Raw genomic sequence first — 60,948 nt, forward strand, 5'->3', positions numbered from 1 at the left:
GCCTCCTTTCCGAACTATTTGTTGCACAGCTATTTGTGATGCACGGTCTCTGAGTCTCTGTGGAATGCTATTTGTGTCTTTTTTTAGAGATTGACATTTGTTTTCTTCCATGTAATGCATGTGACGAGCCAGTGATGTAGTCTTCCTATGTGTGTTCAAATAATTCTCAATTTTTTGATTCCCATGAAATTCAGACCCCCATATAAAACCAGGCATACCTCCCACTGAGGCCCAATATGCGAGTACTTGCCTTCTGCTGTTAAAAGGCCCCCTGAGTGACCTTTAAGTGCTAATGTTGTAACAGGAATCTAATTGCTGCAATCCCCATGATTAATTACCTGTACATCCCACAGCCCACTGGCCATCCAGTCTGACTCAGGAGGTTTTGCTATAAAAGTGTGAGATTTATACCTCACAGCGAAGTAAAACACACCCAGGCACCATGTAAAATATAATAACTGCCCTTAGATTGTGTCCCTGCAGTTCAAAGGATACAAAGACACCCCCTGGCTCCTCTGAGGAGGAACCAGAAGAGACTCCTGACCTCCTGTCCTGCTGGCGCCAAGTGAAATAGCGCTATAATATCGACGTGGCTGCTGGGTAGCAATCTCGTACCGAGGGACACGCAAGACCACCGTTCCACTGTGGCACGGGCGGCTCCGCAGATCGGTCTACAGGCCGACGAGAATAATTACTTTCAGGTGTTTGTGCAATTTGAAAGAGCAGGGCAAGTCATTATTCTGTCATCTCACAGCGTTTCATCAGACACACTACACGACCTCTGGCTGGGCGAGTAAATTCAACACACGCTACTCTAAACGGGGCCGATCAATAACCCCCCTGCTAGCATGCCAACAGAAAAGCCAATCCTGACATTGCTTTCTTACCAGCGAGAAAACAAACCCTGGTTTACAAACAATACATTTACAGACCTGTGTAAAATAATATAATAGTCTGTTTTTCCAATTTTTCGCTAAATTTTATTAACATCCGCCGTATCTTGGATGAAATTCTAACACTAATTCACTGCAGGAAAGCTGGACCATGGCTTTGTCTTGTTGATGTGTCCTTATTTATATGTTTATGTTTATGTTCATAAACCTTTACAGTCTTTAAACAAAAAGGGATAGAAAAAAAGATTTGGATTCATTATGGTTTCTTCTTTCACCAGAACCAGCTTTTTCAACGGCTGGTTCCCAAATCTACCAAGAATCAGTGCCATTTAATTTCCCATTCAGCGCTGCAGTGCACTGGTGCAAAACTAACTGCTCCCGACAAGTGTGACATCATTGCTCAATGCTTCGCCGTATCTGTGAAGTCAGGATAGCGCAACAATAAAGGTAAAGGTGCTCAAATTATATCCACATCAGCCCGGTTAGTCATCCTGCCGCAGGTCTGTTTGTTGTTCCATTAAGACCATCTGTGACTCTCTTTAAAAATCTATTTGCGCTGCTATTCACAGATAATAACCCGACTTTCATTTTCCGCTTGGTAATATCAAAGGGTATTTCCAGCTTCTCCCCCTTTTTTTTTTTTTTTATCACTGTGCTGTTTGTGTGCTTGCGTGTATGTTTTTGTATCCGGATCTAGAATCATTAATTTTTCAGTAATGCGATTATGTCAACCGCCCCCATTAATCTCCCTGTTAAATATGAGCCATTCAATTATTAAGTAACCCTGCTTAATCAATTAGCTTCTGCAGGTGCCCGTGGGCAACAAAACCACCGTAAAGGAAGAACGTATACGACGGGAACGTATACAGGAATTGACAGAGCAATGTTTAGCAACTCTAGGACACATCTGAAAAAATCCCTTGTGCGGATTTTATGTAATTGTCCCGCTTTTAGAGTTTTAGAGGGTAAGAGAGGTGGCAAAAATTGAATCCAATGACTGTGGGGGTATCGCAAAACCTCTGATTCTAGGATGATTTAAAAAACGGGTCCGAATAAATTAATATATAAATATATATATATATATATACACACACACAAATATAATACTTCATACTGTTCTGCCAAATGTAAATGCTTATCTCTGATGTACATTGTATTGCAACTGAGTTATATAATGAGCTAAAAGCATGAGTACTAACCCGTCAGTTTCTTAGGACATGCAAGATGTTTTCAGTGCAATGTCTGCGCCAGTGCTTTTGCATTGTTTATGGCAACTTTAATTTAATTAATAAGGTGGAGCCACCACTTGCCCACACTCGAGTTGTCACGGACATTGATCTAAATTTAATTTGACTATTTTGCATTTTTCATGAATAACACATACCAACTGAGGGAGAAAAATTGATTCCAAGAGGCAAGATCCTTTATTTGGACTCAGGGCTGGTGTTACATTCTGCCAAGTGAGTTATGGATGTGGGTTTTCCTGAATAGCAATGCAAATAAATCATACATTTTGAGTTGATGAAGCAGAATTTATAAAGACAAGTGCATTTCAGGCCGGTGTCACAGAATACTCTGATAGCTCTCAGATGACTACTAAAAATAAATAGAAATGTTGGATTCATAACCCTTAGTAGGTGACAATCCTTGAACTGCGTAATTTGTATTGTTGCAAATGTATTCATGAAATGGCAAGGACCTTTCCTGCATTTTGATTGGCTAGAAGTTGTGAGCCAGACATATCTAGTGTGGTGCTACTAGCCAATCAAATTAAAGGATCTGTCAAATGAGATATTGTGAGTCTTTAGAAAAATGGTTCAGATGTAATTGTATTAAGGTTTTAATTAATTTAATTAAAAGATAAAAGTACTTGCCATTCTTTTTTTTTTTTTTGATTAAGTGAGAGAACAAAACAGGAGGATATAAAACACTGACACCTATCTCAACGACTCTACTTATTAAATTGTCTAAAGAATAAAACTCGTGTAAAGTCATTTTTCAGCTCAGTAAATGGATGTTCTCCATTTAAGACCCTACAGGTCTGCAATAACCAACATGTGATCCTTTTCTCCCTGACCTTGGATGATAAATGCCCACCTACAGTTTCAAAGCTCCTTGAAAAATCTTTTATCTGATCAGCTGTATTTCTTTTGGTTACACTCATCAACAGCGATATAATCTACAGTCTAGTTACAGTCAAAGTAATTACCTGTGGATATATATATATATATATATATATATATATATATATATATATAGTTTAAATGGATACATATATTACTTGACAATGACAATCACACCAATATGTCAGATTTCTTATGATATAAATAATAAAAATTGGCTATAGGGACTGATGTAAATCATATAGGAAGAAGACCTGACTTGCCAAAATGAGACTATAATGTCAGGTGAACAAATCGGAGGGCTAAGCAGCTATTCCACAAGCTTTATAGTCATGTTTTAACAGCGCCAAACGAAGGGGAATGGCACAGGACAGCCATCAACCAGAGGACCAAAGCATACATAATCATACCTTATTTCTATTCAGCTGCTCAACAAAGATTGATCGTGACATTGTGTTATGTGTTACCTTATAATTTAATGATGTATCGTGTGGGTGTATGCATACATCCCAAAAAAAGGCAAATAAAGTTCCCAGTAAAGGCCCTCTTGAGAGAGCAAATGGAGAAGTTGAGAAGAATTGGAAGAGAGTGAGTGAGTCGGGTCAGGCATTTTTCAGCACGACATTGTCCTCTACCTGTATCAATATTTCAGCATGTGTGAACTTTTAAAACGCAAGTGTGATTACTGGTGAAAGAGGAAGTTATGGAACAGACTGAATAAAACCCATGGAAAATAACTCCATTAGAGAGAGGCCACCCCCTGCTTTTCTAAGTGCAATAACTTACATAGCTAGACAACAACTAGAACTTTGTTTTATTTTACATGTCATCTAAGAGTGACGCCTTTTCTCATAAACCCAATTCTGAGCCAATGTTTAACATCTAAAGATCTCCACTGCTTGTGCCAATTATAATCGCATCAAAGAGTCATTCTTAAAACATAAAACTGACAGGAAAATAGATCTCTACCATTCAAAGGTCATTGCTTTTAACCATTACGTCTACAGACATATTCACTTTTTTATTTTTATTTAAGTGGAGCTTTGAAACGTTGAATGACATGAAATGTCTACCTGAGATTTAAAATGAATCAGATGTGCCCTTAGAATACAGTACATTTCTGTTTCTTTATTAATGAGAACAATTTGACTTATTTTATATTAATTTGCATAGATATATCATACAAAAAGCTAGGGTTCTGTATTAAAAATAAAAGCCATCTCCAGAAGTTCATTATGCAGGGATATTACATGCTTAATGAAACCAGGACCTGTGCTGTACAATGATTTAGGCTATATCACCACGCACAGCCCTGGTGCAATAAGAAGAAATCCATGTGAAACATTCAGCCCTCCTATTTTTATCTCTCTGTTCTGTCCCATTTATGTTTGCACTTGCAGATTCTTCACTCACATGCTAAGATTTATATAATGTCTTCTGCTCTGAGCAGTTGCAATGAAATGGGAGTATTAAGTATGAAGTTTAATTCAGCAGGGTGACACATAAACAAAGAGTCAATCCACATAAACACGGTGTCTGTTACTTACACGCTGTCTAATATTTACCGCTTTATTTTTTTACGCACATCAACTTTCACCGACAGCCAAGAAACGCGGCAGACCGTTACAACATTTTCACAGTCGTCTTTCAAACGTCACATATCCAAATTCGCAATGATGAACTGGCAGCTATATTCATCTGGGAGCAAGGCAGGTAAATAATAGCCCAAGGAGTGTCATTTATTCAAAAGTTTACTGCTTGTTAGTTTCTTGCCAAAAATAAACAGCAATATGTACATACAGTATAGACTGAGATATTCATCTCTCAAATTGCAGTCCACCTCAGAGCCAAAGTCTTGCATTGTGGACTGTGCTCGGGTGTTGTGAATTTGTCTGAGATGCCCACAAGGTGCAAGCCTCTACATCCATTTGATAGGAAGGGTACATCAAACAGAAACCCAGTCTGCAGTATTTCTGTCAACGCACTGGAACTCAGAGAGAGAGAGAGAGAGAGAGAGAGGCCAGGGCTGTTATGTCCACCGGGCTCCGGGGCGTCTGGGTATTAAATCGACAGTGTAATGAAGGGATACGGACCTTCCTGGGGGGAAAGGGAATAAATTATCAAGAAGTGAGGAAATAAAGTGGCGAACAAATACAGGATCAGACTAAGGCACCTCACTGAAGGTCCAAGTCGGTCTTGTACCCGCTAAATTGCCTAGAAACGTCCAGTCAGAGAAACACAAATCACAGACGTCAGATTCTTAACTTTAAATATTTATTTTTCTCCATTGTCTTCTCTAAAAATAACACACATTCACTTATTCAGTCCAGTTTAGATGCAGTCCTATAAGATTGTTTCGTAAGTGGCTCCAACAAGGTTTGCTTCCTTTGGTTTGTAATTTGCATGGCAAAATAGCTGGGCTGCATTATACTCCGGGGATATGTTGGCCTATTTTGCTTTGTTATGCAGCTTGTTTGTATTAAAATTACTTGTTTTTGGTCAGGAATGTGGCAGATATTACTGAAATTGAAAGTACTGACAATACTATTTTCTATACAATTTTTAAATGATAAAAGGCATAGAACTGAGATCCAAAGCAAGCAAATCCAGAATCTTGTAGTGATCATATGTTGAGAGAGAAAATGAATACTAATTATGAAAATGAATATATTTATTAGTAGTAGTAAGTAAAATCAGAACAAAAATGATCAAACATTCTGCTACATCCTGCAGTACGTTCAGAAAGGCATCTGCTGAGGGAAGGAGTTGTTTTTGTTGTTTTGTGGTTTTCTGCTTGATACACAGTGCATACACACAGCCAGACTAATACATCCAAATTAGAAAGGCCGAAAGAAAGACAGAACAGCTGGTGAAATTGAGATGCTGGTCTCCTCCACAGTCTGACCTTTAACCCCATTGCAATGTTTTGTGGATGAGAAAAGCCTTACAGCAGTTTAAACATTTAAAAAACGTTTATTTTCTTTTAGAAGGTTATAAACAGATGTTTGCTCCCACTTGCTTCTATCTTAGTTGGATTTAAAAATAGATTTAACACGTGGTTAGTTTTGACAAACTGAGTATAGGGTGTGTAACACTGTATGTACTTATTTTGGGTAATTACTGCGGCGGTGATTCCCATTAAGAGAAACAAAAGGCGCCTTCTCCACACAGCAAGAAAGGGTGACGGAGAGCTAAGATTACAGGCTTTTCTCAAAGCATCCTGCTACAAGAGGCTGCCTTTTCATGGTTGCTGCATCACTGCCTGTTTGTTCTTGGTGCCGGCACTCCTGAAATGTCATTACTACCCCGTCTGTGACAGAGAGGATCTTCCCACTGCTTTTTGTATCGCCGAGCTTGTGTCAAGAGCGCTGGTTCATAACTGCAGGCTGCTGTCATTAAAGAAAAATGTTTTCTGTTTCTTCAAACCATATTCTCAAATACTAGTATAATAAAACTGCATAACTATACTGTTTTATTGTTTTTCTATATTGTAGGATTTCCACCAAGCCGATTCTCCTGACATCCCTCAGCAAACAACTATATCCGTTGCTGTAAATTGAAAGTCTCTTCAAGGATACGGGACTGCGGTAGTTTAATATGTGTACAATGACAGTAACTACGATCGCTTTGACAGTTTACCTTCTCAGTCCTGTTCTTTGGAAAACAGGCGCCATGGGACACAAAGTGGAAGTATGATAACATAACAAAATGTAATCAAATCTGCAGTTCTTGCACGTATTCTCGCACAGTAATCCGTAATTGTACGGAGCACTGTACAAAACAAAATTGTACAAAAGAGGCTTTTGTAAACATCGACACTGTTCAGCTACTTAGTACATCCCTAAGACATCCCAACTATATCAAAACAGATCTGTGACTTATTCTTCTCTTGGAATTGTCCATGCCACCATGAATAAAGAGACGCGTACAAACACTTCCAAACATTAAAAATCACCCCAGAGAAAAAGATGTGCTACTTCTCGCCACATCACTTCATAGCTACAGGTCTCCAATCACATCTGCAGTTGCTGTTCTCCCTCTGAGTGGATGCGTGTAATTGTATCAGAAAATTAGATTGCCCGGTTCACAACTTCTTACGCGAATTTTCCGGCAAGTCACAGCACTGCAGGAAACAGATGAAAAGTAACAGTGTACAGTTTCTGCTCTTGCATGAACTCCTTCATTTCATCAGTAATCACTTCAAAGTGACATTTCTAGAGTGGAACAATTTGCTTTAGTTTACATCCGTTCTTGTTCACAAAACCAAAAGAAAGACTTGTGACCTGTCAGGAAGATTTTGCTCTGGGTACACACACACACACACACATCCTCACTACAAACCTGTAATGACAAATACGTGCATGTTAGGGTTTCAGAGATTAAAGAGACACATAGCAGTTTACATTGAAAAAGCAGGAATGTCACTGTATTGTTATCTGATATTGGGCACATACCTAAAAAAAATTACACTATTAGCGGCAAGCATTTAAGTTAAATGCTTGCAGATGATCATTGCTTGTAATCATTCAAATACAATTACAAAATAAAGAGACATTTGCAAAATGTCTCCGTTTTTCCTCTCGTCCGTATTTCTGAGTCTTGAAAGAAATAAGCAAGATGTGGAATAACAAAGAAAGACAGAATTGAAGTATAGTTCCCTTGAGCACGTTTGCTTGTTTGATTTGGTTAATTTCATTTTTTCCTGATTCCACATAATAAATAAACATATTCTAACATTCCAGATTAGAATAATACACTCGGCTAATTAATACAGAGTGCTAAGAAACCAGAGGATTTACAGTTCATTTTAAAAAGTGGAATGAGCATCTTATTTTCATAAAATACTGCATCCCTTGTCCACGAAGTGCCCTTTAATGCAGAAGATTAAAAAAACTTCCACTGGACAACGTTTATAAGGTATGGCAGGCTTTAAGGAGATAACCCTTGCTGATATTGAGCTTGGAAAAGAGAATCAAATTGCCTCTTATATGCTCACGTTTTCATCCACAGCACAATGGGAAGAATAAGAGGGGGAGAAAAAAGGTTACGCTTATCAGTGGGAATCATCCAGATTTACAATTATCTCCAATAGACTGTGAAATTTCCCATAAATATGATAAGTACTGGAGTAAGGTAAAGATAAACAATACACAAAAGGCTATAGAGAAGTATTAATCCGTGGAAAACTTTATTGCATTCATAGCAGTGGCTGAGCTTATCGTTGACAGTATGTCTTCCATTTATTGGAAATATACCGATTTTGCTCCCCGTCCTGCTAGCTCTTCAACGGCAGCTATAAACGCAGAAACGTCTGCTTCTGCTTCGGCTCATAATGCATTCCTCTGGCACGTCAAGGACCGTTCTAGGAAAAGGCTGACATGTTAACACAGGGTAAAATGTTCTTAGTGGCAAGTTGGTCTTAAAAGAACATATTAAAAGATGTAATAACGTCTCAGAGCATCTAATATGAAAATTGAGTCCGATTCCTTTCAAATGGAAACGGAGACTGGCCAGCATGTTGGTGCTTTAAAGCGAGGAGGAGTTTAACAGTAACTAACAATGAGGTTTTGTTGGCATGGAGTCTTCTGTGTTGTGCGCAGCGAAAGCCTTCAATTAAACATGCTTCTCAGTGATTTCTATTATTTGACCTGTGCAGTCTATTATAGGCCATTGATTTTGATGCCGTTGAACTGCATGGCGCTACACAGGCTAGCCTTCGAGGGGATTAAATGAGAGGGATGGTCGCCTCCGAAGGCATTTCGAAGCCCGATGAGGCGTGATTTAAAGTTTATTTAGCATGAGTATGTTTGTGTCAGTGGATGAGTGGTCACATCCAGAAACAGAGGTTGACTCAGAACACCTCAAAAGATGTTTTCATATCCCAGCATATCAACCGAGGTAATTAACTGGATGATTTAAAACAAGTCTACATCTTACCTGAGATGGTTAAATTATTAAATTATTGATTGTCAGCTACAATAGCACTCGTAAATTATTTCAATGACTTCTCTTTCCTTCTTTCTTTATTCCTCTTCTGCTCTCACTGATCATAATGCTGATTTCTGTTACATTAATTAATCCTTAATTAGAATTTCTGGAACGAAGGCTAAAACCCAAATAAAAACCAACCCTGGGCCCATTTGTCAACATCAGCACGTCTTGGCAGTATCCAGCTTAGACACAAGAACAGAAAGCCAACATCAAGACAACTGTTTGTATTTCACAGCTGCAGGTGGATTCCTGTTTATAATGAATTCAGGAGTGCATATCAGACATTTGTGGAGCTCGTACAGAGAGCGGGGGGCACTTCTTCAACCGCCACACATGTTGGAATCACCTTGCGATCAGAAACACAAAGCCAGTGCCATCGGTTTGTATAGCTTGTGCCAGTAAACAGCGCGGGCGGGGGGGAAACACACAGCACCGGAGGAATGGCACACAGGAGTGCGAGCATTACAAACCATGAATCGGTGAGGAAAACATTACAAGGGGATTTGGAAAGATTAGCTTAATAATGCCGCAGACGTAAGTCTCAAAATGCAGCTGAAAAAAACTCACGACAGAAGGTTATTTTAAATGTCCCCGAATTGGTTGTTCGAGCTTCTTTCGAGTAGTTCTGAGTTATTGTCGCTTTGCTACTGCCTTCAATGAGTCGGTCTGCTTTGGAGTGGTTATGTTTTTTTGGTTGTAAGAAATCTTGTATTCAAAGCAATCGACACAAATTGCTAAGTACACAAGGCAGGGAGAGATGAAAAAGAAAGACTGGCCCTTTTTCCCTGCTGTAAAAAAGAAAATCAATGTTTCCTGAATGCTGTGGGGAGAGTGCTCAGCATGAGAATTAAAAAAATTATAACTAAAACGGCACCTTCTGCTGCTTTCATTCTTTTTTCCCCTTTCTCTGCTCCTTTGATCTATTCTACAACAATGTAAGAATCTGGCAGACATTATATTTCTTGCAAGCATCTCGTCAGACTCTGAAGACCCACTGCAGTATTCACACAGAAGCTGCATGTGCACTATCCAAACACAATGTATTTATATACTTAATTATCCCAGTCCTCACCTTATCGTGCCTTTTATACCGCAGAACACACGTGTGGAGTGGACTCATTTAAAGAAGAAGTCACACTTAAAGCAAATTGGAAACTTTGTATTGTTCTACAGCTACGGAGAAACCTTTTCACCCTCCTTATCTATTATATTTCCCTTTCCCTACGAGTGCCGACAACTGCCACAGCTACTTTTCTCACCTCGGTTTAAGCTCTTCTCTTTGTTCACACTCCAGTGGACTTGTCGATCATCACAAAGAGAAGCACGACACCCAGATTTGTCTCCCAAATCCCAGACAAGGACCATGTTTTAGAAGTATATTCTGGTCAAAACAATGACAAGATCTAACCATAGAGAGATTACACAGAGGTTTACTTGACCTCCCTATCTTTCAGCTCTGGCTTCATGTCCACCCTGTGTTACGAGTTAAATAAAGCTTGAGAAACCACCCTCAATAGCACCTTGAACATCCTGCAAGTCTACACTTCATGGCAGCCTTCCTCCCTCTCTTTGAGACAGGCCATTGTGGAATCCATTTATTGTGGAAATGCTGTTGACTGGAAAAGGGAGCTTTCAGATTTGGGATTCGGCAAAATAAATACCAGCCACCAGAAGAAGCATACATTGAAAACAAAAAACAAATATCCATGATAGGTCATTAGAAAATGCATGCACGTCCACACACGTCCATCCTATATGAGTCCATGTAGTGATATGTGCTGAGTGAATAATGAATGTATTCAATTCAGAGGGTTCATTTCTGTCCATGTTTTATATCTGTACGTAGGTTCCATCACTTATCAACCAATGAAATCTATTTGCAAATCCAGTAAAAAAAAAAAAAAATCTTACAGCAGCCATACGCAGGTACAGCGAGGACATTGATAAATGAAGCGCGTTAAATATTAATCAAACCTGACAGTTTGTTATGTAAAGTTTATTAAAAATCTATTACAAACTGCAAACCAGCTCTCACCATGCTTCAATATAAAGGGGCGACTGGAAGCGGGCTTTCAATTAAGAAGCTAGAACATAAAATTTATTTTGATTGGATCTGTCATTAATATACATTTGGGGACAATGGTGCCTCTGGGGAATTCCTCTATTTGGACACCTCTGAGATGGACTCGTCTTTTCCAGTTTCGGCGGGAGACGGCGTCCAACTCTCTGAAGCTTTCTTTCCGGGAGACGTAAATGGCTATCCCAATTATCAAGTGTAACAATTCACGGTTACTTATTGAATCCGTGGCAGAAGAAAGTCCAAATACGTAAGTAGCTGTTACGGAATTTGCTCAAACCCGAGAAAATAATCCACTAAACACAAAATATGAACATGAGCACCATCAGTGCTGGTTCTTCCCAAGAATACAGAAAAAACTTTTTGTGTTTTTTTTTAAATCCGCCACGGAGGTTTACATTTCATAGAACACCACAAGCCGACATCTCGTTTAAACTACAATTTCGTTCCCAGTGACAAGCCACCAATTACAGCTTGCTGTCTCTTCTGCTGGGGCAGCTGGCTGGGAGTGTGATAGTAGCCTGTAATAGCAAAGCTAGAAGATGAAAAAGAGTAATGTGATTATGGCGAGAGAAGATTAAAAGCTAAAATTACGGTTTTATTGTGAGAAACAGCACTCGTGTTCAAGGAGGACAAGGATGATTTATTGGAATGAAGGTTCAACCAACAAACACAACAGCTGCTTCAGTTAGTGGTGTAAGTAAATGAGTCTCCATTACTAACCCACTTTTATTAAAAGTGCTGGGACTGTATCTTGGATCAAGGAGTGTAAACAAGAAATGTATGTATTTAAAATAAATGAAAATGTAAGGAGGATGTGTGGAGGATCTAAAATGTTATTTCAATGGAAACTGTAACAGCTGATTTGTTTTAATTAACCTAATAATGAATTAGGGACAAATCTGTTTAAGTGATTATCTTATCATTCTGGAGTCAAATGGCTTAGTTAATTGAACCAAAGCATTCTTTACAATATGATTCCTTTTATCCTAATCGCGAAACTAAAAGGGCAAAACAGCTGCTAATGAATCAAAGAGCAATTATGAATAATTGTGCAATTAAGGTCGTGACGCTGTTTTATGGGAAAGAGCCCAACCGATCCTGAACCGCACTTGCTTAACTTAAAAAATGATCACTATAATATCAGAAACCGTCTTTAGAAAGGAAGTCAAGGAAAACGCATTAGCTGTCTTCGGAAGGCTGTCCCCAGAAAACAAAATTTAAATGCTCGACAGCACATTTCTTGGCAAATACAGTGGATAAAAACGTATGTCAATTTTGGGGGGGTTTAGATAAACAAAAGGAGAAAAATAAAATCTGAGACGCAAACATGCTTTAAGATGCAAAAACTCACAAAAGCATCTCGACGTGCTACCTGAGCCTGGCCGGGTTGCCAAGGAAACCTGCATAATCGCATTACAAGGAAGAGTGAGAGTGAAAAATGCAGCTGTCTGGAAGCACACGAGGAGAAAACTGGCCCGGAGGGGTGGATGGGTTAAAAAAGAGAAAAAAGATATTCATAATTATATGCAGAACATTTGCCTCTGGAGAAGTGAAATATCACGGCTGTTGTGGCTTCAAAGGTGACTGGTAGGGGGCCACAAGCCACCGATCACAATCTATTAAAATCATCTGGCACGGTCAAAAAGTATTTTCAGAGGCTCTCCATTCGCAGCTGTTTGTGACCTGCTCTGTGAACCGTCCCAGAAGGCACCGGTAGACGTCTCTGTGCTTTTTTTTCCACCTCAAGCCAGTGTTAATAGTGAATCTAAATATATTACACTCTCAAGAGCTAGGTGTGCAGAATCAATGCTTAACCAGGAAAGCAACGTTATACCTTGAACAACAAAAATACAGCAAAAATCACAGCAGTTGAATTTCCATACATGGTGGATGTTTAACCTTATTGGCTGGTTGTGTGTCAGGACTTATTCAACTTTTAAATGCGAGTGTTAAAAAAAAATACATTTAAATGGTTTGGTGTTCATGCAGTGGGAGTTGAGTTGGATTTATTGTAAACTTAACATCAGGAAAAACACATCAACATGTGTCCTTACTTAATTGATTAAAGCATTACTGAAGGTACCTTCAATCAAACTCCTTCACACCTGCTTGAGATTTCTGTCTTGCGTATTCCTCACACATGGACAGGACTAAACAAAACATCTCCAGAACAACACTGCTTGCCTCGGGAGATAACAGAGCCATGAGACGGACAGGACTTAAAAGTTGTCTCCTGCCAGGGCTTCTACTTAGATATTATAGTGGGGAAAAGGAAAATAAAACGTTAAGGCAAGAACTGTTTGGGAGGCTGCCAAGTAATCTGCAGCTCAGGGACCTGTCTTGCAATCCTACAAAGGGGCTTAGCATTATCTCACTGCCGCATTCCTGATAGGCCCTTACCTCCGTATGTAAAATCATCACGAACAAAACTGAATGTCAAGAGGTCTCATTGTGGATTCAGCAGCTTAAATTCTTTGGTGTTTAGGATGCGTTACAATCCCAGTGGTTTGTGCACCAGTTCTGCGGCTAATCCCGCCATGGATGTGACTGAGTTTCATTTAAAACATTGAACATCATAATCTCATTACATATTATTACTGGCGCTGATATGGAACGGCAACATCTCAGTTCAAAGGGTTTAACTGCAATAGAGTGGATAATGGGATTGGAAATGAGCAGAATAGGAATCAGGTGAGGGATGAGGAGGGGAGAAGAGACAAACGCATCTTGCCCTGCCCTGAAGACAACATCCCCTTTGCCATTTCTGGGATGAGAAGACGTCTTTCTACCTGGCTGGGGGAGTGGATTTGTAGGCAGGCACGCATCCCCTCCTGAACGGTCTTGTTTGTAAGAAAAATGTGATTAGTTGAACCATCAAACGCGTTTTTCAGCTCATGTTAAAGATCTTTTGGGGTTTTTTCTCCTACTTGTCTGCACAGCCGTAGGATTAGACAATAAAACAAATATAATTAAAAGCTTGTTTTGGGAAGCTGCCATTTGCAAAAGCCCGATCGCTGAATTCCCTTCAGGGATCAACGCTTAAACCTATTCACTTCATGCTTTTTGATCGTTCTCTAGCTGGAATTAAAGGTTAAGGCATTTCCAATCCACGTGGCTTAAATCGGGATGTACTTTACACGCCTCCTAAGACAACCCCAATGCATATGTCGTGCGGCAAAGGTCAGGGCGTGATTGCCTGGTGATTGAACGGAATATGCTCGGTTTGGGATGCTGGGTACCAGAGGGAATCCCAAACACATCCGCACACATAACAGACAACGACAAAAGCCAGAAGAAAACGGAGAGCAATCGTACTAAACTGCACAAGGCTCAAAGGAGAAGACCAACTAATCTGACACCCCATTCCTTCCCGTCCCCTACAAGCAGAGGCCAACACCAGATCTGGCTGCTGTTTGTATTTGTTGCATAAATGTCTGTTTCGTTCTCCTAAAGTAAATATGCACAGCAAATACCAGCCGTGCACTTTCACTGAAAATCTGTACTCTAAGCACAAGGCATTGATCTTCTGACAGTCACTCGTTGGGAGATTACTGCTCTACACATTCTGTCTTCATTACTCGACTAGACAAACCCTCAGCACTAACCCGGTTATGGCGCCACTTACACAGGCCTTGGCCAACAGCCAGAGCTACAACTTCAGGGTATCGCTAAGACTCGGGACGAGGGACATTTGCTATGGCCTAATAAGTAGGCTTGCCGAAAACAGTCGGCCGTTTTACTTGATGTGGGATTTTCATTTCCAGGTGCTTATAGCGGCGCTAGCCTCTCCATCATCCTCGATCAGACAGATATCATTAAGAACTAATTGCCGCCATCCTTTTGAATCAGTGCGGCTCCACTGACTCCTTTTCATCCCGTATAAACACCCCCCAGCGCTTCCTACACCGTCTCTGTCCTGCCGTGGACAGCTTTGTCCTACCAAGTCTTACATCACAGGGCAACGAATGGAAACTATTGAGATTTCTTACCTGAGCGTTAAGCTAAGCCAGGCATTGTTCTTAAGAAAGACAGTATTGTGTTACATAAGGGCAGTTCAGCGCAGATCTGAGCCCAACATGAAGACACACACCAGCGCATCCCTAATCTAGAATATTGTGACAAGGTCACTGGAGCGAACTCGGTACTACTTTGAAATTAATTACGTAACGGTCCCCTGTGTGTCCTTCTGCCTCGGGAGTCTTTGAACCGCACTTATAGCACCAACCCTGATAAATCATCGGCATCCTGGTTAATGCGGTGAACAGAATGCGAGCCACATGTAGGCATCCATTCATACCTCATTAACATAACCTCAATTCAGCGTATAAGGTTCTTTGAAATTATTGTAATGTTGATTGGAGTATTTCCTTTCCATTTCAGTATATATTTCTAATGTGGTAGCTTTTGGAATTGTCCTTGGAACTGTAGTGTACTCACAGATCTAAAACATCTAAAACAATTACCTCACTAATCATAATCTATTAGAAAATATGTTTATTAATATACATAATTACTCGTGGTGTAACTGCATTTTATACTCAGCTACGCAATATGACAAAATGGCACCGTTTATTATATTTTAAAACAGATATTTTTAAACAGGTAATGGTGGGAGTTGCTGGAAGCTATTACATGTGGGCCCGAATGCCTTTTTTAGTATTCCTCCTCATACCTTCGCATTCTCTGTGCCACATCCCCAAAATCATAAGTGAAATCACATCCCTGATGACCTCACCGCTTGGGATTCCGATCATGTCTCTTATCTCCTCTCTTGCCGTTTAGTTATCACACAAGAAAGGCTTTCTCCCCATAGGTATGCAGGAGCTTTCCTATATATCGAAGGTTTAACCTATTTTCAATCTTCATTTTTTTTTTTCAAATGACTGACCAAGGAATTGGCACCCAGGAAGGATTGTTTTGTGCCTTTCGCCTGCTTGGATGCCCCAGTAAATACCACCGCCTGGCGTTTAAACGGAACAGATCCATTTTTCAATCCCCGCTGATGCGAAATATCAGGTCTTGTGCTCAATTCCTACTGACTTTTATTAGTGGATGTGTTTCAGATGGATCTAAATAGCAAAATGAGAAGGTCTTGTAACAGTCAACATAATGCTCAAGAATGTGTCACAACACCCACGTAATATGTCTTTAAATACAATAATCACTTTCCTTTGGGCAGCGGTTTTCTCGCTAATGAAGAATTTAGCGTCACGTTAATTATTTCTCCTCAGGATAGCACTTTCACCATCGCAGGCTGCCACGTTATTTCTAAAGCTTTTTTGTTCTCTGTGGTTCTCTGCTCAAGGTCGGCCTCCAAATGAGACAGAGATCTTCGCTTCAAGGACAGTGTGGAGAAACATTTCTTTACAGTCGCTTTCCTTTCTCTTCACTGCCTCTGTGAATTTAAACCTGTCATTGTTCGCTGTGTTGTTCTCCCTTCTAGTCTCTCACTGTATTGAGACAGTTAGTCATTTATACTCAGAAAGTCTGTCCTTCCTGTTTGGTGCATCACTTTTTTCCAGTGCAGAGTTCAAGTAAACAACACTCATTCAATTTCAAATAAATAAATACATACACAGATAGATGGATGCATATATAGATAGAGAGATAAAGGATTCACACATTTGAGTTCAGAAAAACTACTGTCAGCTGAATAATGGAAGCTATCTACTATTTAAACTACTAAAGAACATGCTGAATGGACTTCCAATGATCATAAAAAATATCTGAAATTAATTCAAAACTACTGGCTGAAAACACTCTAACCATGTCAATTCCTATGACAGCAGTCTGTGCCATGTTAACCGAATAACTCCTCTCATCCAGTCAGGCTCAGGCATCAGGATTTGCCCAGCTTCTCTTACACTTGTATTGGTTTCTAAAAAGTAGCTGATCCAATATTGTGTAATTACAAAAGTGCACTAGATTTGAAAGCCTCACAGATAGGCCTCACTTTCAGATGCTGATTACGGGGCGAAATCAAATCGTTACCTTAATTAAAAAGCGATTTACTGACTGCTTGATCTTGATTCATAGATATGAGACTTATTCATTCATAACCACCAGAGAACGCACTCAGATCTCAGTATAAATCCACGCGTAATGGTTAAAGTTCTGTCTTTATTAATATTCTTAAGGGCTTTTTTTTTTAAAGTAATGTGTCATGTCCCATTTAGCGTACGTATTACCAGAACCTAATAATATTGAAAAGGTTAATGTCTGGATATAAAGAGCAGACTTCCGCCACAGACTGGGGTAGCACACATTTACACAAAAGACCTGAACAAATAATAATAGATTTGTCTAACCTTCACCGTCATAAGTGAATAAATTCACTGGGGAATAAACTGAAATGGATTTGCAATAGCAGTATTTTAAAAAGATTTTACCTTTGATGGAATCTGGCAAACACATCACTTCCTTTTTTTTTTTTTCACGTGTACCAGATGTTCATTTTCATATTTTTTTAAACGCACATCTACATTAATAAATGTATTGTTTCATTTGGTAGTTTGGCAGCCGAATAGCACAGTCAGCAGAGAATATTATTATCCAGGTATTAGGTTTGGTCTCTGGCAAGCATCACACGAGCGAGCCGTAAACTAATAACTAATGCTTCAACCGAATTTCTGTCAGACCTGGCCGTAAAGAAATGCGCCTGGACCTTTGTGCTGGGTGCGGACAATTCAACCAGAGTCTTAGCTTCAATAATGCAAGTCAGATCACACTGCAGACTCACAGCCTATGCTGGTTTGCTTCGTGTTATGTAACAGCCCTAGCAAAGAAAATCTTCAGAGTGCAGGAGTTTCAGGAGTAACCTGCAGTCAGTGCTGTCTTTTTTTTCACAGACTATGTAGAAGGAGAAGATGATTGCGTTGCTACCGTTGCAGCACAGTGCAGTTTGCCACATTCAATTGCAATACGTTGTGGTGCTTTTTCTTTTTTAATTAAAAATAAACCTATCACAAATACCATGATTTAATCTGCCGACAGGAAGGCCACTGGACTGTGTAGGTACTCTGGGTCATTTATCATGTGGATTGGTGCAATTACTTCAGGCTACAACCAAAGCATTTAAAGGTCAATTCAAGCCCTTTTTTTTCTTTTTTCCACCCTTTCCTTGTACTAACAAACACAAAAGAACAGCCTGGATCTAAGGGGCAGTCTTTTAACTGGCGTCCCGCTGTGGGAGCCCAAATGAGGCCGTCTGCCTGTCAGCACACCTGCGGGCACCGCTTGAGTTGACAAAAGCAGCCAGGAATTATAGCAGGCGCGGAACGGCCTCTCATCATTCCCAGTCACACGCCTCCCTCTGGTGCGAACACGCGTCACGCTCCGGGCTGGGGATATATATAGATTATTGACCTGGTCCTTATTCTCCACCCTGGTGTAATGTTTAGCCTCCCCCGTGTCAAGGCGCTGCTTTGCCTCCTCATCGTGATGAATGCGCACGGCCGATCTCCAGACACAGAGCGGCGCTTTCATAGGGGAAAGGGCTAATAACAGGAGCGCGCTATGTACGGCAGGACAGGTCCCCGGGAGATCACAGGAGGCCAGAGAAGGTGAACTCGGCGAACAGCAGAGCATTCCTCATGCAGCCTCCCGTGCTTCAGAGCTGATGTGTCTTTCTGCTCATTACAGCACCGGATGACATTGCCAGGGAACAGGGGGGGCTTTGAAAGACAGTAACATAATGCAAGGCAGCACTTTGTGTACATCTCAGCAAGACAGGCTTACCCTCAGGGCTTTAACTAGCATGCCACCACTTTGTTGTTGGCTCCATCAAAAGCCTCTCCCTTTCCCTGTGCCTGGAACTACGTGGCTACCTCTGTCACTGACATGCAGACAGCACCGCTGACCCGTTACTGAGGCCAGTTCTGTCTACATGGAGGCGCAGAGCCCGAGATTTACAAGAATATGTGGAACTAGGAGATTAAACATAGTCACAAACAAACAGACCCTCTGAGGTTTGCATACATGTGTCTATAGCGTCCCCCCAGTTCTGGTTCCCTTTATTAAAATGATTAAACATCGGTTAAGTTAATGAACTTGTGTGCTACAATAAAAAAAATAAAAATAAAAATACAAGAATGAATAGGTCTATGAATTAGTCAAGATATAAAAAATCTATTGCACGGGACTATCTCCGTGGTTTTATCTATCTAGCCTCGGCTGAGTCATTTGGATCATCTCTAAGGTCCTGTATGTCAATGTTGGACCTTGGACAGACTTCTGACTGTCCTGTCTGTACATTCGAGGCGTGATAAACAAGGCTGTCAGAGATCATTAAGTGCAGCGTTAATCACATCGAAGCAAAAACATGAGGAAGGAATCGGCTCCACTGCGAGACGTCGTGCACCGCCGATGCAGTGTCCAGACAGCAGGCGTGTGTCTGTGTGAGGCGGCAGCTCGCAGCACAAGCAGAGCCGGCTCATTTCCAGCGCGGCCGAGATCCCTGCACGCAGTGGCTGCTGCGGAGGTGCAATGCAGATCCATCCCCACCCTGTTGCTATGTAACCGCGGCTGACGTCGGCAGTGCTACATCCTCAGCCAGCTCTGTCACATCTCCCCGTGATGAGCAATGAAACTGCGAGCCCTCTATTTGTGTCTTGATTTGCATTGAAAAGGTATAGCTAAAAAAACATATTATAATAACACATCAGTGGGAATCAGACTGAGCAGAATTAGGGCGCTGTGCAGCACCAATTTCATTTTCTTTGACGTAGTATTTTTTTCTGAAAACTAATTTGCTTGCTTGCTTGCTTGCGTGCCAACTCTAAGAAAATCGTATTTAAAATAAATAAGTTGGAAGTCACTAAGCACTTTTTTGCTGCCTGTACATGATGCTCAGAGTAGGACTACAGAGCTCAAATCTCCCCCTGTGAAAGATTGGTTCTCCTCGATTTCTTCAGTTGTATTTAAAGGGTTTTCAATCGGGAGGATGCATTGACAGTGAGTAGCAGAGAGGGCTGTTCTGTAATTCAGCTCATGATTCTGAACAACACACGTCCCCCCCGCAGTCTCTCGCAAGGTACTCCGCCGTCTGCAAAGTTCAGCCAGCGTGCCACGCCACTGCACATGGCAAATACCAAAAGCCAGCACACTTCAGTAAGTACCGACTCCTTGCATGGCTGTTATTTGTCTCTCAGCATCCCAGTCCAAACGCTACTTTCTTACTCCCCGAAAAGCGGAGTAGCCTCAGCTCTGACTAATGTAGCACAAAGCCCTCGGAGGAGAAGATGTCACGGAGAGTCAGCATCCGGTTCTCTGAGTCTACATGCACGAGACCATTGGGGAATGGGAGCGCTGGTTAGTGGGCACTCTCCACCTGCCGACTCAGGCAGCTGTTGCACAGTACCGCGATGTAGTTTCACAGAGAAGTACTGACACCGTACATTGTGTGGAAACTCCACAGAGCCTGCTATTTCAGACCTGCACAGCGCTGTGTGGGAGGAGTGTTATTGTCTCCTAGATGCGTTCCTGCCAGGTATTGTATCGACCATAGTTTTAAGTATTAAAGTCAGCTGCAAAACCTGAGCACAACAAAAAAAATATCAGCAGAAAGACAGAGGGGTGTCTTTTAATGCATCAGGAGACTTTCTCATGTAGCGACTGAGCTGTAATAATCCCTTAAAGGATGCATCCTGTTCATGTGTAGTTATGCACAGAGATAGCAGAGTATGTCGCATTTAATTGAACAAATATACTTATATATTAGTTAACTGATGAAAGGTCAAACAGTAGTTCTTTCCATTTGATTTAAACAATGTCCGTCCCTCTACTGCCTCTCAGACGAGGCTCTGTGCTGTGGAGTTGCTGATCTGCAGAAAACGGCCTCAGGGTCAAAGTGTTGGTAATCGAGCTTTGTGTGAGAGGACAGCCTCAGTGAAAAAGCGACACGGGAAAGACAAGCCTCCCTGGACTGCAAAGTGAGAAAACCCAGGCCCAGAGAGTGCCAGCAGTCAAGCTGTTTTGTCCACACAGATACTTCTCGTGTCCGGCTGGTAAGAGATCCCCAGAGTGCCCCTCTCACTGGCCACCGACAGCCAATCACACGCTGGATTTCACTGAGCAGGGTGACCAGGTAATAGAGACAATCTCCTTGAAGCCACTGCATTTTGAACCCTGATATGTCACTTTGTGTGCAGTCAGACCCTCACTGGCATCCGGGGAAGTTCAACGCTCTGCCAAATTGAGATGGGTTGACGTTACTGTAACAGGTGCACTGTACGCACAGCAAGCCCTGATAAATACGCAATTCCCCCGTTTCGGGGGCTAGACTAAAACTGCATTAAAAAAGCATGCCTTATTTATGCTGGAAGTGAGAAAAGCTATCGTTAACGCAACGCCAGATATGCAGGTGCAGATAGTAAGTCTTTCTGCAATCTCCCCGAGCTTGTGTTGAGTATGACGGAGATATCCTGCCCTCTAGTGTCTCCCGTCATGTACTGCCAAACCTCCAGAGCTGAAATTGTATACAGAGCTCCCATCTGTCCACTGAGATCTTCACAGATTTGTTTTTAACTCAAATCCCCAAAATTTCTTTTAATCAGTTCATCATAAATATGGCAAAATCCCCAAATGCTGTTGTTTCTCCAGCCTGTAGCGTAGAGTGCAGCGACAGCACAAAACGAAACATTTCTCGCTCAGTACGGTGACATCCACCCCGTAAAACACCACATCATATGAAGAGCATTCAGGATAAATACCTCCCTGGAAGAAATCCACTTTGAGATGTGTTGTGGGCTCAATGGGAACACTTCCAAGCAGCCCGGATCTTAGATTTGCCTAATTAGGTGAAGCTGACAATGACACACCAAGCTTTGTAATGTGGCTTTATTAAATGTTACCCTTTAACAGGATGTTGAGTACTGAAACAGGAGAAAGCAGTCTTATCAGCTTCATTATGCTGTGTTCAAATTCCCTGCCTTTGTATGTCATATAAGCCAGAGAGAAAAAAACGCTCGTTATTGATCTTCTGCTAAGAGAATGTGACTGCTTTTACTCGAACAAGGAAACTGCTGACTGGCAGCAAACAGATGCTAGAAAGACAATACACTGAAAGCAACGCTAATGCACTAGAACAGTATTGTCGAGACAGGGTTTCATTAATCTTCTGTAACTCTAACGTTAAATGATAAAGAGCAGGAAATTCAAGCAGACGTGGGAATAGGACGTTGCATCGCGCCATTTTACCGCAAGGAGGAGGGCAATTGGATATTCGCAAACGGACTAAACTACGTGGAACACAACGATCTTCAAATACATTGTAGTCGTAATACAATTGTCAGAATCGTTAGTGACGGGGAAACCCAGTTTCACCAACTTGTGCCAGAGATCCCTGACTGCAAATTAATCTAAATGATGTAAATTTAGAATCAATCTTTCACACTAGTCGCAAATTATTTTGATATGAAATTGATCCGCGGAAGAGAGACGAATCAGATTGCTTATCAGGATGTGAGGTCTGTTGATACAATATAATCTGCTATTGACTAATCCTTTTGCAGGTACAAGAAATGCTGTAGTCCCAAAATACAGCATCCTGTCTACAGCAGTACTTTCTATTTTTCAAATTCTCCTTGAAGCAATTCACAGCCCACTTGGAGAGAGAGAGAAAAAAAAACAATTTTTAAGAACCAGTCTTTTGTAACGGCAATAACCATATCTCCTCTTTATGGAAGATAAAGAAAGACTGCCAAAGTACAAACCCAGTAAAGCAGCGAGACATAGAGTTGTATACCTTGCTGTTTTATCAGATGCTATCTCTCCGGCACTGAGGCAATGAGACACGAAAGTGCTGCAAAGTCACTGGGGTATGCAGTTCACTAATGGAAATAGAAACTTTCAGAAGATGACAAAACAAAAAAGGTTATATTTTTAAAGCCGAACAACACCTATGCGCTGAGTAAACAGCACAGAGAGCACACTCTGCGAGATAAGGAACACAACTGTACATTTTAAGACTGCCCTCCTAATTTATTACGTACTCGTTTCTCTCTTTGTCCAGTCTGTCTGTTGCCACCTTTAAACTGTAATCGCCAGCCGTACCAAAGATCTGCACAAGCTTTATTTATTTATTACGTTTTCCAGCTTGCTCATATTGTAATCCTTCACCTCGTCTGCTCTCGTCACTGAATTCTGTCACTGTTCCTATATAATAAGATTTCTGTATTCAAAACGTAACATAAAGTCCTTGAAACAGTTACATTTTTCAAAAGGCACACTTGAAAGGAACCGTTAATTAAGACCTGGAATGAATAACTGATTTGGCTTCTTTTCCCCATTTCAATAAAGTAATTAAGACTGCGGTAGAATGAAACCAGATACCAATTAAGTTCCTCACATCTAACCTAACTGCACAACCTGGGCAAACTGCACTGTAAAATCCATATGAGACAGTTTTCACAATCATAACAGATGCCTTCAAATGATATGTAAAGATACAAAACAATAATAATTATATATATATATATATTATTATTTTTTTATCATTATTTATTTATTTATTTATTTTTAATAATACTTAAATGGATTTCATGTTCCTTTTTAAAAAGTCTAAAATTATAACTCTTAATTGGGGTCACTTTTCCCAAGTATGGTTGAATCTCTGAATCACATTTTGACAGATGGAAACAGGAATTAGAAGGAGGGAATGGTGTCAGCTATCACAGGGGAAACATCTCTATAAACGTGTGCCTTGGGGCTCGCAGCAACACAACCAAAAACTGCTTTAAGGTTTACAGCACAAGACCTTCACAATCTGTGGCATTCATCACAACAAGCCACGCAATGTGTTTTGTGTGTGATATACATCAGCAAATTGGTTGTTGTATTTTGTCACCTGTAGGACTTTGTTGAGAAACGCTTTCCACATATTCACTTATTGAATAAGAGATGCACTGAATGCTCATAAAATACCTTTTTTACATTTTTGACATCCCTCCAGCATGTGTTTTGTAGGACAGAGTTTGTATCAGTGTCAAAACATCCTCAATAAATAATAGGCTTCATTTGTAATTTCCACCAGTCCTTGCTGACCCACTGAAATTTTAATATGCAAAGGAATAAAAGTTTCTTCTCTGGCCCTTTGAACCTTTCGCCTGTCACTCAATAAGACAGAGAAGAAAGGAAATACTTCACAAGAGATAATAATAGACACAATCCTTCTCATAATTTCTGATGACAGATAATGCGCTTGTCTGATTGACTGTGGTGCTAAAGGGCTAATACTCAGTTTTGTTGACATAAATAGGAAACAAATGAAACTGTAACAGGCTCCTCGGGGGTAGACACATCGGCTGCAGTCAAGTTTTTACATTCTCCCCTCAGGGGAATGAAAAAAATGATTGGTGTGACTTCAATGCTGAAAATGATATCTGAACTAGATTACTGAGGTATCTTTTTATTGTAGCTTAAAATACTGATCAAACTTTCTTAATTTGGAAATATGGAGATACTGTTCATTGTGCTATATCAGTCATCACTTAATCAACCTTTATGCATATCAGTTGTAAATCCACAGAGACCAGCACCACATTGCAGCTGAAGATTTCTTTTGTGAAACTCAGACATTCAACGTACTTTATATATTCCATAGACCAGGGCAACAAACCCAAACACAAACACAGGCTGCTAACAGAAGTGTTACCCAGCTTCTTCTTCAGTTTGATAACAAACAATGAAAGGTGACTTAAAACTAACTTAATGACACTTAAGTAATTCTACCTCAGAAACAAAACATGAATAAGCCATGTTTGGTCTTAAAAGAAAGAGCATTAGCTACACCAATCACTGGGCCATTTATATTTCACATACAATACAACATTAACATTTGGTAGAGAATTATTCACACATCCTAATTGATCCTGCACTGGCACGGGCATCAGACCAGCCCCCCTGGGATTCCAAGAAGACTCTGAGTTAACGTCACCGAGAGAGAGCACCTGGCTGGTTTGGTATCAGCTGTAAGGTCATGCTTTGAGGGACTTGATGTAATTGATAGATCTAAAGCTTGACAATATAGAGAGATAGAAACTCTAGGTAACATTGGAAGCATTTTTACATTCCTCAAAGCCATCACACCCCCAACACACATTCAGTAGGAATCAAGGGAGAGGAATGGCAAAGACTGCTTCGATTCAAATCTCTATTTTATTACCCCAAACCTGACCAATCAGAAGTTTGGAAAGAAAGAGATTAGAATCTTTGTCTCAAATGTATAAAAAACTAAATTTAAAACTAGCAATTGGGAGTGGCACAACCTGGGAGAAGAAACCAAGAAGACGAAATCCAGGAAGACAGAAAGGAATCAGAACCAGAACTTCTCCACCAAAAACCTGAGAGCTTTGCAACCGTCCTCAAGTGAACGCAGTCTGCCAGCCCTCCCCGCTTTCGACCATCTGCATAACTGAATCTCAGTAAACCACACAGGTAATATATTTCGCGTACTAGTCAAGAATTAGGTAAACCACAATGACATAAACCCTAGTTGTGTATGGGAACTAAATTGTAGGAACGGGCAGCATAATGCCCGTTAATGGGGCATAATAGGGGTCACTAGATAACAGGACTTTATTCAGCAATTATTATTATTTATTTCTTCTGATATCGATACCAGATAAAAATGAAAACTCCAGTTTAAAGTCCTAGGTCAATCGAAAGTACTGACTAATAAAACAATAACTGTAATGATAAATTAAAACTATTTGTCCATCGCAACATTCTGCCTGTATCTTAACAGATCAGCATCGTTTAATTTCATTACACTAAGTTATTGTATAGTTCACCAAAAGAATGCATGAAAGTGATTATTATTGTATATGGATAAATGGAAGGATGTACAGATACATATAGATAGATAAATATAGATATTATCTGTGTTCATCTAAATATGCCTTTCTACATTTTCTTTTGAACAGCTCTCCCTGGAATCATTAAGTATGCTTGTTTATCCTGCAAATTTCTCAGGATCAATAGAACTGTTTTATCATCCAGTCATCAAAGGAACAAGTTGCTAATGAGCCCAGAACAGCTGAGCGATCAGTTTTCTCCTCTGGTTGGTAACAGAATGGCCTTCATCTCCAAGGAGCATGCGGATGGGTGAATTCTAGCTGCCATTCAGTCCTTGGCCTGCTCCAAATTACCACAGCACTGCTCTCATAGTGTGTCTTTCTTCCCTGTATAGCAAAAATATACAGTGCTGATAAACTGCAGAGATGTGTGAATAAATAAAAATCTACATTTGTTTTGCTAGGATTCATTAAAAACAGGAAAACCATCTCCTACTTATTTATCACAGGACAATCCCGACCACAGGCTGCTTCAGCGCAGCATCTACAGTCAAGCCAGTGTTTCAAATACATTACGTTTCTAAGCCAGGAAGTGAACATGAAATAAACTACGCGATACAAAATTTAAGATCTGAAATGAGAAGAAGAAAAACGGGCCATTGAAACGGTTGTCCCTGCCAGCGGTGTTTCCCCCGATCGCTAATTAGACCCGGTGGTTAACACTCGGGATCGAGGCCAGCGATTCTGCGGCCAAGAGGCGGCCTCCTGTGTCGGCGATGCGGCTGCTTTTGTTGCTTTCTGCAGCTGCAGTCAGCAGGATGCGGCTGTAAACAAGAGGAGGTATCTCAGTAGATTCATTTTCTTAGAAACAGGACATGTTAATATGTCAATAACCCTCAAGGCTGGGAGTCCCAGCTGCTTTCAGGAGCAGGTCTCTCAAAAGCCACTTCTGACACCTGGTGGCAAGCACTGTGGACTGCAGGACTCTTTTTAAAAACACACTTAACTGTCAAGCTTGGTTAATTAATCACTGACTTTTTATCAACAATATTCAAATCCCAGGTCAGTAAAATATGCTTAGAGTAAATCTCATCTGTTTTCATCAGTCCTGGGGTATGCAAAAAGAAGACAAAACATACATCTGAGGTGATTCACTGCCACATTACCAAATATGCCATCTGCACAAGACACTAAAATGTGTGCTTCTCTCATTATTGTACTCTCGAAACCCTAAATAAATTATTAATAAGTCCTGTGTGTGCACAAAAATTAAGAAATAATGAATTTCTAAATCTCACTCCCTGCAATTAATTACATAACTTAATCATGTATCAAGGCACTTGACTTGTGCTACCGGCCTCTGAAACAAGCGGCAACTTCCAATAACGATCCGCATCATCTGTCAAATGTCATTACCTGCAGTCTGCAAAACATATTGCCTCACACTGCACTCCTAATGGATTTTCAAGAATTAAAGAACGACTGTGTAGGGAATTAATCATTTGCAAGAAACTATTAAACATTAAAGGCAGTAAGATTTTGGTTCCTTGAAGATTTGCCTAGGATCTCAAAAAGTTGTGTTAGCTGTTCTGTAGGGTTTCCTCATGACAATAAAGTTCTTAACTATGTATTAGCTAATGTAAAATGTAAAGGCGCCACTCTGATGTGTACAGTATAGCGATAGTTAAAACTTTAGCTGCGGTTACGATGCTTGTTTTCTATCCTCATATCAGTATCTCAGACACACAGGATCCTTTTCATTTAATTGAAGAGTAAGATCTGAGAGGAAAGCCAAAAAAAGGAATACGGTAATCATTTGCTTAAGGTATATGAAGGCATCTTTGAAACAAACGACTGCAGCTTCAAAGTAATACACTTCCTATTTTAATTGCATTAAATTCCCCTCTGTATTTTTTAACTTTACTCAAGGGTACGTTTGTCACATTTCCATGACATATCGGAGGAACAAGTGCAAACAGGTTGCATATATCAATGTCATCTCTCAGCGATGTAACGATACCACAAAGGATCGCATCTCGCTACAGCCTCGCCTCCCCTCGTGGTTTTTAATTAAATCAGCACTTTGCTCCGACGTAGCTGTGAGCCTCAATTTGTTTTTCACAGGTGCTGAAAAAGATAACAAATTGATATGCAAATGTTGCCGCGTCTTTTATTCATGCATGCGATCCATTCTGTCAGCAACTTCTGAAAGTTGGCTTAATCCCCACAGCCACGCATTATTTCGCACAGCACATCGTTTAAGTCAAAACCATTTGAAGACAGAGGTCAGGTTTTGTTACGAGGGTTAATACCTCTCCAAGGGGAAGAGTAATGACTCTTAGTCGGCTACAGTTTGTACTTTATTCTGCTTATAAAGATTTGGTTTCCCAACACTTGATAAAGACTTAAAACCGGTTTAATGTTTAAGCATTGGAAGCAGTGAAGTTGAAAGACAACTGACAGCAATGCAAACACCAAGCAGCAAGAAAAACTAACACTAAACAAGTGGTGCCAACCCAATTACCTTTGTCCTCAAGTCTCTACAGTGTGATAAGCATGGTTGAGAACCCCTCACCAGCTGAGAATATCACAGTAAAACAAACAGTGGGCCTTGATGTTACTGTCAGCAAAACAAAATTGGCCCTCTCGTGGAGCTCAGAAAGCAAGTTATTTATTTTATTAATGTCCTCTAGAATCTGTGAGATCCACAAAATCAGTTACATGTAAATAAACTGCATCTGAGAGGAGGTAAAGATATCTAACCTGCTTACAAGACTAGTCTAAACCTCTACCTAGTACAAATGCAGGTGCTTCACATGTATAAAAACACTGAGAACAGCAGCTGTAATGAAGCAGGAATATTAAGGACAAAAAAGGGGTAAAGGACTGCCATTTTTATTGGAGAGAGGATATGCCATCCAAGACATCTTACAGGACAAAACAAAACAATGGTTTAGAACAAACTCGAGTACTTTATTCACGGTGGGTTTCCAATTTGTTGTACAAAAGAAAAGATCACAAGCCAACATTTTGATTGAATGCGAGTCACTGAAGCCATAACTTCCAAAAAACAAAAAACAATCTTCAATGGCATCATATCTTGGGATGAGACATGACACTTTAAACGTCCCTCGTGGGTAAAATAAAAATGGCGCATTTACAAAAAAAAACTGGGGGGGAGTAGAAGTATACAAAATAAAGTTGACTTTATCCTTTCCATCTATTGATTCTGTATGGAAGAGTGGCCGAAACTGATTGAAGTGAAGAACAAAAAGGGAAGTTTTGCTTCATTAAACAGTCAGCAACTTACAGTCTCTGCTCAGATTACTCAAACAGAACTGAGAAAACAAAAGGAAAGGGGGGGACATTTGTATAGAAAAGGACTGTTCAAAACCCAGAGGGACTGCACTTCTAACACCAACACCACATTTACCAACTTCAACAGACATGGGGTGTGACTCCAACAGATCCCACCCCCCCCAGTACAAATGCTGGACAGCTAATGAACACTTTCTTGGAGACAGTCCAGAATTTAAAATGACATCGTGTCAATTTGAGTAACATTACGAAAGCCAAGTAAAAAGGACGAGACATTTGATATCAACTTTAAAAAGTCCCAAAGCAGTGGAGTGGGGATGTGTGTAAAAAGTGAACACGATACTTAAGGCGTCTTAATTATCTATTCCTTACAAAGGAACTATTCCTCCTCCGTGTCCATTTACAATCCTCTTCTGCTGCAAACAATGGCTTTTCTCTTTCAAAGGAGAGAGAGCTGAGCAGAGCCTCCGCCTGTGGCCCCCGTCGGGCCCATTTAGCGCCGCTTGTCCTTGCGCTCGGGTTTGCGCTCTCTCTCGCCGCGGGACGGCCGTTTCCCCGAGCGGCTGCCCTCCGAGACGGACCTCTTTCTGTCCGCCCTGGAGCTCTTTTCCTTGGAGCCCTTGGCGTCTCTGCTGCCGCCCTTGGATGACTTGTGGCTGCGCTCTGCTCCTGCCCCTCCCCTCTTCCTCTCTCTGTCCCTCTCCCTCTCGGACGGCCTCCTCCTGCGCTTCCTGTCTCTGCCGTGCCCCGCCGCAGCCCCGCTGCCTCCCCCTGCCCCGGCACCACCCCCTGCCCGGCCCCGGCTGCGACTGCGGCTCTCACTGCTGCTGCTGCTCGTGCTGTGGCTGGAGCTGGAGGAGCTGCTGGAGGAGCTCCTGGAGCTGCTGCCGCTGGAGCTGGAGCTGGAGGAGCTCCCACTAGTGCTGGAGCTGGAGGAGCTGCTGGAGGACGAGCTGCTGCTGCTCCTGCTCTTCCTCTTGTCCTTTGCCCTGCCCCTGCCCCGGGCGTCCCCCGCCTTGCCCGGCACGCCTGGCCCTTTAGCGGAGTCCTCGGCCTGCGGCTGGGACGCCTGCCTGTGCCTGTCTACCTGGCCGGGCAGCCCGGGACCCGTGTCCTCTTTGGGGGACTGGTCCTCGGGGGCCAGCACCACGGGGGCTAGCGGCCGTCCGGCCATGGGTGCCTCTCTCTCAGCGGGCGGCTCGCCAGAGGCGGCAGGTTTGGGCTCAAGGCCGTTTTCCTGCTTTTCCAACTCCACTATTGGCTCCTTATCATGCTCTGACTGAGGTGCGGGCTGCTCTGCCTCCTCTTCCTCCCGATTACCTACCTCCATCTCTACTGGAGCTGGGCTGGGCTCTTTAGGCACCTCCATCTCCTGGTCCTTCTCCACTGGCAGAGCTGCCACGCTCGCCCTGACCTCTGCTATAGAGTCTACCTGCTCCTCTACCTCCCCGAGCTCCACGGGGGCGGCAATAACGGCCCCCTGCTCCTCCTCCTCCTCTTCCTCATCCTCCTCTGCCCCCCTAACCTCCATCAGCTGAGCCTGCTCCTGCCCTTGCTCTGGCTTCCTGCCCTCCTCTGGCTTCCTGCCCTCCTCCGGCTTCCTGCCCTCCTCCTGCTCCTGCTCTGCATCACTCTGGACTACACTCACCTCCCTCTCATCCCCCTCTATCGCTTCCTCCATATCTACATCATTCCCCTGGTTACCTGTCTCCACCTCCGCCTCCTGCCGAGCCGGCTTACCCTCCTCTTGCTCTTCTTTCTTCAGGTCTTCGTTTTGGAAGTCCCCCTGACCTTTCTCCTTGAGTGACTGCCGCCTGGGACGGGCCTCCATCTTGTTTAGCTGCTCAGCGAACTCTTCGCGCCTTTCGTCGAACATGACTGCGGAGAGATCCACTGGATTGAACAGGAGCAATACAACTAACTGGGACGGTACATAACAAGACAGTCTAAAGCAGTGGTCTCCTACCCTGGTCAACTTAAATCACCAATGTCTAAATGCTGGGAACACGTGGGAGTCATTACTCAATTAAGCAAGTCAACCCAAGCTGCAGGTATTCAGATGATGTCCCAGTTGTTTCTAATTTACCAAAACACCTGCTAAATTATTTCAAATTAAATGCTTCCAGATGTTTATAAATGCTCTAAAGCTTGCCTGAATAAAGCGATGCTTACCATTCATTTTTTTCTGAGACTCCTCTAAGAGCTTATGAGTGGCTGAGCACATCCTGCCAGGAACGTAGAAGATCGGAGGTTTGGTTTTTGTGCGGATGTACTTGATTATTTTGGCATTGTGCACGTTCCATTCTTCTTGCTGCAGAAGAGAAACGGGAAGTTTGACCACACAGTACGCATTAAGCATCAAATCGCAGCGTTTCCATTCAAGAAATGGCCTGGAAACCTGCACACCAACAGTTATTTCTTACCAAGTGAGCAAGTTCTACTTTCTGCTCCAAAAGTCTCAGCTCTGTCTGCTTGGCTCGCCTTTCTTCAAAGAGTTCTCGCCTCTCATTCTCAATTTTTTTCCGTTCTTCCTCTGCTTGGACTTCTAGCTTCTGTTCGATTTCTAGACGTCTTTTTTGCTGAAACGGGAAGCAGGTGAGTGTCATTTGTTTGCAGGCTATCTAATCATACCTGCCTTAAACTGTTTTAGTCAAAAAGCCTGTATTGCTGCCAACAAATCCAGCTTTAAATGTATTGTTCCAGAGACACCAAAAGAAGATCAGACTGTATGTAAGCAGATAGACTTCTAAAGGGAAGAATATTTACATTAACACCTATACTTAAAAAGCAGGACATACAAGTCTTCACAACGACTTATACAAAGATCTACAAATTCAATCCCTAGATGAAAATAGATGAACCACATGCAATACTAGGAAGTCTTACCCTTTCTGAGGCCACTGTAGACTCCTGTTTGAATTTCTGAAGAGTGCCCATCAACAGGCCAAACATACGCCGATTCCTATGGACAGGAATAATCAGGAGACATGGTTTTTACAGTAGGAAATACACATACATCAGTTAAATTAAAGAAAATATGCAGGAGCTTAAATACACAATTGAGAAATACTCTAACATGGCACACTTAGCTAATCAAATCTTGTACCAATTGTAAGATACCAACAAATACAGATCTCATGAGATCAGTTACATTAAAGCCTCCTTTTTATCTGGATCATCCAATTAGCATTAGTCCAAAACTACATTCAACACCAAAAGCCATACCTCTGCTTTCCCTTTTCGTCCATGTTTTGATCTTGAATAAGGTCTCGGCGTGTGCGTTCTTTGGAGGTAGCAACAACTGAAGACTGCAACGCTGGCTGTTAAGGACATAAATAAAATCAGAAATGTGGTTGTTTTTGGGGGGGGTTAAACCTTCAACTGACCCACAGACATCGGGGATATCTACCTTTTTGACATCATCATCATCCTCCACGTCGCTGTCATGGCGTGAATCTCTCCTTGCCCGTTGATCTCCTGCCAGCCTAGAAAATAAAGCACGTACAAAAGAATTGGAAAAGGTAGCACGTGACATGTTTTAATCAGGGCTATCACTGCATTCAAAGCTCTACAATATTACAGAAAGGAACAGCACTAAGATTAAATATGACATCAACCAACTGTCAGCATATACAGCTAGGACAGAGGGTCCAAATCCTTCACATCAGATGTTAGAACTGAATAAAATCCAGCAGACAATAGCACAAACATTATTTTAAATGCAATGGTTTTATAGCATTTAATGGATGTCCCTGAAGCAGAAGACAAAACTGGGTTTGCTCACCTCAAGAGTGCCCCTTCGATATCCCTCTGTTTAGCTGGGGGTCCTACTCCACTATCCGAGAGTCCACGCCTGCAGAAAAACAAGAATGACTTCAAAAACCAATCTGAACCCCCCTTACAACAGTGCAACAATATTACAGACTCAGTCTCCCCTGGGGTCAGCTTTTGAGACCTTTCCAAGAATGTAAGCGACATCAAAACAACTGAACCAATCATTATAACGCTGACAAAATGCAATACTGAAAAGAGCTGCAACTATGTAATGTGAGAGGATATAAGCTAAATTATTATAGTCTATTCTTAGTCTCACAGCTCTTAATGGGATAATTACAGCTAAAGTGACAGCATTCAGGAGAAAATGGTTTACCTCAGTATATTAATCCCACGCCCCCTACCTCCACCTGGGCCTGTGATGGTTAGTCGTCTTGCTTGGCCAGGCCTGAAAAGAAAAGATGTCCATGACAATCCAGCTATTGCTTGTTACAAACATATCAAACAACTGAAGTGATGTTTGCTGCAAATGCATGTTACAGCAGAGTTTATTTTATAACACTAGGACAGTGTAGCAGGTCTTCAGATATTATGTTCAAAATAAATAACTCATTTTACGTAATGAAACGAATTAACAGACAAATGGGGGAACAGGGGGGAAAAAATAATTTCAGGCCAACCCAATGCAGGCCCAATCTGCGTGTGACATTTAAAGGCCTCATCAAAACACGGATCAAAGCCCCCCACATCGCAATCCCACTCCAGGGATTTTAAATACAATATTAGGTCAACAATAAGGCCGATTGATTGAGCACTTTATTATCTGTAACACAAGCTGTAAAAGTGGGCAAATCCTTAATGCGTTGCTATTGCTCTGAATTGGGAGTGGGGTGGGTGGGCTGATGAGATTGATACAAATGTCGAATCAGAGGAGATTATCTTAAAATATGTATGATAAATATTAGAAAAATTGGCCCAGAAAGCACTGCACCCTGAAAACAACGCTGCAGCGCGCAGAGTGTGTTGTTTGCAGCCTGCAGGCACCGGAGCGGTTCAACCCGGGCAGCCACGCCGGGGATACCGTCACCGTCCTGCCCCCGGCCCGGCTGGACACGGAGTGGAGTATTGATAATAAAACCATACTGAGCATCCGTCTGCACCTCTCGCACATAATCCACATAACCAGGCGGCACATTGCACGTCATTACCCGGCCACACCGGCCCGGGCACCGCGACGCACGCACGCACGGGGGGCATCGGGCGCCGAGAGGGCCTCTTTCCTCGCCCTTTGCCATCTCTCACGTACCTAAGCTCGTTGGGGTCCCGGCCCGTCAATTTGCGAATGTTTTCGTCCACATTTTTCAAGCTTTCTTTCGCTTTTTCCAGCTGTTCCTGCAAACTCCGCACGGCGACCGCCATCTTAGCTCTCCGGACAGCGAGCACTGCTTCCTACGCCGCAAAGCATGTCGGGGTGGATCCACAGGACGCCCCCTTTGTTTGATTGACAGGCACATCACCCAATGAGAAGCGAGTTTCCACCTCCGCGCTCCAATAGGGAAAGGCGTCGTGGGCAGGAAAACGCCATTACTAGGGTTTGGTTGCTTTTCAACGGTAGCATGGCTGCAATGCTCCGGCCGATTATGCTAGTGAGGATCCCGCTTGTCAACTCGAAACTCCACCTCCCCGGCCATGGAGGGAAACATGCTCTGCCCGGATTTGAAGGCTCCTTTGCAATAAATAAACCTCACCTCAATATTTTTCTTAGCTTTTGCATTGGTCATGACATTTTGTAGCATGTACCCTCCATACTTTAAGATATGCATTGTATCAAATAAATATATTGATCCCTGGTTTTATTTGCTCTGTAATACGTGGTCTTTTCAATCACCGATATTAACAAAACAGGACTGTTTTATTGTGTAGGAGACAGCAGTACATAAACAATGTTACAGTATCCAGCTACAGTAAATAAAATCATAATAAAACAGCACAGTGACCCCAGAAGTTCATGGTCAATTGAATGGCACACATGTTCATGTTGATTTAGCCTTGGCCAGAGATTATTTCCATACACTGCAAAGAGTGATTTCTACCAGTGCATTTATCTACAGGGTGGTGTTGGTACTTTAAGTGTGGGGTTTATGTTAAAGTTACAGAAACTCCAGGTCTGGTTTTACCACCCCATTGCCTGTGGGCTCCATTAACAGATTGTTCTCAACCCCAAAGAGACAGGAAACATCCCCCTAATCTAAGCATTTAAATATGTGTGGAATTTACATCTGAAATGAAACTCTGATTGCACTTCTTTCTGTTTCAATACATTGTGCCACCAATACAAATACAGTTAAAGAAGCCCCATGGTTTGTCTTGTTGTATGTAGCAATGGTTGTTTGTTTGCTTTTAACATTTAAACAGACTGAAGTTACACAATGCCAAAGACAAGAATATTTCTGTAAATACAGTAGCAGCCAGTTTCTGAAAAAGACATTGCAAAATCACACACTTAACAGCAATACCTAAAGTATGTTTAATCATGAAGAAATAAACAAACAAGCTAGCTTCACAAACGTCTGAGTCCAAATGAATCGACGGAAAGCATAACATTGTTAAAACGTACTGCAGGAAAGAGAGGATGAGAACTAAAGCTGATAATGGTATATTTTAAAACACAATAAGAGGTTCATGGAAGACAACAATATTTAAAAGCCGTAAGTTGTTTATTAATCAATAAAAATAAGCACATTACATGAAAATATAACACTTGATTTCTTCCAATTTTTACCACAAAACACAAATGCCAAACTCGCTTCTTTCTCTTATGCACATAACACATGTGCCTTTTCATATTTTAATTTCCCTGCCTAATTCAGCCATTTTATCTTCTGCCTCGCACACAGTGACGATGTGAGGGATCTAAATAGTATGGGGTATATCATAGGCATGTGTCAAAGTAAAAGATGCTTGTAAATGTTACATTGCATTTTCACCACAATAAAGAAACATACAGCAGATGAATCATTCTTTATCAGCCAGGTCATTCTGTTCAAAATATCTGAAAGAAAAAGACAGCTTGAGTTACATTTCAACATGCAGGGCAGTTGCTCTTCTGCAATATTGTATCATGTAACTTTATAGCATTCAATGATTATCTCGTAAATAAAGGTATCAAACCAACCTGGCAACCAGACAAATCAATAAATTTAGAGCCGACACATTTTCATCTTCTTTACTCTCCTGGAAGAAAACCAAACATAAATAAAACGTTCTGTCTAATTCCACGTCTCAACAGTATGTTTTCTTTCCTCGCAATTCAGCATCAATCCTACCGTTGTTAGACAGCGGGTCAGAATCTGCAATACGTGAGGGTTATCGTGGCTATGAATCCCCCAGTGCTGTCACCCGAGACAAAACTATTTTAATATCCAAAAATGCTTCAAAATGCAGATAAAATATATTGTATGTTACAAGAGACCTGCTGAAATATATGCAACAATGTAGAAGAACACTAAGAATAAAACACAGCGGACGTAATGCACTAAATAAAGATGGAATTGTGAATCGCAAACTACAGCCTAGTGATACACTGAACTAATAACCACGTAAACCAGCTCACAATTTTGGCGCGGACTTCAGAGCACCGTCTGGCCAGCTGTCGGATCAGGGAGTGGGCTTCCGGCAGCAAAGGTTTCTCCAGGCAAGCCAGCAGTGCATACAACCACCGTCCCTGCAGGTGCAATTGTAACACTGCATTAAAGCAGGGTGGGGAAATGCACACCCAGTCATTCCTGAGTAAAAAGTACATTACTGCAAACACCTACTTCCAAATACTAATAATCATCAATACCTTTGAATAAAGTCACAAAATAACCCCCCATTACTGCCATCAATACCAGTGTGGAAGGAAAGTTAGAAATTCCTCTCACACATGTTTCTTCACATATATTTAAGAAAGATAAGGTCAAGCTAAAAGGTCAGGCCAGAAGGTAGTTTGACCCGTTTGTTATTTACAATGAGCATCTTGGAGACAATGCCAAACAGTATGATTTGAGTGTCTGCTCTCTAATCCTAGTATTGACCTATGAACTCTGTCCTCTAATGATATATATTCTGCTTAGTTAACGACTTGTAAGTAAGTAATGACTTGTTAATCATAACCAGATCTTTGACTTCTGTGTGTATAAAAAGCTCTGACTTTTAGCATGGAGTCAGAGCAACTCTGGAATCTCCTTGATTCACTGCTCCTCTCCACACTGCATGTAATAAAGGCATTACAGCGAACACTCCAACCTGATTGAAGACTGAGTTTCTTCCACACCAGTAAAAAAAAAAAAACTGAAAGGTTTACTAGCATAGCTAAAGTGTTTCACTAAAGAAAATAATAAAAACACATTTGAGAAAACTTACCAGTTCTGGGCAAAAGTCTCTCTCTCCAAACCAGCTTATTAAATGCTCCAGAACTGTGGTCACCAACACCTTGTAAAGAAAACAAAACCATTATAAATCGCAGACAATATTCTGAGACGGTGGTTGGTTTGTGCAGTAGGTAATGCAAAAGGATCCAGATTACGTCGGGAATGTATGACAATCTACTGTTGAACTGGGATCTTACTTGACTGAATCGGCTGACGATGCTTAACAAAGGGGGGAATCCCACCTGAAACGGAAATACAAATTTTACCACAACAAGAACAGGTAGAGGCATCAACATATGAAGCTATAAAAAAATATTACAGATGAAATATAATTTAAACAAGTGTACAGTTTTACTATGTCAAGTAAATTATTATATTTTGTTTTACTTTTGCAGCACTTGTTAAACTCATGTAGGGATTTCACCAGTCGGAGTGCTACCTTCACATAATCAACACTTGGGCTCATGCTCTCGTTGTCGTCATGTGTCAGGGTCCGCTCGCAGTAAACGTTTTCACCCAAACAGAATTTCTTCCAGCCTTCCTCATCGTCTGGATTTGGCTATATATACATAAAAAAAGGAATGTAATGATTTTTCTGCAATCATATAAGAGAAGACCATAATACTTGAGTGTAGTTGATACTAACCATAATTACATTCTCATCCAAGGTCTGCATCTTCCAATGTTGTCTGTGTTTGTTTACACTCTGAAAGCAAGAACATGTAGATACGAATGCCATCCGAATACCAGCTTTTTAGAATGTGTACATTTGCAATAATTGTACATTCAATCAAGCAAGAAGAAAATTTAATCAAACTGATTAACAGCTCATTATAATATTTTTTAAGTAACCCTTGTTTCATCTTGAGCACTAAAACACCATTACCTGTCTAACTGTGGAGAAATTGCTGACTTGCTGTCGTTGCCAACTTAGACTTGGAGAAAACCCTTCAGGGGCCGCATGACATCCTGAGAGCTTCAAAATAAAATAAAATACACTTTAGTAAGCTGTACATAACAAGTGTAGCCAGGCTCAGCTGCATATCACTGAGTGATAAGTCTTTAAAACAAACTACAAGTTTGGTTGTGAGAAAAAACAACAACAGTAACAATGAAAATTTGCAAAAAATATATTAAATATGACAGAGAGAAGATAACTGAAGCATTACACTGAAGGTATAGGGTGAGGTAAAGTTAGTGTTTAAGGTATAGTATATTAGACTATTGCATTTAATGGTGTTTATGGTTTATATAATATGCCAGCTCATGACAGGGATTGCACAGTATGCCCAAATTGTTACATACACTAGCATCTACAGTTTATTATCAATATGTACAGTTGTGAGTACTTACAGAGACATTCACTGTTTGTTTCTTTTTCAGCTTCTTCGGGTCAATCTGAGCCACCACTACATCGGGGCACCGAGACGCCTCCAACCTGGGAAAAAACACATTTATAAACGCAGCTCAACACAGCCGTCACTCACTGTCCGTCAACGACAGCGCCAGCATATTCAGTCTCTAGTCTTGTCAGCCTCAACCGGAAACCAAATATGTTGATTCATATGAAAAATCATCATAATAATAAAGCATTTCTGATGACTTACTGAACCTGTCTTAAATACTCCTTTGGGTTTCTTGGGACAATGCTGGGATCAACATCTTCAGTGTCGTCCTCTTCCACAGGCAGCAGCCTGGGCATCAGGTCCTCCGCATCGGATTTCATAGTTGCGAGCAGGCACAACACACACAACTGTCCACCGTTTGCTAAAAAACAATTAACACATTGCACGGCTATAACATTTCATTGCATGGTCACTTTTTTAAATGCTATGATGTCAGTGTACGTTGTGCGTGCTTTCTGTGGCGCTCTTGCAGGCTGCCATTTTGAATGTGACGTAAATAGAAGTCGCCCGTTGCCATGGTTTCCGGTGTTGCCAGCCAGTACTAGGGTCGCGATCTTGTGACGTAGAGGTCCGTAGAGCTGCGCAGATGTTCGTAGTGCTGCGCAGATGTGCGGAGTTCCACCGCTCCATTGGTGGAGCCGCGCAGATCTGCGCCACACCTGATGTTGCAATGTTGGTTCATATCTATAAAATGAAACAGAAGAGACGCATTGCTGATGTTACATAATTTAATCGGCATATGGATTTGTTTGTTTGTTTAGTTAATACAACGTATCGTTACCCCTTCCTTGCACAAAACTAAACAAATGCACGTTGGTGAATTAATAACTGACAGCACGCCTGTCGCTCTGAACTGAGTGTGGCGTTAATGTCGCACGATGCTTATTGATTTACCATCACAGCTGATGGTAAATCATCTCCTCCGTTAATAATTGACCGCTGTGCAGTGGACCTGGAGCCCACAGCAATAATACAGGGCATTCAGCACCGGAGCAAGTCCTGCCATGACTTAAAACGCGAGCTCGTTTATTTTTAATTCACATTTGTTGTGATTTGTTTTTAATTCGTATCCTATACTTATTATACTATCCTTTAAAATGCCCTTTTTGTCTCTGTGACAATATGCTGCGTTTAGCACCTCGACGGGTCCTGCTGTCAGCGGTGGTGATTTTCATGAGCACAGAGCCGGGGCTGGGGCTCCTCTCGGACTACAAAACCTGCGGCGACCCGCAGTGTGAGAGTGAGTACCGCATCTGCTGGGAAACGTCTCGTTATTAGTTCAAATGTGACTTGGGGACACTATGTTGTAAACAGATGTTTCACTACAGTTATACGTGAATCATAGTTCAGGTTCAGAGCTACGTTTCCAAATAAGCAAATAAGAAGAACTGTAAAATCAATGCATTATTATAAATTGTTAAACTTGTTTTGATTGTTGGAGTTCACGGGTACATGTGACGTGTTGCTGCACGATCAGACACACACAGGGCAAAGGTCGAGGCCCTTATTATCTCCTCAACACAAACATGTCAAAGAAAACTGCATTGTCTACAAGCACCACAGAAACAACACCTTGACTAAGCCAGCAAATAATATGCATGTTTGTTAGTGGTGGTCTTTAATGAAGAATGCTTACCCACTGTTTTTAGACAAACTAAATATCCTTTATTCCTCTATTGCTAAAACAGAAACAGACACAGAACAGAGGTGTAGCTGTAAAATGATAAGCTGCAATGCTAGGTGGGTCCAGTGACGTGTGGGGGGTAATTGCTGGATGTAATCTCCTCTTGCTCTCCCCAGAGTCCGGCCCCTGACCTTTTAATGTCTTGCGTCTTCTGCACTGTACTGTGTGGCCCAGAGATGGGGCTGTGGCACTGTCTGAATCTTAGCAGCCTGTGTAACATGTTTGTTAAACCTTTGGACATTTGCCTTGTTCAGTAGACCAGACAACTACCACACAAATATTGCAGAATAACAATATAACAACTGCATCTAAATAGTACAATAGTCAGTACAGTACAGTGGACTAGTCCTTTTGCAATATTCTGGCTGTTTAATGCTTTTTTCAGGATCTGACCTGTATTTTGCTTCCTTTGTCCCTCTGTTGTTTTGATATTTCAGGTTTATTAAGCCGAGTGCTGGCCACAAGGGATCACAAAGCCAGAGACTGTCGGTTCTTGAGCTTTAACAGGGGCGACTCTATATTTGTTTACCACAAACTCTCAGGAAAAAGGGACGACTTGTGGGCAGGAAGTGTGAGTATTTAAATCAGATAATAAAATGTACTAAATTCCAAAAGAGAAAAGCTATTGATGATGAAATAGACATTACAGGTCTATCAATATAACTACTTTGTGCCTGGGAGATAAACACATTAATCACTTTTCTTTTTAAATTATAATTTAACTGTCACCTGTTGAAATAGTTCCCAGCAGTTTTTTCTTAGGGAAATGAATTACAAATTAAATTATTCAGAATTAATTAAAATAGTGTTTTGTAAATCACTAAATTTAAGGGTCTGATTATAATCTCATCTGATTTATGTAAGGAGTATAACATGTTTTGTAATTAACTTGTGATATTATGCTGTTGCAACTAAAAAAATACATACATTAAGCCTTTTAATATTCATGTTTCAGATTGGCAAACATTTTGGGTACTTTCCAAAAGATGCAGTGGAAGTAGAAGAAGTTTATGCACCAAAAGAAGTTCAGATTTCTACAAAGGTATTGTATTTACATTGAAAGGTGTTTTACCTCGTTAACTGAACCCAAATAAAAATCTGTGGATTTGGATTTTGTTTCTCTCAAAGATTTTGACATCTGTGACATGTTCTTTCAGGAGCAGGACTTCTTCTGTCTTGATGGGAACGGTGGGTTTATAGAGAGTGAGATCACTTTCTCGGAGAGAGAAGAAGAAGCACAAAAAGCACCTACAGGGGAATTGGAGTATCCAGAAAGAAGTGGCTCTGAAAGAGATTCACTGAATGATTTCACAAACAATGAAGGAACAAACAGTGACTCAGAAGTACAACTCCCCCCTGACATTGAGGAACCAAAGGCTGCTGAACAAGGTGGGTCTTACTGGCTTGGATCTGGAGTTACTGGATGGCTGGGGTTAGGAGGCCAGAAAGATGACAGTGCCACAGACGAGACTGAGGGACAAGACTCCTTTAAGAGCAGGAAACTGGCCTTGACAGACAACATGTTACAAGAAGAAGCTGGCTGGCTTGGAGGACGATTGTCAAATGCATTCGGTTTTAGTAAAGGAAGTGAAGAGATTCAGCCCGATGAAGAAGATGAAAAGGACAGAGATCAGAGTTTGGTGACGAGTACAGACAGAGACGCAGCAGAGGGACTGAACGCAAATGAAGAAAAAGTTACAGAAGCCCCGTCTCGCTCTTGGCTTAAATTTGGTGTCCCTGAGGTATTAAAGTTTGGTCAGAGGAGTAGTGATGAGAATGCAGAGGGAAATGGTGATTTGACAGAAGCAGAAAGATACCCCAGTGAAGAGAAAGAAGTTGGATCTCCAAGTCAAGATTTTAGTGTATCACGAGGTGGAGAGGATCTGGAGAGAACAGAAAAAGATATTGAAGTAGACATCACTCATGACAAAGAGGATAAGAAAGGGGAAAATGCAGGTTGGTACAGCAGTGTTTACAATAAAATTGCAGGATTTCACAGAGCTGAAGATGACACTGCAAATGACATCCATTTATCCCAAGAGTCTCTAGGAACTGGCAGCCAAGAAGAGGCTGAAGAAGTCAAGGACGATACAGAACAAGAATCTCAATCTGTACTTTCCTTCGGCGGGATGAAAAATATGTTCGGCACTTTAACGTCAAGGTTTCAGCAACAAAGTTCAGATGCCAACAAGGAACCAACAAGTGCTGACGAAGAATACGTGCTATCTAAAGAGGTATCACAAGAGTCAAACATATCGGAGACTAAAAACATACCCGACGTACAGAATGGCAGTGAAGAACAGACAAGCAAGCTGGAAGAAAACGATCAACCTGATATCCAACCGGACGCACAAAAAGTCCAGGATGGTGAATTAATCGGTTCAAATTTAGAAGAGAACTTGGAAACGGTGGATTTGCCCTTGGCTTCCGACCTAGAATTGAAGACGAGCTCTGAAGGTCACGTGGAAATACCTGAAGACACTGAAAAAGACATTGACAGAAACAGTGAGTCCTCTACAGGCCATAGCTTAGAATCGGAAAATCAGGCACTGCCACCAGAAGTTGGTGATCATTTTAAAGGGGATAATTTGGGTTCACGAGATAACAATGAGAGCGTAAGTGTTCTTCAGGGTGTGGTAGCAGAGACAAACACCGAAAAAGCCATTGCAGATGATATAGAACAAAAACAGCCATCTGCAACTGAAAGTATATTAACAAATCCTAGTACAGAGGTACATAACAAACTTTTAAGTGAAGTTGAACAAGGTGAAGATGTTTTTGACCTTGGTAGCCCTAATGCTTTTGAACATGTTAGTGATCAAAAAGATGAATTTAGTCAACCTGAAAATAAACATGAATTTAGTCCGCCTGAAAGAAACCCTTTAAGGGACGAGCCTGCACAAATATTACCGGCAAACACTACTAACACACTTTCAAAAGAAGATGCCAACATGGAATATATAAATCCCACAACACATGAGTCACAGAGAATTGTAGACCCTCACGATAGTGCAGTCGAGTATAGAGAAGATGACTCCTCTGTACTGAGTGTTGATCAAAGGGATCAACCCAGGGAAGCAAATGTCTTCGTTGAGGAAGAACAGCTAGTGGCGGACAGTATGAATCAGAGTGTAGCTGCAACTGATTCTAGTTCTGCACCAAAAGAAGAAAAACATATAAACCAAGGAGCTAAGTCTGAAACAAACTCGGAAATTATACAGCAACCTGAAAATGAGCAGCTCATCATAGGAGGTGGAAAAGAAAATGCAGACATTTTGAAAGCAGAACATGCAGGTCAAACAGAACAGTTGTTTCAGGAAAGCATGGATACATTACAAGTAGCAAAACAGAGTGACACTGAGACAGTATTTGCCACAGAAACGTTACTTCCAGTTACAGACGAGTCTACAGTTTCTGCTACAACTGATGGTGGAATTTCCATTAAAGAGAGTACTGTAGTATTTAAGGAAACTACAAACCCAGATATTTTTCCAGAGAAGACTTCCAGTACAGAGATTAAAATTGAATATTTCGGCACAGTATATAATCAGGATTCATTCTCGGAGCCAAGGTTAAAAGTAGAAGATGCAAGTGTTGATGATGAAGCCCTGAAGCCAGATGACAGTGTTGTTAATGAACGAACAGAAAAGTTTTTAGACCGTGTAGCACCGACGTCAGATGTAGATGCACATTTCCAAGACGCCGAGAACCAGACCATAACCACAGAACAGTTGGAAGTGAATGAGAGACGAGGGAGAGAAGAGACTCCACATGTGCCTGTAGCTCAAGCTGATGAGAAAATCCAGAAACCAGAGGTACTGACCACGGAGCATTCAGGAGATGCAACACTCCAACCTCCAATCAATGAACTTGATTTTCTGACTCCCATCCACATGGAAAAACCTTTATCTCAGAGTACTGAAGATGGTAGGGTCAATCAAGAGGAAGTTTTCAACGACACATCGTCTTTGGAACAGTCAGTCAAGAACCCAGAACACGATGATCCCAAACCTCCTTCACAGCCTGGGGCTATAGCAGCCCATGGAAAACTTGACTTGACCTCACGTACTGTAGAACCTCCTGGAGTCATTCTGGATAAAGCAAAAAGTGAAGAAGATCATGATGGACTGCACAAAATTGGTATTGTTACAGATAACGAAGGGGGTGGTTGTAAAACATCTGAAGGACAGCAGACAGATGGAGACAACAGTGCAACAGGAACAGATGGGGGTGGGCTGCTTCCAGAAACTCCAGACCTTCTCTATGACACAAACAAAGAGGATACTGGGGTTGGAGAATTAAATGTATTAGATCAGAGTTTAGACATTCACGATGAACAGACCGATGATAACAGGGTAACTGTTGAAGGGGAATCTGTAACTGAATTGAAAGATTCGTTATCTGCTCATTCTGATGAAGAAGGGAGCCAGAGCTCGCAGTCCCAAAGGGAATCGGACACAAAAAATGGTGATAGTCATGCCTTAGCCACTGACCAAAACAACATAACACAGTTAGGAACAGATTTTGATATAGAGCATATGGACAAAGTCAACAATGATACAGATTCTCATGATCCTTTGAAAGGTAATAGCAGTTTAATTATGAAGCCACTGGATCAAGGCCCTGAAACATCAGTTTCAAAGGAAGACGAAGAAGGAATTATTGCTTCTCCAGTCCAAGCTTCAGACTCACTTCTTCATGAGACTACACCCCAGCTTCAGTCTGCGCCACACCCCAGAGAACAGGCCGACAAACCTGCAAAGGTTCTGAAGGAACTAAAAAAGATACAGCAGTATATGAGCCCAGAAGATGTACAATATTTACTTGAAGTATTTGGGAAGCATAAACTGTTGTGGATAGAATATTGTCTTGATAACACTAATGGTGATATTGAGGGCCAAACCAACAAAGAGGATCTCTCCTTACTTTCTGATTTTGAGCGCGCCCTGGAACATCATTACAAAGTCCTTTCTGCTTCCAAAGAATCAAATGTTCAGGGAAACGTGAAGGAAGATGGCTTTCGTAACAAAAACACGGCACTGCAGAGTCTAGAAGGTGTTCTGTCTACTCTAAAGAGCAGATACTCGACAGAAGCAGCAGATGTCAGTGTAAATGATAATCCAGGTACTTTGAATTAGACTATTGTTCAAATGGCATGACTGATAATTGCTGTTGGAAGAACATTAAATGTGGAACTAGGATTTGTGTAGATTTGATTATATATTTTGTAATTAGGGAGGTGTTCAGAACACAGCTCAAACACAGTCAAGTTAAGAGCAAGTAAATATGTTCATGCAATATTGAGTTTTTAGTGTTTTCTGTTCTGCTTTACTGCAGATACATGCTGCTGCTGCTTCTTTTAACTAACATGTTTGCATGATTGTATAATTATTAATTCTATGTTTAACATCTTAATGACTGCAAACTTAGTTTAAAATGTATTGAGTTATACAATTATTAACATTTTTGTATCTGTGCACATACAGGTAAACCTCCTTCACATTGTTTCACTGACTCTTGCACACGTGAAAAGCACATTGATGAAGGTGCAGGAAGAGGAACTCTGCAATCCACCGCGAGTCGAGGTTCTGAGAAGACTGTAAAGTCTGAGAGTTTAAGGGATCTTGGCAAAGGTAGGGAAGGCCAGACCCTTGAGGCAGCAGAAGCAAGTATTTATCAGACCACTGCTCAGGACGGAAGGGACTCCTCTGCAAGCGAGAACACAACTGAGAAAATAACTTCACAGATGCAAGGTGCACAAAGCAGTATTGTAGAGATTCTAGAGATGCGTTGGTAACAAGGGTAAATTTATACAAATATTGCAAAATGGTCTGAATTATACTTTTTCTTTTTTCGAATAGGTGACAGTGAAATTGGAAGGGTTTTAAGCCTTGCAGCCCAGGCCATCAGTGAAGCTTGTGAGAGTGCTAAACCCAGCTGGTCATCCTTTTCACAATTCATGCAAAGGGTAAGACAGGACTGTTGTTGAAAATTACCAGACCAGCACAATAATATCCATTCTGGTGCTCAAATCAACTTCACCCTCTTAGAATTCATTGTCTCTCTTTAAACAAAGATGTGCTGCAAAGTTGGTTGTGTGCTTGGATAATGAAGGCTATTGCTATGAAAGCTATCTTCAAAAAAGTAAATATGTCTGAATTATTCAAATCGCCATCACAATAATGATGTTCTGCTTCTTCTGTTTGGGTATCGCCACATAATCTTTCAAACATTGTTTGTTGTAGTGTGAAGTGCCTTGGCAACACAAGCAAGGCGATGGTTAAAACAAACCGTTTTCAACTAGAATTGAAAGTATTTGAAGATACTTTGTCTGCATGAGACTGTACTTTTTGCATGGCATATTACTGGATATGTATTGTTTTTATGGTATTATAGGATAATGTAAGTAGTAGAAGTTAGGTTAGGGCTTTGACCATTGTCCATTGTAGACATATTTGTGTTGTGTTGTGGTGGAAATGTATTTTTTGTAAAGTGTTTGTTGTGGTGTTGCAGAAAACATTTTGTTGCACTCCAGGGCTTCCCTAAATAGTAATACTACTAATAATAATCTTCCAAGAGAACAAGACTACATGTTCTCACATGCAGACTAATAATAATGATAATAAAGCTCTTGCAAGAGAACAAGACTTTGCATAATTACTTATAGATTTTGTTTCTTGAGACAATAATGTTCAGGTTATATATAGGCTACTTTAATTGTGGGATACTTTGTGAAGGACGTTTGTCTGCGGGTTCAGCATAGGGCTTTATTTTCAAGCAAAGCTTTTCACTGGTTTCACTGGTTTCACTGGTTTCACTGGCGTGGTGTGGCTGTGTTTCTGGTATTTGGGTGGTGTTTGATCTCATTCCTGTTGCTGCTGCAGGGTTGGGTTGCAGGTAGGTGTCCCTTCACTCCGGGATGTGGCTTTAAGGCTTTTCGTTTGGTTGGCTGTATTTGGAGGTTAAAGCCCTATTGCTTGTCATTGGTCTCCAGTGTCACCCCTGTGAAATCCGATGTGCTGAGAGGGATCGACTCAATCAGGATTATGTCCAAACTAATGCATTCTCGTCACTGTTTTCGTAGACAGTACGCATTTCGTTTATTTTCGTAATGTGAAGAGTTTGCGCAGTTTGACATGGACACTTACGAGGATCCCGGTGAGGTGAGTCGAGCTGTTTTTAACTTCGCTAACGCAGAGCTTGAGCCAGCAGTGCAGACGTGGAGAGAGACGGCTGTGCGCATGTCAGGTGGCTCTTGTTTTCATTTATTCTCCAAGATACAAAACGAACCGGATTTATAAACAGCATTTAAAATATATATAAAAAGAAACTTGTCAACAGTTGTAAACCAGTGCACGTCATCTGTCCAGCTGGAGTTACGAGCCCATAGGACAGAGAAAGAGCGTGGGAGTAACTACACAGTCTAGAGAGATGGCTCATATATTGTTTTAGTTATTTTAAGATCTTCGGTGATGTATGTATAAGTCCGGAATCAGTATTGTTGATTGAATGAAAAGGTAAACCAATAATTGATGATATTTTTAAGGTTTCGTACTCGGTCACACCGGTAATTCCAGCTTTTGGAGCCGTGCCACCTGCTGCGTTACTGTCTCTTTAAGAGCGGCTGCAGCGTCAGTGTGGCGCTTTACAATTGGTGACGTAAGGACTAGACCACGTCAAATTGAACGCGAACAAAGGAGGGGAGACCCTCAAGTCATGTACCTCACAAACACACTCAGCACAGTAATGCAATCCGTGCATGGTTATAAAACATGCCATTTACACATGTCCATATCTCGTCTATGAGCAGTGCCCAGAAAAAGAGCGTTATTGTCGTGTGGATATTATAATAACGCTTCCGGGTCCCCCTGCCTTGTCTGCGTACGTAAGACGTTCTTCTTGACGTCGCCTGTTTTGTGAGCCCAGGCGAAGCCACCGTGCAGTGACAGCAGATGGGCTGCTCCGCGGTGGTGTAGCTGCGCGTTTTATTGACAAACGCAATCGGGGCTCATGGCAGAGGAAGGAAGCATCGACATAGCCGGTACTTCTACTGATGGCACTGGAATCGCAGGAGCAGCCAGATTGTGCTACACGTTAGCGGTGGAGAAAGTGAAGGGTGTAAGTGAGCATCCGACACACTTACTGCGTCCATTGCCGCTGCGTGATTGTTTCACTGATGTGTATTAAAACCTTCCGCGTTTGTTCTTGCGTTTGTGCGTGTTTTCAAAACGACGTGGTTAGCCGGCGACAGAAAATGGTACCTGTGTCGCTGGTTCTGCCGTGACTGCGGCTGTGCAGGATTTTAACTTGGTGCGTTATGTGTGCTGTTGTGGGACCCTGTGCAGATCTAGCTATATGATCTTTTAGCACAGTAGTTCTGCATTAAAAAGAGGTGAAGTGAGTGAACTGGTCAAAGCTCCTGTCATCCATATTTCACTTGTCAGCTGTCAGCAGCTTCAGGAAGTTGACTTCACATAAGGAACAGCTACTTACCGTTATTCTGCCTCTTTTGTGCTGGTCGTCAATAAAGGGACTCATTTGATAGATCATTTGCTATCCAGTGATGGCCTAATGGTCTCTCACTTACTCTGAATGCAATCTACTGTGTAAATGATAACACATCGTGGTGAATGCATACTAATATATATAACCTAGCTTGTAATATCAAACAAATAATATGAAACTTGCCAAGCAATGTGAGATGATTGTGTTGGCTGCAGGGATTACATATCTTAATTTCCTTGTTCAGAATAATGGCTGTGAACGCAATAGTTTTGCAATGATTGTTATAGTGGCAGGCTTGGGAAAAGAGTCAAATCCCAGTGTGATGAGGGATAAAGCCCAATACTGGTGCACCTCTCCTGGCTCAGACTCTACTGAAGTCTGGTTGATTTAATGGTTAAATAAATAATGTTTAAATGACGTGAAGCTGTATTTGTGTTGTTTTGTGTGTAAGGTTCGATAATTCATGTTTTTGTGTCTTGGCATGCAGGTTATATATGTATATTGGACACCGACCGAGCACAATGGGTGGAAGGGCCTCCTCTCATAAACTTTCTTCTGTTCATATACACATTGTGTGTGTCTGTTGTGGTGTAACGCATACTTTCTCTTCAGGCTGTCTCATCTCTGCCAGAGGATATGAGACCTGGACCAGACATTTATGGCCTGCCCTGGGAAGCGGTCATCATCACGGCGGTTTTGGGAGGAATAACCATATTGATGTTCTTCTGCAGATCCCTTCATTCAGTAAGTGGTTTAATTTTCTTTATAATTGTTTACTTTTATTAAGAGAACAAGTATTGATTCATTTCACAATCTGGAACAAGAGGGTTTGCATAGGCTGATGTTATTGTGCCGACTCTTAACACAACATTACTGTCCGGTAGAAATGATGTCATTGTGTTTACATGTTCTCAGTGATGTCATGGACTGTCTGGAAATGCGAGACAAGAAAAAATGTTACAGTGTTGTGCCCAACAGGATACAGTCTCTATACTGGCCTCTATCAGTCATGTATCATTATTTTCACACACACATGGCATTGTAAAGCAGAGGATACATTGACTCCTTTTTCTTAAGTATCCAGTTTTTAAGTCAGGCCTGATTGAGAACTGTCATGGCTGCTTCCGCTCCATGTGGCGATGACAATGTTGTCAATTTTATTTAGTTTATATATTTCTTAACATGATTTAAGTAAAATGCCTGTACAGTTGTATTGTTAGACGGTTAGTAGACCGGGTCCAGTTTAATCAGGTCGTAATTTACAGTTTAATCCTGTTTAATGCTACCTTTTCATAAAAAAACATTCTCATGTTTTCCCTTTATAGATAAAAAGCAGATTATATGTGGGTGAGTAGACATAATTTTCTATGCTCTAAATAGATCTAGCAATCACAATATTCAGGAGTCAAGAATGTAGACATTACACATTATAAACGTAGAGTTAATTACTGACAATCTTTTTATTCTTCTTTCGGAATTTGTTTTCCAGGAAAGGAAAAGAAACTCGGGCAGAAAGTAGCTGAATTACTTGAAGAAAAATGCAAAGTCCTTGAAACGCTTAGTGAATGCAAACAGAAAGTAAGACGGTCTAACGCACTTCCTCTCCTTTCATCTGATTTGTAAACCCACTGTGTAATTGTGTTTCAGAGGGTGACTTTTGTACTGCCTGGAGATATTGATGGATTTATCTTTATTTTACAGTATGACAAACTGGAAGATGATTTGAAAAATGGTGCCCTTTCAGACCAAGCCTCAGAGAGGGAAAACCTTCAGGTAATGAAATGCATATCCAAGAACGCCTTCAATCACTTGACCTAAAAAAAATATTCTCCCTTTTCTAGTGTGATTAAAACTTTTATTTCTGAAGATTTTGACCTGCCTTTTGCAGAAATCCTACATTGTGACCTATAAAAATCGTATTAGTGCCACCATTTTCTACAGCAAAAGGCAGATGTCAGCCGAAAATGAGGTTTTGAATTGAGACACTTTCTTCTTTTTGCTACTGAAGGAAATGTGTAAGAAACTGGAAGAGTCCAATACTGAGTTACTAGACGAGCTTGATCGCTTAGAAAAGGATTTTGAGTCTCAGAAGGCAACACGATCACAGCAAGATGAACTGGTAAGAATTAACTGTTTTTTCCCCCCCAGAAGAGAAGTCTATAGACTAATCATACGTTTTCTGGTATTCGTTATTACAGAGAATGGTGTGATGGATATGGGCCCGTATGTATTTAATTCGCTAAATCCTGGAATTGTTTTGGGTTAATTTAGATGAGACAGAAAGTATTGCCATGTAATGAAAATAAGTGAATGTGTGTGTTGTGGACAGCTGGCAGAGATGCAGTTATCGCTGAAGAACATGGAAGAAGAAGCCAGAGAGCAGAAATCGCAGATGGAGCAGGTAACCTGATGTGCTGTTTACCTTGGTATATTGTTTTTCTTTGTGTTAAGTTTACCTTGGTAAATTATATTATACCTTTATCATAGTGAGATTTTGTGAAAAACAAACAACCAAACATGTTTATACCTTTTTCACTAGGCACACACAACATTAAAAGTTTACGAAATTAATAGCGAAAGGCTGAAGAAAAATCTGCAAGCGGCCAAAGAGGAAAACTGTCATCTTCAAGAGAGTAAAGACCAGGTATGGGTCACTGCATGTTTTTATTTCTCACGGGTGAAATTTATAAAATTAAAAAGCTTTATAGGTCTGTTGCCATGTTGCTGCTCTAGGAAAGACCCACTTATCTCAGATCACACAACGCTGTTAATAGACATGTTCCAGCACTAGTCCTGCTGTCCTTGTTGTTCCGGGACAGCTGGGGGGGTGGTGCCTGTTGCTAATTGTTGTTATGCACTTGATTTGGATTAACTGACATATGTACATCATCTGGTTATTTAATCTCAACAGTATTTTTGGAGTGATCTAATTCATTACACACTAATTTTCAATATTACTTTGTTTTGTGAATAATGTGGTGACCTGCCTTAGAAAGCAGTGGTTGTCGAGTGTATTCTGCACTGAGTTAAGCCTCCATGGCTGCATGTCTTCAGGGAGGGTGATGCTAACCTTCAGGCGCCCGTGTCAGGTGACCAGACCACGGCTCGCTGTTACAAGTCAAGTGTTTGAGTCATCGCCCAGCTGCTGCGAGATCGAAATACCTGGTCATGATTTTTCTGTGCTTGGTTGTTTCCCCAGCTTCTACGAGAAGCAGAAGGATGGGACGAGCGGCTGAATGACCTCGCTGAGCAGATGAGGATGTGTGAGAGCTCTCGGAGCAGCATGCAGGAGGACTGCTCCAATAAGGACAAGCACATTAAGGTTTTTTCATGACACTAACCCTGTAGTGAGAGAGAAACAGAGACCCCTGTTCTGTCACAGAGATGCCTCTCTGTTAAACTGCAGGTGTTCTCTGGGCGCTTTGGTGTGTTCATACATGGTCCCTGACCTCTCTGTTTGCCGTCAGACTCTCACAGAGCGCCTGCTGAAGATGAAGGACTGGGACTCCGAGCTGGAAGAGGAAGCTGATGGGAAGGACAATAACGGGAAAGGCGCCCCAGAGAACGGAGATGGTCTAGGTACAGATCAGCTTGTGTTCTTGTTTGCTGTTTTGAAATAGAAACCTTAAATCGTATGGCCTGAATCGACCCACTGAAACAGTTCAGCTTCAGTCTTTTTAAACCAAGTGAGGACTGTGATGCAATGAAAGCATTTGTGTGTTTATAAATAAAGCTGACAAAGATCAGTGTGATTTTAGTCAAAACCTCTTCTGAAGACATAACTGTTTATGTGGGACATCCAGACCCTTTTTAAAGAGGGTGGAAATCTCCAGACTGCAGGACAGATTATTTCCATTGCTCAGGGTGTTTGGAAGAGAGACAGGATAAAGCTTTCACCAAGAACGTCTCTTCTTTGATATTCCCTTTTTTTTTTCCCATATTAAACAGATACACATCAGAGGGAAAAAATACAAAAGCTTATTCATGCAGCAAAGGTATGTTTCCTTCAACAAAACAATACAGAAAAATGAAGTGTCAGTTGGTCTTTACATTTCTCTGTATTTCTGTTCATGTGAGTCTGTATCACGTACACGTCTTGTAATCTGTAGCTGATGACAGTAATCAAACTGTCCAACCCTCATGTCATCAGGATCTTAACTGTAATGAAAGGGAAGCTTCAGTATTGAGCTGATTTCTGTTTTTTCCCGTTCAGATGAGTGCAGACTTAAAATCCATGGAGGAAGAGAAAAACAGGGTCTTTGCCAGACTGGCTGATGAAGCGAAAGCAAAGGAAGATCTCAAAGGTGGTTAATAAACTAATAAACTGTTAATAAACCGTCACAGCTGTATTGACAGAACCCGTGTTTTACTGTTCTCGTGTCGCTGACGGTTTCTCTCGGGTTTTAAGAGAGAGGCAGTCGACCGCAAAATCCAAAAGCCGTCATTCACAGCGGCAGTTTTCAGCAATCTCGCAGCCCTGCAGTGCCATAAAAATAAAATCTAATTTGTTTTCATTCTCTTGGACAGATCGCATTGAACATCTTCACGCCGAAAAGGTTTTGCTGGAGTCCGAGAGTGTCCAGTTCCTCGGCGACACGCAGAAACTCCAGCAGAAACTTCAGATCATGACCGAGATGTACCAGGAAAACGAACTCAAGTTGCACAGGTAGCTCAATGAGACTTCAGTCGCCCATGTTTCTGTTTTTGATGCAAGATCATTCCCCGCCAACTGCAGATTCTCTGGTTCTGTTGGCGAGCAGGAAGCTGACGGTGGAGGGGAAGGAGCGCCTTCAGAAGGAGGAGAAGCTGACGAGAGCGGACGAGAAGATCTGCATGGCTGCAGAGGAGCTCAGCAGCTACAGGTAGAGATCTGCGGCCGGACTCGTATGTCTTTCACTCGGCGGGTGCGTTTTCCCGAGGTGATCTGAATGGCGATGAATGTGCACAGCGCGACAGCTGGACTAATCTGGTGTGGACGCTTGTTGGGGTCTGTGGTGCTGCAGTGCGTCCCTGCGCTGGTTTCTGCACAGTCGTGGAATATTCGTTACAGAATATACATCTCGTTGCAGACAGAGATCTAAGGAACTGGAAGAAGAACTGGAGAGAACTAAACAGGCCTACAATAATCAGGTTCGTTATCTGTGTGTAAAAACGACAGAACATGCAAATCTATGGGGCAGACAAGTCTGGTGACAAGAAACCCAACGGAGAAGGCCAGGCAGATCTCTCGGCCTTTAGTGAGACTGACACCTTTGTCTGTGTGAGAAAACGGCGATTATATCAAGATGTTTTCCTGAATTGGTGTTATCAGTTATTTCTTTGCATGTGTCTGTGGTAGAGATGGGCTCCCAGGGGCCAGATAGGGTGTCTTTATCAGGGCCACCTTTTAAAAGGGGCGAATAGAGAGTAGGTGATTCACCCACGCTGTGTTTCCTTTTTACAGCCGGGCAGTCCCGCTCAGTCACTGACAATCTGCTTTCTCTGTGTTCGTTAGATCGCCGCCCATGAAAAGAAGTCCCACGATAACTGGGTATGTAAGCTGTTAGTGGTTTCTGTCCATGAGGAAATAGCCTCTTCACATTGGTAAGTTGTTTTAATAGATGGCAAGAGTGCTTAGGACCTGCTTCCTGTCTGTGTGTTATTTGTATGTGTGTAGCTGGCAGCAAGGGCGGCAGACCGAGACCTGACTGACATCAAGAGAGAGAACTCCCACCTCAGACAGAAGTAAGAGCCACAGCAAAGCATCCTGGCACTCAGGAGTCTGAACACATTTTACACATCCATACATCCCATACAAGGCGTGGAATTAGACGAAGGAATTGACCATAAAGACCGTTTTGTAAACCCTCGGTGTGAACAGTTATTCAGAGTGTTGTTCTCGTGCAGGATGACGGACGCTCAGTTTAAACTCGAGCTGGTGGAGAGAGACCCGTATGCTCTGGATGTTCCTGGACGGTCCCTGTTCAGAGGTGACGCATACTCCTACCACCTTCCACTGTTTCAAATTTTGCACAGCATCAGCTATACAATAATACATGCACAACTGCGCGGCTGCTTTTTAAAACGTCCTGGACGAATGTGTCACCCAATGGTCTGCTTTCTTTTGTCCTGAATCCTTCTGACCACTCTGACTGCAGGCGAGCGCTCCCCCTTCGGACCCTCTCCCCTGGGACGCCCGTCCTCGGAGACCCGCGCCTTCCTCTCCCCGCCCACCCTCCTGGACGGGCCGCTGCGCCTCTCGCCCCAATTTGCTGCGGGGCCGGGCGGTAAAGGTGAAGTGTCTGCTGGGAGGGCTTTGTTTGTGCTGTATGAGTGTGCGCTGTTCAGGCTGCCTCCGTGATACTGATATCAACAAGTATCTTAATGTGCCTTAAGAATAAGTCTTGCTCTGTCATGTTGCTTAAAACCAGATACAGCTTATTCTGCAGCACGCCATTAGGTTCATTTCATACAAGTTTAACAGTCTGTTGTTCCTGAAGTGGCTGTACCTTTTAGGTTGGGCTTAATTTTGGAAATGTAACTTGTAGAATGAAGAGACAGACACAGAAAACGTAAAGTGTGGCTGCTTTATTTCTCAGCCTTAAGCAGAGGTCACAGACTGAACTGCCATAAAAGAAGTGGAGAGTTGAATTATGTGACTCATGACAGAACTGAAACGATTGAGAAAGATGCCATGCTTGCAAAATGAAGATAAACTTAAAAGATACGGTCACTCCAACTAGCATTACACGTCTAATTCCGCCACTTGCATTGCCTTAACCCAGTAGCAGGGCGGCCCGAGACAGTGGCCTTGTTGCTGACTAGAGCTCTGGGCCTACTGTCCATAGACCTCACACGTACTGTTTGGAGGATGAACGCTGCAAGATGAGCAAAAGAGCTTCCCAGTGGCAGCTTTACTGAAAATGCATTTCATGAAATAATAGAACAGAAAAAATAAATACAAATTGATCGTTCCAGCACGTTGGATACTTTCGTAGCCACACACACTTTTTTCCCGACTGGTGTGCTTCTGTGTATTGTCCTTGCAGTTTCCGAATTAACACCGGGCTGTTTCTTTTATATTTTGTTAGTGTCAAGAGGTCTGCCGAATCTGGCAGATCAGCCTGTTCACAGTGAAGGTCTGGACTGTGACAGGAGTTTGGATACCCAGCGGCCTCACTCCGACAGCGGATCACTGTCTCCTACATGGGAAAGAGACTGGAGGGTCCATGTGCCCCCACCAGGTACAGTGATGCTCATGAACACCGGCACCCTCGTGGTAATGATACGAAGTGGCTTTTCCTTTTCCTGGCTTTCGTAGTCAAGCTGCAGGAAAACACTAAAGAAATATCATTGGCTTTCTGGGAAGCTTTTTCTTCTGGTAATACTTTAGTTACAACACGCCCTTCTCTCATTCTAGCCGAAAGATTCCTACATTAGCGATCTGAAGACTTTAAAGTTGAGGCAACGCAACTCCAACCATGTTTAAAGCTGATTGTAAATATAAAACACGAACCCAAGCAAATCCTTGAAAAATAATCATAATAACGATTGAAGCTAAAGCCAGTCTGCAACTCATCCCAGTAGAAATTATAACCTTATTAAAGCTCGATGACTGTTAAATGTTCCTTAACGAATATTTTCATCATCGATTTCCTCAACAGTTTTAGTTTTAGTCAAACTGCTGATTTCGTCTCGTCTCATTGTCGCAAACAAAAATGCAAAAACGTTTAGTCTTCGTCGTTGTCATTTTGGAAGATTGTAGTTTTTCATCTCCATTAACTAAAATGAAAAGGTTAATTGACGAACATTTCAAATAGGATTTAATTTAGTATTTTGATGAAATCGTCAGTATCCTCTGACTCAGAAGAGCCGAGTAAACCGCCGGTCACTGAGCGCTCGGAGGCTCTGGTTTGTCAAGAGGATTGTGAACACTTGGGCGACGTGGACAGCTGTGTGCGAACCGCGCCGCTGCACGACTCTTAAGCCGGAATTGGGGGAGAACATTGTGGTGTTCTGGAAGTTCCAGAACGTTCTGAGCAAATATTATTGCCTGGAGGGTGCAGGTGTTTCATGGCATCACTGTATTTTGTATTTTATTGTACACACGTCTCATTTCTGCCACTTCTTTCTTCGTAATTACACTTGAAATTGCATTCGCTACCTTTGCCCTCATGTCATTCACCGTTTTATTTTTAAACTTGAATGAGACGCAACACAGAACTTGCATGAACCTTAGCCGAAGCCGCTGCTCTTCCTCAATGCTTTTGCGCCGGCTCCAGCTCCGTGCGCTGCCAGGGCTTCTCCTCCATGCCTCTGTGCTGCTCGTCTCTTAGCCTTGCCTTGGCCTTGATCTTTAACTCTCCCTTCTCTCACAATGTTGTTTTGCGCCACTTTGAGAGCCAGCCTGTCCTCCTTGGGGATGCCACCTCAGTGTCGGTATTAAACAAAGACCAGACTTCCTCTTTTCTCCAGCCCCATCCTCCTCCTCCTCCTCTGTCTTCAGATTCAGACTCATTCACCCTTTATATCAAAGCTGTTGATTTCAGTTTCACCCCGAGTGAAGGGAGAGCTCTTTGGCGTTAGGTGCTTCTCCCCAGCCCTGATGAGATCCATGTGTTGAAGGTATTTAATTGTACAGACCTGCAGTCAACACTTCCAGTAGTTTCCCCTTTTTAAAAGAAGTTGTTCCAGAAGCTTTGATACAAAGGAGCGAATGGGCGCTGTGCAAACTAAGGCATGACCTCTGGCCCAGTCGTAGGGGTGCCCTACTTTGAACAGATGTTTATAACTTCAGATTACATCTTCATTTTCCTTTCATTTGTACATTTTACTAATTTCTCACGAGTTCACAAGCGTATTGTTGCATGTGTGATTCTTCGCTTGTTTCTGCATAGATTGCCTTATTTTCTAGTAAGACACGAGTTTGGGAGACACAAGATGCTACTTTAACCCCCAGCACAGTGCGTACTGTGAGTCCGCTGCATCAAACCACAATCTAAGCAGGAACAACAGCACGACGCAGCTCACGACTCCGGTGGTGCAATTTGTACAGAAAGGATGCAGTGAAACGAGACTGCAGATGACACAACTCCTCCTCTCAGGCCCAACTGAAACGGGGCTCTTCTCGTCCTCCAGGGTATCCGTATACTGACCCTGGCATGCCGTACCGAAGGCCCCCTCCCGGGGTCTTCCCCATGGGCCCCCTGCCCCCCAGGCTGCCCGGCCCTGCCGAGCCGCACGGCTTCAGCCTCCACCCAGCGGACACACCTGGTGAGCGTTATTTCATCGAGAATTAAATGTAATTCTTCATCATGAGGCGCTGTGTTCGAGTTTAGTTGACCGTGTTAAGACATCGAATTGACGGACTTTTGACCAGTATTGTAGCAGGAGCGGGCGTGTGATTCTCACTGATCTTTCCCTCGACAGAAGCATCGTTTCTTGGGAACAGTTCGGCCAGCTCCGGGGCAGCAGACAGCGACAGCAAAGATGTGAGTGAAGAGCGGCGCGATGCCGAGAGCAGAACACACTGCGACCTCCGACTGGACCAAGCTCAACATTCCACACAATGTGTTAATAAAATGGGAAAGGGACTATTTAGAAATATGTAATCCTCTTGGGAAAGTTTCTTGACTTCCTTCTTTCTACAGTAACTCCTTTCGTTTCCTCAGAGCCTCCCGTCCGTCCCTGGTGGCCTGCGCATGCCCCCGGACGCCGACCCGCGGATGGGCCCTGGCCCGGGGCCGCCCATGCGAGGGCCCTTCCCTCCTCCGGAGCACAGAGACCTCTTTCCTCGCAGGGGGCCGTACGGACCCCCCGACTTCTATCCCCCTCGAGGGGCTCCACCTGTGGGCAGTGAGTGTTTATTGTGCGCTGACACGTTATAGTGAGGACTCAGACGGGGGGGGTAAATACCCGTGTCTGTTTGGCAACTCAGCCCTTTTGTTTTCTCTCCCATCAGTGCGAGGTCTGCCCCCCCCAGGGATGTTTCACCAGTTCCCTCCTCCTCCTCCACACCACATGGGATACCAGCCAGGGAGACCCCCGCCGGACAGTGTCCAGGGCCCCCCTCCCAGGCCCTCTCCCCCAGGCAGTGAGCAGAGTGGGGACCAGCTGCCCCCTCCCCAGGACAACATCTGAGCAGACAGGCGAGGCACACGTGTGTCTCTCACACGGCACAGCTGCTCTGTGCCACTCTTTTTAATTGTGTGTAATTGGATTGGTATTTTAGCTTCGGAGACCATATTTTAGGTACTAATCTGCATTTCGGAAATGTCTTATTGCAATATTGAATGAAGTGAGAAATGTTTTTTAATTCAGTTCCGTTTTGGGCCGTGTCTGTGAGGCACGGGCTGCAGAGACCACGTGTCAGTCTCCCTGTGTGTCGACATAAAGGATCTTCCTAAAAGCTTGCTTTTAGGTCCCCACCTTCCTGTTGTGTGACTTATTTGTGTTTGGGGCTTATGCCAGACAATATAGAGTAAGAGCTTGATATTATTCCCCAGAAACTGTAGTTCTTTAAAAAAAAAAAAAAGAGAAGCAAACCGCAAGTCACTGCAGCCTGTAAATGTGCCAATTCCATTTCCAAAACAAAACCCGATGCAGAAGTGATATTAAGTCAATATTTCGCTTTATTACAACAGTGAGACAATGTTTGTCAAGAGTGTGTGTTGAAAAACACTTGAGATTTGAGAACTTCTGGGAAGCGCATCGGTCCTCCTGTAATAAACCCGTCAATCACTTTGTGTGGATGGCCTTCGTTGCGGCTGCTGATTTTTCAAACGTGCAGAAGCGTTGAGGTTTTATTCAGGAAACTCTCTAGTTTGTTGAAGTTTTCACTGTGCAGCTTTTGAATATTGTAGTGAAAGGAAATGTGAATCTATTGCGTAGAATGTATTGGACTACTACATCATAAACAAAGCACATGAACAGCGGACCTCAGGATCCCCATCGTCCCGATCCCCCTGATAGAGCCCATTGAAATTCTCAAACCGCTTGCAGATTCAAAGCTCATCACTTGTTGTTTCGTTTTAATTCGTCAAATGTTCTCTAATCTAACGGATGGTTTTTTAAATGTATATACATTGTTTCATATTGTGAATAGAGTGGCATTGTACAGAAGAGTCATTGCCACAAGGGATTTAATGATGTCCACTTCCATGTACAGGAGAACAATGTTTAAACATCTGCGTGTTTTAAGTTTAACACACAATTATTAAAGTCTTAAAACCATCCTGACAGTTGAGGAGCACAGGCATTAATATTGCATTGAAAACGTGTACAGTGTAAAAAGAAAAGTGTTCCTATTTAACCTTCTCAAGCTGAGCTCGGCTGCTCTTACAGATCTCGCGTGCGAGGGTCGTTACAAGGCGCCCAGAAACCAGTGTGAACCAGTCCAGCACTGGGAATGAAATGGCTTTTGTGTTCCTGTCCCATGTCATGTCAACTTCTTGCGTCATGCATTTTAAATGCCCGATTGCCACAACTAAATAAAGTATTTTTTAAGGATTTCTGGCTTTTTTTCTCTTAAATCATCTACTATATTAGTATTTCTCTTCACAGAGCTACTTAGAAATGTCTAATAATGAGAAGTGTATAGACCTTGACTGTTTTAGGGATTTTCTAAAGTGTTCTTCTCACCAAGATGCTGTATAACATACAATGCCCCAGCTATCCTGAATATAGATGAAATTAACATAAATGGAAATGCAGAATAATTCATAAATCAATTAATCAATATAATCTCAGTAACCTACTACTCAATCAAATGAATTTCCAGAGTTACAGACCATACCGAACCCAGAATTTAAAGAAGAGGCTAGTGTAAGACCAAATAAAACGATCAAGTGTTCCGTGAGTGTGGGTTGATTCATTACTCTGTGTTCACACGTTCATATCATTGTGAAAGTCAAATAACCGATATAATCTCAGTAAATGCAACTACTACTCAAGTAGTGAAATATTAATGTCTCGGTTATAATGATTTAGACT

General features: G+C 41.9%; 3 protein-coding genes across 10 annotated transcripts; 1 reads left to right on the forward strand and 2 right to left on the reverse strand.

Annotated features, from left to right (window-relative positions):
- Nucleotides 1-28,758: 28,758 nt before the first annotated feature.
- On the reverse strand, nucleotides 28,759-34,416 carry pnn (pinin, desmosome associated protein). The gene is made up of 9 exons (XM_066694287.1): nucleotides 34,278-34,416; nucleotides 33,348-33,419; nucleotides 32,982-33,050; nucleotides 32,607-32,682; nucleotides 32,423-32,517; nucleotides 32,084-32,159; nucleotides 31,621-31,776; nucleotides 31,370-31,508; nucleotides 28,759-31,075 (listed from the first exon to the last, which is right to left on the reverse strand). The coding sequence occupies exons 1-9, from the start codon at nucleotides 34,388-34,390 to the stop codon at nucleotides 29,691-29,693; spliced, it is 2,181 nt and encodes a 726-aa protein (XP_066550384.1). The 5' UTR covers nucleotides 34,391-34,416; the 3' UTR covers nucleotides 28,759-29,690.
- Nucleotides 34,417-35,669: 1,253 nt separating this feature from the next.
- On the reverse strand, nucleotides 35,670-39,285 carry gemin2 (gem (nuclear organelle) associated protein 2). Its single transcript, XM_066694531.1, has 10 exons — nucleotides 38,991-39,285; nucleotides 38,737-38,821; nucleotides 38,270-38,359; nucleotides 38,030-38,089; nucleotides 37,823-37,942; nucleotides 37,581-37,625; nucleotides 37,376-37,444; nucleotides 36,585-36,695; nucleotides 36,147-36,205; nucleotides 35,670-36,023 (listed from the first exon to the last, which is right to left on the reverse strand). The coding sequence occupies exons 1-10, from the start codon at nucleotides 39,107-39,109 to the stop codon at nucleotides 35,987-35,989; spliced, it is 795 nt and encodes a 264-aa protein (XP_066550628.1). The 5' UTR covers nucleotides 39,110-39,285; the 3' UTR covers nucleotides 35,670-35,986.
- A 465-nt stretch (nucleotides 39,286-39,750) lies between these two features.
- On the forward strand, nucleotides 39,751-60,465 carry mia2 (MIA SH3 domain ER export factor 2). Of its 8 annotated transcripts, none has more exons than XM_066694952.1 (29): nucleotides 39,752-40,029; nucleotides 40,911-41,044; nucleotides 41,429-41,515; nucleotides 41,631-45,597; nucleotides 45,960-46,226; nucleotides 46,335-46,441; nucleotides 49,591-49,722; nucleotides 50,304-50,325; nucleotides 50,468-50,556; nucleotides 50,680-50,751; nucleotides 50,987-51,097; nucleotides 51,308-51,379; nucleotides 51,518-51,622; nucleotides 52,178-52,300; nucleotides 52,446-52,557; nucleotides 52,927-52,973; nucleotides 53,192-53,282; nucleotides 53,506-53,644; nucleotides 53,739-53,840; nucleotides 54,048-54,108; nucleotides 54,473-54,508; nucleotides 54,635-54,702; nucleotides 54,865-54,947; nucleotides 55,116-55,250; nucleotides 56,049-56,201; nucleotides 58,096-58,230; nucleotides 58,387-58,448; nucleotides 58,629-58,812; nucleotides 58,919-60,465. In XM_066694952.1, the coding sequence occupies exons 1-29, from the start codon at nucleotides 39,912-39,914 to the stop codon at nucleotides 59,095-59,097; spliced, it is 6,993 nt and encodes a 2,330-aa protein (XP_066551049.1). In that variant the 5' UTR covers nucleotides 39,752-39,911; the 3' UTR covers nucleotides 59,098-60,465. The 8 variants fall into 8 exon arrangements, with proteins under 8 accessions (XP_066551051.1, XP_066551049.1, XP_066551050.1 ...); XM_066694953.1 differs by having other exon boundaries at nucleotides 45,960-46,106; XM_066694955.1 differs by having other exon boundaries at nucleotides 39,756-40,029; nucleotides 41,631-42,978.
- Nucleotides 60,466-60,948: the final 483 nt, after the last annotated feature.

The sequence above is a fragment of the Amia ocellicauda genome, chromosome 21, assembly GCF_036373705.1.
Source record: "Amia ocellicauda isolate fAmiCal2 chromosome 21, fAmiCal2.hap1, whole genome shotgun sequence".
Taxonomy (NCBI): Eukaryota; Metazoa; Chordata; class Actinopteri; order Amiiformes; family Amiidae; genus Amia; species Amia ocellicauda.

Excerpts from the sequence above, each read along its gene's own strand:
- mia2 (XM_066694952.1), top strand. The coding sequence starts at position 39,912 with ATGCTGCGTTTAGCACCTCGACGGGTCCTGCTGTCAGCGGTGGTGATT. Across the intron at positions 41,045-41,428 it reads ACGACTTGTGGGCAGGAAGT|ATTGGCAAACATTTTGGGTA; the intron begins GTGAGTATTTAA and ends TTCATGTTTCAG. Across the intron at positions 58,449-58,628 it reads CAGACAGCGACAGCAAAGAT|AGCCTCCCGTCCGTCCCTGG; the intron begins GTGAGTGAAGAG and ends TCGTTTCCTCAG.
- pnn (XM_066694287.1), bottom strand. The coding sequence starts at position 34,390 with ATGGCGGTCGCCGTGCGGAGTTTGCAGGAACAGCTGGAAAAAGCGAAA. Across the intron at positions 32,518-32,606 it reads ATGATGATGATGTCAAAAAG|CCAGCGTTGCAGTCTTCAGT; the intron begins GTAGATATCCCC and ends TGTCCTTAACAG. Across the intron at positions 31,509-31,620 it reads AAGTAGAACTTGCTCACTTG|CAAGAAGAATGGAACGTGCA; the intron begins GTAAGAAATAAC and ends TCTCTTCTGCAG.
- gemin2 (XM_066694531.1), bottom strand. The coding sequence starts at position 39,109 with ATGAAATCCGATGCGGAGGACCTGATGCCCAGGCTGCTGCCTGTGGAA. Across the intron at positions 37,626-37,822 it reads CAAGTGTTGATTATGTGAAG|GTGGGATTCCCCCCTTTGTT; the intron begins GTAGCACTCCGA and ends TTTCCGTTTCAG. Across the intron at positions 36,024-36,146 it reads TTGATTTGTCTGGTTGCCAG|ATATTTTGAACAGAATGACC; the intron begins GTTGGTTTGATA and ends TTTTTCTTTCAG.